General features: G+C 40.6%; 1 protein-coding gene across 2 annotated transcripts; it reads right to left on the bottom strand.

Annotated features, from left to right (window-relative positions):
* Positions 1–55,777: 55,777 nt before the first annotated feature.
* On the bottom strand, positions 55,778–68,069 carry cx28.6 (connexin 28.6). 2 transcript variants are annotated; one of them, XM_034135296.1, is made up of 5 exons: positions 67,881–68,069; positions 66,741–66,827; positions 58,867–59,058; positions 57,261–57,562; positions 55,778–57,153 (listed from the first exon to the last, which is right to left on the bottom strand). In XM_034135296.1, the coding sequence occupies exons 3-5, from the start codon at positions 59,035–59,037 to the stop codon at positions 56,811–56,813; spliced, it is 816 nt and encodes a 271-aa protein (XP_033991187.1). In that variant the 5' UTR covers positions 59,038–59,058; positions 66,741–66,827; positions 67,881–68,069; the 3' UTR covers positions 55,778–56,810. The 2 variants fall into 2 exon arrangements, with proteins under 2 accessions (XP_033991187.1, XP_033991186.1); XM_034135295.1 differs by lacking the exon at positions 66,741–66,827 and having other exon boundaries at positions 67,881–68,065.
* Positions 68,070–72,089: the final 4,020 nt, after the last annotated feature.

Below are 72,089 nucleotides of genomic sequence, written 5' to 3'. Positions count from 1 at the left end.
TAGTTTGTTAGGACCGTTTGGAGCAGGGGAAGATTCGGGTACACAACCTGTAAGTTTGCATTGTTATTTGTGTATTTATCAAACAAGACTGTTTAAATGTGTAAACTGTGTCGGACTGCTAAGACATTGACACAGTGCTAACTGTGCTAACTAAGTTGCTAGCGTTTCCATATATCAACTCTAATATCAGCAGATGGCCTTGCATACATGCAGTGGCGGCGCCAGGGTATGGCTGGGGTAGGCTACAGCCATACCAAGAAATGGCTTAGCCCCACCTTAGCCCCACCATGAAAAGTGATGTTAAAGTAAGCAAATTCAATTAAATAATAAGCAAAATGCAAAATGTTGAGAACACGGATTGCGAAAATATACAGGTCGTGTCCACAACACACAAACTGATCCTGCTGTAACAACAAGTGCACAACGTTACTGATGCAATATGGTTGAGACCATTCGGGCTTATAGAAGAGGGGTGCAAGGAATAGTCTAAGTAGTGGGGGAGTTTTAAACACTGGTGTGGAAATTCTCTGGCGTTAAGTGCGGCCGCGGTCAGATCAAAATGCCTCCGAATGCAATTTGAATAGACCTACAGCCAATCAGAGCAATTCAACGTTGTCTGCGTCATGCCTTACTGATTGAGATCAATCGAAACCGCCATTCAGTATCCCTATTGGATCTTCAACGTGTACTATCATACGTCACGTTCACAGTGATCCCTTTTTATTTACAGATGTGCCGTTTTATTTCATACAGTTCCATTTTGATTGAGAAAGGGAAATAATCTAAACCTCACGTGTGGCATTTCACTGTCAAGGGGGGCGATATAGCGTGTATGTAATTCAATTGCAAATACTGACTTGAGCACCACCACTGTATGGGTTAGCCCTACCATAGATTACCCAACAAAAATACCCTGGCGCCGCCACTGCATACATGTATCTCATAGCAGGAGAATGTCTGCATTCACACACGAAATACTCATAGACAGTACACTCCGGGTGATTTGCCGTACGGTCAGTCGCGAAACGTAATTAGGCCTACATTATAGCTGGCGTAGCGTGTATGCTACCGAGCTAACCAACGGAGCTAGACATGGGTTTGCTCGGGAAAACATTTTTGTTATGCCAGCTACAATGAATGTAGCAGACTGTATGTTTTATTACACTACATTATAGTTGCCGTTCCTCCGAGCTAGCGTTCATATCGTGTTAGCTACCAAAGTAAACAAGAAAGCTAGGTTAGCATATTAGCTGGCAAGCTTACTGTGTTCATTAGATAGATGGATTAGATAGATCCACACTCCTACCACAACTACTACTAACGAATCTAAAACAACTAAGTTTCTCTAATATTTTGTGATTTGCATTTGATTCCGTCCAGCCAGATCCTGCCGGACAATACATGACGTGACTACCACACTGATGCATCGTCCTAAAAAGCCCCGGCTGCTATAGGCAAGATGCCGACAACGGGGAGGAATTGATGATATACCGTGTATATATGTATATTTATGTTCATTTTGTACATTTCTAAAAATAAAGTTTAATGGAAATACTTAGTAGGCCTATCCTTTCTTCCCTGAATTATTTGCTCCTATAACATATCATTCATATATAGCAAACCATGATTTGATTTCTCATCAAACAGTAGTAGTTTATTACAGGTAAAAATAACTTACTCTTTGTTATGACCGGCTCGTAGGCCACAACGGAAAGACAAGGAGACATACACGAGTTTACAAAACCACGGCACATTTATTGTGGTAAATGCAGAGATAGGGAGGGGAGAGGATCGCCGAGTTCGTCCTTCTGCAGCCACTTTGGAGAGAGACAGGGGCCGCCGTGTGACTCCGGGCAGCTGGGCTTAATAGCACCTCGGCTCCGGCCAGGTGTCCGTGATCGCGCTGATTAGCCTCTTCAGCTCCACCCCATCGTAAGACCTGCAACACACCTGCACAAAGGCCCTGGGGCCGTCACACTCTTCAATAACAACAGTTGTAGGTACAGTTCGGTTAGTTAGCGTATAAAATATATACGGCTGTACCGACGCCATTATAAGACTGATGTTCCGAGAGCGAGCCGAAAAAAGCACTGTTAGACATGGGCGGAGCCTCTCTGGTGGTTGACTAATCAGAACAGAGTGGCCGAGCTGACCAATCGGAGCACACTAGGCTCACAGGGAGGGGGGGGCAAGAGCTCCAACGAGTCGTTTAGTGGAGAGAGTGAATACTGCTGAATACACATACTTTACAGAGATGCTGTATGCGAAACCAATGTGAGTTTGGAAAATTGCACAGTATAAATCTATTTTAGTATACCTCAACAATGTAATTATGATCAGTGGAAATGGCCATGACATGGGCCCTTTAAGATTTATTTTCAATTCGGTTAACCGGATATCTGTTTTTTTTTGGGGTTGAATATTCGAATAGAAATTTGCCTTCAAATTCCCATCCCTAATTGAAATACATAATAGGAGGCTTATACCTTACTATTCTTTGAGTTTAATTGAGTTTAATTTGAGTTTCAAATGAAGCATCCCCTCCTGGATACAACTACATTGACATCAACTACATGAGCCTGCGCTCATGGCAACGGTTGCGGCATTGCTGTTCTGCACAAAAAATCTATTATTCTCCAACCACTGATTATTCCCCATACTCAGTCCTTTGAGTGCCTTGCTTTTAAATGTTTTCCACCCAAATCACTAATAGTTGTACTAGTCTACCGTCCTCCAAAATCCAACTCATCATCATTCATCACCTCAGTATGTCCCAATCTCTCCAACATTGTGATACTAGGCGATTTTAATATACACGTGGACTCCCCCAAATGCTCCATGGCTGCCAACTTCCTGTCCTACCTCGACTCACTAAATCTGACACAACATGTACATGGGTCCACCCACAATCATGGTCACACACTTGACCTCATCATCACCAGAAACATACCTGCTTCAGACCTAAACATCTCTGATCTTGGAGTGTCTGACCATAAGGCTATCTCCCTAACGCTGACAATCCCATCCTCCAACCAGCCACCCCCCACTGAGAGAGTCATGAAGTACCGAAACATCCATCATCTGGACACTTTTTCTCAATTCCATAATTCCAAAACCTTTCAACTGATCTCCGTTCGTTTTCCCCCGACGACATGATTGAGCTCTACAATGACACCATGACCACCACGCTCAACATCCTGGCCCCGGAAAAAAAGAGGAAAGCCACATTCCAACGGTCCTCCCCCTGGTTCACGGACGACCTCCGCCGCATGAAAACCTGCGGTCGACAGCTGGAGAGACTATGGAGGAAGCAGGCTCTCTCCGTCCACCTACTGGCCTTTAGAGAACATCAAAGTGCCTATGCTGCTGCTCTAAAAACCGCCCGCTCTTCCTACTACTCTTCAATAATAGACAATGGCAATCCCAGAACCTTATTCTCCACCATCACCCCCACCAACACAGGCCCCCCAGCTGCCTCTCCAGAACTTTGCAATAACTTCTCTGCTTTCTTTAAGACCAAGATCGCAGATATCAGAGCAACCATTACAGCCTCAACAGTAGCTCGGACCCCACCCACCTGCTCTCCCTTCGTCAACGGCATCACCCTTTGCAGCTTCAACGAGGTGACGTCATCTGCACTGCTAGCCATCATAGGCAAATCAAAGCCTACCACCTGCTCCCTCAACCCCATACCCACCCTGCTGCTAAAAGCCTGTTCGCCAACCCTGGCTAATTTCCTCACAACACTTATCAACAAGTCACTACAGACTGGTGAGGTGCCTGTCCATTTCAAAACAGCAGTTGTCACCCCACTTTAAAAAAAAACAAATATCGACCGAGAACTCCTCTCCAACTACAGACCTATCTCCAATCTCCCGTTCCTTGCCAAAGTCCTTGAGAAGGTTGTGGCCGCACAGCTCCAGTCTCATCTGTCTGAATATACACTTTATGAGACATTTCAATCAGGTTTCCGCCCTGCACACAGCACAGAAACAGCCCTGATAAAAGTAGCCAACGACCTGCTGATGGCAGCCGACTCTGGGTCACCCAGCATCCTGGTCCTACTTGACCTGAGTGCAGCTTTCGACACAGTGGACCATACCATCCTCCTCCACCGCCTCGAGACCTACACCAGGGTGACGGACACAGCTCTGAAGTGGTTCTCCTCCTACCTCACCAACCGGAAGTACCACGTTTCTCTGGGGGGTTCCAGGTCAGACGACACCGCAGTGACATGCGGGGTCCCACAGGGATCAGTGCTGGGGCCCATCCTGTTTTTAATCTATCTATTACCTCTGGGTCATAACATCAGACAACACAACATCAACTTCCACTGCTATGCTGACGACACCCAGGTCTATATCAAAACACAACCCAACCCCACCAATACTATCTCCACCTTAAACACCTGCCTGGAAGACATCCGCTCCTGGATGACCACAGCAAGACGGAGGCAATCCTGATTGGCACCACCGACCAGCTTGCCAAGGCCGCCAACATCAGCCCCTCCCTCGATGGTCAGCTCATTCCTCTATCCTCTGTTGTCACCAACCTTGGTGTAAAGTTTGACTCCACTCTGTCTTTCCAAGCCCACATCAAATCACCAAGACCTCCTTCTTTCACCTGAAAAATATTTCCAGACTGAAGCCCTCACTCTCAACTGATGACACCAAAAAACTGGTCCATGCACTCGTCTTCTCAAAATTAGACTATTGCAATGCACTCCTCTCCGGTCTCCCAGCCAAATCAATCAACCGCCTGCAACTTGTCCAGAACAGTACAGCCAGAGTTCTCACAGGTTCAAAAAGGTCCGCCCACATAACCCCCATACTTACCCAACTACACTGACTCCTTCACTACAGGATCCAGTTTAAGGTTCTGCTCCTCACTTACAAAGCCCTGAATGGCCAAAGCCCAAAATACCTCTGTGACCTCATCCGTACCTAGACATCTACCCGCTCTCTCCGCTCCAGCCACGCTCCTCTACTTTACATCCCCCGCACACGTCTCCGGACAATGGGAGACCAAGCCTTCAGCTCATTCACCCCTCGCCTCTAGAACTCCCTCCCAGATCAGCTGAGATCTGCCCCTTCCACGAGGTCTTCAAAACCGGCCTTAAGACCCTCTTCTTTCGGCAGGCCTTCCAATCAACTTGTATCATGGTACACCTGGGTACTGCCATTTTTATCGCTATCTCTGACTTTACATTTTTAACTTAAATTTAAATTTAAATGTATTATTCATTTTTTAAACTTTTTATCTCTTAAGGCGAGACACCCCAGGTGAATAGGGTAATTTTTTTAATTTAAAGATATCAGCTAGAAATTTCTCCTGTTAATTACTTACAATAAGGCAATTGTTTTTTGTATTACATGTTTTCTGAAATAGCATGTTTAAATATGCAAATGAGCCATTATCTCATTAAATATGCGCATATCTTAACACATTTCAGGAACCCAATTCTGAACATTGGATAAAGCCAGGTTCAAAATTCTTGTTTCATTTTGTAGTCATATTAGAAACTAAGGCTTTTACAGAAGGGATTTTGGATATATCTTTTTATCACTCCATAAATCAGAAAATACTGTCAACAGCCCTAAAATATCAATTTTCGCCCTGTTTCTAGGTATAAAATGTTATATAATTCAGGCTATTGAAGTAAAAAGATATGATTCTAAACTGTATTGAAGTAAACATGTATTATTTTGAATTGTATTTTAGTGAACATGTATTGTTTGAACTGTTTTAAGTAATCACATATATAGAAATGATATTCTCACTTACAACTCACTGACCCAGAGATCCTGTTTCACACACACACAGCTCCTTTTCACCAGAGCGCACACACATGTTCTTTTCAAGGTTCCTTATGGGCATCATTATATCTGTGTACAAGGTTTAATTGTATGAGAAAGAATAGTTTATGTGAAAGATCCCATGGGAAAGTAAGGGAGTGGACATCGGGGCAGAGATAAGATTGACTTTGACCTTGTGAAACTTTAGAATCTCACGTTCTGGTCAGAACTCTGATTCGCTGTATTGAACCCGACCAGAAGTGAATCCAACCAGTAAAAACACCTGGGGGATGTGAGCAGCTCACACAGCTCCTCCCCACGGACTCTCTAATTCGCTTCGGAGTAAAATGGGAAGGAAAAAGTCAACACATCTCCGCCCCAAAATATGAATATGAATACTGTTGTTTTTTAATGTAAAATGCTTCTGGTTTGTTGAAGGCTGGTCTAGAGACGGTAAACCGCATCACAAACCTGGAGTCCATACTTCTCGTTTTCTGAAAGCTGGTCTGTCTACCTGTAAACCGCATCACAAGCCTGAAGTCCGGAGTACTCTGTAAAACTAAGTATACGTGTTTTATTTCCTACAAGGAAACTCAGATAATTGTTATAACTTTTGATTCCGGTGTTTTCAATTCCTTTCTTTATTAAATAGAGATCAGCCTCATTCAACGAACGGCACGCAGCAGAGGGGGGGCTCTCAGCCACCCTAATAGGTGTTCTGCTCCAACACTATGAATGATATATGAACAAACCCTTCTGTAAAAGCCTTCATAATATTGATAGGAATATAACTGAAAGGTTTGGTGTATGTACGTGCTACTGACGTGGACATTTCGAACTCAGAGTAGGAGAAAAAACTCATTTTGAGAAAACGACCTTTAAAGATCTGTATTGTAAAATTCAATTTTTTTTTTATTGGAAGACACTATTTACAGACACAATATCTAATCTAATACTTACCAACAACAATATAGAACATATAAAACTGAAAACTGAGTAACACAGTATATGACCTGATGAACAAAACCACAGTAACACAAACACACTGCGACCACAGTAACACACACACTGCCACCAGAATAACTGCCACCCTAGTTGTATGTCCATCCGTCCTACATAACACAGCCTAGTCCATGCCTGCTCCATACTGTAAGTAGGCCCCTCCTGCATCTCCTGCTGATGTCTTTTCACTTTTTTTGCTGTGCTTAGACTCTTGCGCCTATATTTTAAACTGGCAGATGTAACAGCCTCAGCTTTTGAAATTCTAAGTAAATCATTTGCTCTCATTGCGCTGACAGTAACAGCTGTGCTCTGGAGCCACAACTTCTCCATAACAGCCAGCATGGCAGAGGCACCTTCATTAAAGGTAGAGATGGCCATACTTGCAGCTGCCTCAACCCTGCTTTTCCCCACAAATACCGTTTTTGGACACCGCGCCCATATCACTGAGTTGAGGCACTCGTTGGCATTTTGAGTACCTCCATGCTGCATTCTCTGTAGCAGGCTGTCACTTGACATGCGGTGGTACACAGGGATAAGCTTCTGCCCCACCTCTCGCTTTAAAAAGTTTGCAGCATGTAGTTTGTGGCTACCAGGTGTTTCCCCATTATCCTCTGCTTTCCTATACCAACACCAGGAGGGATTGCACCTGGTGTGTAAGGGGCTGTCATCTGTAGACATGCCATGGAGGAGACCTGCCCATATTTCGGCCTTCATCTGATCAATTGAACCCTGGTTGTTCAGAATTGCCCCCCTGTAATAATTTTGCAAAGTTTTGCATTTCTTTGCAGTCAGCTTCCCTACACCCTTCCCTCCTAACTTTCCCTGTGAACTCAGTTTTCTGAGTGCTGTACCCATTCGCTTGTGGGCATGATTGATGCACTCTAATTTCACCACTTCATGCCCAGGGTATGGATTCAGTGCAACCACCTCCCTAAATGCTGCGCTATCCCCATCTGACAACATCTCAGTGTACCGCACCTGGTGGCGATTCACAGACCTGGCCCACATCCTCTTGGCTGACTCCTGCTCCATTGCCGTACTTGAACCTGCAAAGTTTCTTGCACAATCAATGTGTGTCTGCCGCCAACTGTCATACTCCTCCTCTGTAATCTTTTGCTCTTGCTTGGCATTTCCCTTTAGAGCACAAGCATGGCAATAGGATGATAGGATTTCATAGTCTATCACCAATCCAGTAAGGATGTCAATGCACACACCGATCCCATAATGGGATGTGAAGCCTCGCTTTTGCCATGTGCCATCAAATGACACGCTGATGTTTATCACTGCATCTGCATCCTCCCTCAGCAACTCTGCAACATCTGGGTCCACATCTGCATAAGCCTGCCTGACCTGCTCCCTTGTCCTGTGAAGTGACTCCAGGCCTCTCTCTATTTCTGCCACTAATTAGAGAAACAAATAATTCAACTTGAATGTCCTGATAAGTTATACTCTGTATTCAATAGTTCATGTTTTCTTGGTCTCAATCCTGTTTCTATACCTGTCACTCTCTTGTCATGTCTCTGATAGGTTTTGAGATGAAGTGCAGGAATCCCCAACACTTTGCTGATTTTCTTCAGAGCTGCATAGCCCAAGCCTAACTCGTGCGCTAAGAGCACCATTCGCACATTCACATCAAAAGCAACATCCTTCCTGGTTTCGTCTTGAAGACGCGTCGATGTGTACACATTTTTGCGGTACCCGCCATCACACAGTCTGCACTCTAAAATTAAGCTGCTACATAAACCATGGTTTTGCGGATCAATATTAACTTTGAGCCCTGTCCCTGCGCAATTTGGACAAATCAACCCACTGAGCAGTTCATTCAGCCGCGCTACATGAATTATCAGCCACTGCTGTGTGGCGCTATCTAAACCCTCCTGCTCTTTGGGTGACAGCTTGCGCATCGACGCACTCGTTGAAGGTATTTCAGGTTCGGGGACATTTGTTTTTTGTTGTACCTTGCCTCGTGCAAGTGACAATTGTTGTTGTCTTCTCTTTGTACGTTTATTCCGCGGTTGTTTTGCCATTTTCAGATTTAAATTTTCTGTGAAAAGCTAAACAAGGAAGTGTCATAGCACACCACGTGACGTATCTGAACGAATCACGTTGTCAGAAATTGACACCAGCCAATAAGATTTCGTTTTTTGGTCAGAAGACCCCTTTGTACTTTCACGATTGGTTGCTGATACAAAGGAAATGACCATATTTGGATCCAATGAGATTGTGCAGGAGAGAAGGAGCTTTCCAACGATACCTCTGATTACATGGTGCAAACAGCGGTCGCTGTACTTTATGTTACGTTAGAATGCTAACTTTTGGTGAATTTAGGAGAAATCTACAGACGCAAATAGACAAACTATAGTAAAATAAACACCTAAATGTGTATTTTCAACATTTTCCTTTCAAAAGCCTGAAAGAAAACATGATATTGAATCAAAATAGCACAAAATCTCAAAATTGACCAGTGCAGGAAAAACGATGTTTTTTTTTTGCTGTTAACCTGGTTCTGGTCTCTTGTATTAGACTGGTTCCAGAGAGGAGGACCAAGGACCTCCAGAAATTAAGGACTATCCAAATATGTTATTTTTTTCATCAGCATACAAAAGAGGACACTGAAACACAATAACTCAGCTCAACTGAGTTTCAGTGTCTGCGTGTTTGTGGTTAAAAACTGTTTTCCCTTCAGAGGCCTGTACTACGAAGCCGGATTTTCGCTTAGCCGACTGACTTCAGGGAAAACTCGGGCTTTCCGGTCCTACGACGCTGGTTCTCTTTTTAGCGGGCTAGATCTCCATGGTAACTTATGCTGAGCGGCTAACCTCCTCGGGAGGAGGTTAGGTTGCAGGCTAAGAGATCAACTCAGTGAAAGCACCGCTTGCTGACCAATCAGAGCTCAGTGTGCGGAGTTTAAAGCTATCAAGTCATATTACAGGATAGAGGAAATACAGAAAAACTGCCGTTGCAGGAAAGACGGCCGGCAAAAATCAACTGACTGTGTGAACGTGAAAATTAATAGAATATCCCCTCCCATCTTCAGAGCAATCGGACTATTATAACATTAGCGTTAAGAAAGCTTACTTAAATATCTGCCACAACATAAGTAACCGGATCAGAGTAATATTAAGTACAGTCCGCGGCACTGTGAGTGCAGACGTCGATGTGTCCCATTATCATTCATATCATATCACATCATAATGTATCATACATTTCCTTATTTGAGTCAGCTTCTTGAGCCGTATCTGGCCGTGCAACACTCACAGTGTCACATACTGTATGCAGAAGTATTATTTTAAGCAACACATTAAGTTGACGAAACACTCGAGTCAAATTCTCCTAATTAAAGTCAGATCCACTCGTGTCTTGGACGGGGCAGTGATATCATAAACCTGTTAATGTACGCATTTAAACGCTTTTTCTTTTACCAGCTGTATTCACCTTGCAGGTGCAGCTATGTGGCTTTTATCCTGGATAAAGTGTTTAAGTCATGGATGTTTAAAGTTTAACTTCTTCATATTTGACTAATATTAAAGTTCACTTTTCATTCAGGAAGTATGACGCTGCGCTGTCAGTACGCTTGTCCATGTTTGAGATTGGTCGAATGCTCCAAATACCACCCCTTTCATGTGAACGCGCACCTAACTAGATAGGACACGGCTGGCTTGAGCGATCCACTTGATAACCAGCGTCGTAGTACAGTTTAGCGAGAGCGCGTATGTTTTGGATTGGGCCAACCGGCTAACTCAAACATATCCAGGTTAGGAAAATCCAGCTTCGTAGTACAGGCCTCAGGTGGAATCTGAAGACAACAAACATTGGTTCCTACCTAAATATCATGAGTGCTAATCGGCTCCTACATATTTGCTTTTGCACCATCCTCCGCTCATTTGGTTATATGTGCTGCCTGAGCAAGCATTTGTGTTGGCACAAGCTCCCCATTGATTTTTAGAAAAGCATTAAGTCTACACATCTCAGAGTGAAAATCCACCTGTTTCCACTGCATCTTGGTCATTAACATAAAAAAAATGTATATATAATTTCTGTATGTAGCACTTAAAATGGTTTGGCTTTTTCGAAGCTAATGTACCCGCAGGATTCTTGCTGTTCTGAATGTGTACCCTCATGCTTGATAGCACTTACCTTAAAGTGTACCTATTATGCTATATTGGAAACATTTATTGTAGGGCCATACCTATACAAAACATGTCTGTGAAGTTTTTTGCTTAAAATACCAAACAGATCACCCATTATGGCCATGCCTCATACTGTACTGCTCATACCCCTCTATTGCAGCCCTGTTGCAAACAGGCTGATTCTGCTTTAGCCACGCCCCTTGTAGCGTCACGCAGCTTTCCCCTGCTAAAGATTTCTACCGGGGGGAAGCTCAGCTAAACGCTGCAGTGATTAAATGCCATGTTATGGTTCTTCTTAACCAATTCAAGCTTTATTTCTGAAACAGTATGGAGCTCAAACCTTTCTCTCTCGCAGGGTTTACCACAAGGACATTACGTTACACATATTCTCTCCAGTAGCCTACTAAAGCGTTAGCTCTGAGTGTTAGCATGCTTGCTAATGTAAACACACAGCATATACTCCCAAAACACGCCGTGCATTGTTTCTGATACAGCACATAGCTTGACATGTTCTTTCTTTCTGTTACAGTGCTATTATATGTATTATATATATAACAACTTTACTCTAAGCCTCCAGCAGACATCCTGCTGAATACACAGACACACAGCTGCGACTGTATACGGAGACGATAGGTTGGGACGTGTCACGTGTGCCGGAGAATATAGGTTGGGATGTGTCACGTGTGCCGGAGACGATAGGTTGGGACGTGTCACGTCGACCGGATGAAGCCAATGACGTTATAGGAGCGAAAATTCTGGATCTGCTTGTTAGCACCCCCCTTCTTTTCTTTTTTTTTAGAGATGTGGGTACGGAGGAAAAGAGAGAGGGTTTTGTTTTCTGATATTTTGTGAGTTCCCTGACACACCGGGGACACATATTTATGTATAAAAGACATAAAAAAGTGCATTTTGCATAATAGTTCCCCTTTAAGTCGCTTTGGATAAAAGCAGCATGTAAATGAAATGTAAGTCTGGATTTAATGTCCTATAATAATAATAATAGCTTGCATTTATATAGCGCCTTTCAAGGGACCCAAGGTCGCTGTACAGTAATAGGGCAAAAACAAACATAACAAAACAAAAGTCAGACAGACAAAACAACAGATCGATTAGGGGCCGAAAGCCTTGGCAAACAGATGGGTCTTGAGGGCCCTTTTGAAGGCGTCGAGTGTGGGGATGTTGCGAATCTCCGCAGGGAGAGCGTTCCAGAGGGTGGGGGCTGCCACACTGTAGGCTCTGTCCCCGAAGGTTCGCAGTTTGGTGCGGGGGGTGGTGAGCAGGCCAGAGTCTGAGGACCGCAGGTTCTGGGGTGGGGCATGTGGGTGAAGGATGTCCGATAGGTACTGGGGGGCAAGGACATGGAGGGACTTGTAGGTGAGGAGGAGTACTTTGTAAGATATACGGGACTTGACCGGCAACCAGTGTAGGTGGATGAGGGTGGGAGTGATGTGCTGCCACGGCTTTGTGTGTGTGAGTACCCTAGCAGCACAGTTTTGGACATACTGGAGCCTGTCCAGGGTTTTTTTGGGAACCCCGAACAGGACACCATTGCAGTAGTCCAAGCGGGTGGTGACAAATGCATGTACTAGGGTTTCGGCAACCGACTCCGAAAGTGACGGTCGGAGTCTGGCAATGTTCCTCAGGTGGAAAAAGGCCGATTTGGTCACAGATTTGACGTGGGAATGGAAGGAAAGGGTGGAGTCAAGGATGACACCCAGGTTGCGGGCTTCAGGAGATGGGGAGATGGAGCAGCCGTCGACCTCGAGGATGAAGTCACCAACCTTCTGGAGCAGGGCCTTGGGTGCCACAACCATGAGCTCTGTTTTCTTGCTGTTTAGTTTGAGATAGTTGGAAGACATCCATGCTTTGATGTCATGCAGGCAGTTGATGAGAGACTGAGGGGGGAGCTGGGAGGATGGAGTGGTGCTGAGATACAGTTGGGTATCATCAGCGTAACAGTGGAAATTGAGCCCATGATGTCGGATGATCTGGCCGAGGGGGAGCATGTAAATGGTGAACAGGAGGGGGCCAAGCACAGAGCCCTGGGGTACACCGTGGTGGACTGGGGCCGGGGGTGAGTTTGAGCCACTGATGGAGACAAACTGTTTCCTGTTATGGAGGTAGGATGTGAACCAGGACAGTGCTGTGCCAGTGATGGTATGGTAATTTATCACAGTATCTGATGGGAACAGATAAGAATAAAAGCTGTGCAAAATGAAATGCCACGGCACCACCATGTAGTGTCATAAAAACAACCTTCTTTATCCTCCCACTGACAAGATGTTGATTCCTTTCTGTATCTTCACTGACCATTTACACAATGTCCATTTATAAGCTCACATACATGCAGTATGTAGGCAAACAATCGAGTTTAGCTGTGGCCTTATGTCTTCATTCTTTCAGTGATTATGATAGTATTAATGTAACAGAAGTGCAGAAAATCCAAGTACTCTGCCCATCATTGTGTCTCTCTGCCTTTCTCTCTGTTAGGCATCTATTCTTTGTATTGTTGTGTGTTTGACTTTGTGGGGGTGTGTGTGGGTGGCTGCTGTTTTTTGGTTGTTGTCTATGTGTGCGTCTGTGTGGGTGCTAGCTGTTTTTATGTACTGCATGTGTGAAGAAAGAAGGACGAAAGGAGCTGCTGAATCTCACCAGAATATATCACACACGCACGCACGCACGCACGCACACACACACACACACAAAGACAAGCATTCAAGAATATAAAGTGGAAGGCATCAGGATTCAAGGTTGTATCTCAGGCTGCACGGTAATAAGAAAACAGAAACTGTAAGCTTATGATCTGGATTCCCTTATCAATGCCAACTACAGCACTGTATCATCATTAATATTTTCCCGCACCTACTTGTGTCACCTAAAATGTCAAATTATTTTGTTAAACATTGTAATCAGCAGTAATAGATTGGCTTGCAGTTTCCAGGATGAAAGAGAGGAGGGAAAGAGAAAACCTGACATATTTTGAAGTCTTTCCTCATGAAAGACATGGATGTATAAAGAAAACTGGACACATTCCTATTAAAGTTGCTCATTGGCACATAAACCACAAATAGCCTCACTGTATTTACAAAAAGTAGTCGGACCATCCCTGGACTTGAGCCCAATGAGCATGCCCACTTTCCTCAAGTTCCGCCTCCAATCCGCTCCGTCACGTCTGGTCTCGGCTTATTCAAATGAATGGGGAGGGAAAATAACTCTATTCAGCTTTTAGCGCATTTGACAATTGTTATGACCTAATGGTTTATGAGGAATATTAAAGTGTTTGTTCTGTGAAGCTGATTTACCTTCTTTTTTATGCTACATGCTAGCTGGTTTGATGCTAGCTAGTTCAGGGGGGGCGAGATGATTTCAGAATCTTCTTGATGTGACCCCTGAGGTGTTATTTTTCATTTTGTATTATTATTATTATTATTTGTATTATTATTATTAATAATAATAACGTGTGCATAGACACTTTTTATTATGTAAGTCTGTTTAATAGGTAAGGGGGACAAATAAAGGAATTTTGATTCTGCGCACCTGTTGGAGCAATGCTGGGGAAAAAGAGAGGACTAAAAGCAAGAGTCTTACAAGTAGCGCCCCACGTTAATTTTACGCACTGTATTATCCACAGAGAAGCTCTAGCGAGTAAAACGCTCGACCCAGAGCTTAACCTGTTAAGCCCTGAGCCTGTTTTTCAGGTCTCAGGCTCGAAAATGACATTCCCAGAACAAATGACCATATCTTCCCTTCTAAAAGGGTTAAATTAATAATCTTTTTCTCAAAGTAATGATAAACCTGTGAGTTGAATGTAGAAAAGTCAGAATCAATATAGATGTTTTTTATTTTAAAGAAAATTCAGATTTTACATAGTAAAAAACTGTAAATTATAGTGTCCGTCCAAATATTATTTTTTACTTATAGTGAAAACTACCTTTGGATGATGGTAAGGTCGACTAAAAGCTTTAGGAATCCAAAGTACAACACATAAGTACCCTGTATCATGATTGATGCAAAACAAGTGACATTTGACCTTTTTAGAGAGATTTAGCAAAAATAAACCACTTCTGGGGTCATTTGGGTTGATTTTCCATATATCTGGCCCCCCTTGCTCGATTTTGATGGTTGACACCTCTTTCTGACCGTTAGAGCCAATAGAATCGAAGGGGGAGTCCCCCACACACACTCATTGTGAAACGAAAAGGTGGGGGCTTCGCGCATGCAGTTTTGCATTAGAGTGAAGCTACATTCTAGCTCTGACACCTAGAAACGGAATAACATGGATTATCCGTTTTATTGATCATGGATTATCAGAAATCATTTCAAAGGGACACAGACACATTGGATTAACCTATGGATTAACTTCAGCAGCGTTTTTATCGTTTTAATGCCATTGAAGACCACTTTGGAGAGACTACAGAGCCAAGGTAAAAATGTTAGCATTTTTAGCTACCTAGCGTCACCTGATTTGATGTCCGTTTTTGCTTATAACGTCGCGAATTCGTATAATTCCCATCGATTCTGTGTCACCTCACGATGTGAAACGATGTCATGGATGTAGAGAAGAGATAAATAATAAGGTTTTGTGAGTGATTTTCGGTGCAGTAAGGTGTTAGCATTTTTCGCTCGTTGCTAATTCAGAGGCTCAGTGTTAGCATTGTGGGTTTTCTTTTGAAAAATAAATAAAAATGATCAGTTAGATGAGTTTCTTCCCGTTACATGGATATAAAACATTCATAGTTTATTAAATGAACATGCCCTCAGACACTGTTTCCTGCAAGATGTTGCGGCAGTGCCCCTGTACCGGGGTCTCTCGGGCTTAACAGGTTAAAAATGTTCTTGACAACGAACTGGGATCGGAGCATCAGGGCCTGCTGTTCCACACAGAAGTCAGGTGGCTTTCGCGGGGCCGCCTGTATGAACTGCGGGACGAGGTGCGCTTATTTCTGATGGAGCATGGGTCCCAGCTCACTGACCACCTGACTGACCCTGACTGGTTAACAAGGTTGGCATATTTGTCTTGCATATTTGACAGACTGAACGGACTTAACATGTCATTGCAAGGTGAAAACACAAGCATCTTGTCCCTGAATGATAAAATCTGCGCATTCAAGAGGAAAGTGGATCGCTGGACTGTGCGAGTTGAAATGGGCAGGATTGATAGGCCTATGTTTCTTGAGCTGGAGGAATTCATAGAGGGAAATTATCTTAGTGTTAACTCTGTGAAGAAGTCTATCACTACCCACCTGCAAGCCCTCCTGGAAGTATTTCCCCGAGGAAACAGCTCCGGAAAAATACAACTGGATAAAATCACCATTCACTGTAACGACCGCAAGTCATCTGTCATCCGACATGGAGGACGCACTGGCTGAACTGTCAAGTGACCGCACATTAAAGACAGCTTTTAATGCGGTGACGCTTGCTGAGTTCTGGATTTCAGTCGAGAGGGAATACCCACAGCTTTCCAAGGCCGCGATGGACGTTCTGACGCCGTTTGGCTCCACATACAGTGCGAAAAGACTTTCTCGGCACTGACATATATAAAAAATAAATACAGATCGCGTCTAAACATGGAGGATGATCTCCGAGTGGCCGTCTCCAAAATTAAGCCCAGGATGGACTTGCTGTGCTCCATGCATATTGCCCACCCGTCTCATTAGATGAGATTAACGCTGAAACATAGCAGGCGTATTCCCTATGTAAATTTGCACCACAACAATGTTCATATGTTTACTACAGTTTATGTCTTTAAAGTTTGCGCCGCAACAATGTTCATATGTTTACTACAGTTTATGTCTTTAAAGTTCACAATGTTCACTCCTAAATTACATGACTTTGACTCACGAGTTCTGCTGTTATCTTTTATTAAATTGCTATATGTAAAATCATATCATGGTTGTCAGGCTGTTCTATTCTTGTGTGTTGTCGTTATGTGCGTGTTCGGATACGCCTATTAGTGCGTGCGTCCTGTGCACACGTTTTTTTTTTTTTTTTCAGTCACCAGGTGATAGTGGGGGGTCGCCAGTCTCTGGCACTGTTATTTTGGGGGTCGCGGGCTGAAAAGTTTGGGAACCCCTGAGGTAGTTGATCATGTTTTTCTGACTTAAAGGTGGGGTAGGTAATTTTGGAGAAACCAGCTCGGGTGCGCAAGAATTTGAAAATACACAACCGGAGAAAATCTGCCACTTCCTTACAGAGCCCCTCCTCCAACACACACGAACGTGCACATGACCAATGAGGGCACGAGATAAGTTTGTGCACAGATGGAAAGCTGACAGGCAGGTAGGCCATCCAGTTATTTTAGCCGGGCCGGCTAAAATGATTGGTCGTGCTTTTTACAGCGCCACGGCTTCCACAGATGAAATTTTTGTATGGATTTTTTGTCAAAGCACTTAAGATATTCATTGCTATCGGGATGTTAAGAGCATTGGAATATAACAACAAGTGTATCTCGAGCCGGTTTCTCAAACTTACCTACCCCACCTTTAACATTTGTATAAATAAATACAACTTTAAAGGTGGGGTAGGTAAGTTTGAGAAACCGGCTCGAGATCGCTAGAATTTGAAAATACACAACCGGAGAAAATCTGCCACTTCCTTATAGAGCCCCTCCTCCAACACACACGAACGCGCACATGACCAATGAGGGCACTAGTGATGGGAGTTCCGGCTCTTCTTGGTGAGCCGGATCATTTGGCTCGGCTCACCAGGAAGAGCCGGCTCTTTCGGCTCCCAAACGGCTCTTCAGTTTACCACATATTATACCTTTTATAATTCAATCAAATGTAGCCCTGTTTTGACTAATGATTTATGTGTGTGTAACCGGTGTGGTTAAGCGGTCTCTGCGTTGTGTTGATATGGACGAGACCCGAGCCAGCGTAAAGTTGAGACGATCTGTTTAATGACTGACAGATAAAAACGATCAGTTTTACAACAGTTTCCCTCAGTGACTCCTCTCACGTGCAACGTTTACAAAAAGGGCTGCACATACCTGACAGATAAAAACGATCAGTTTTACAACAGTTTCCCTCAGTGACTCCTCTCACGTGCAACGTTTACAAAAAGGGCAGAGGAAATGGGAGGGACACAATATATAGGGGGGAAAGTCCTCACAACAATGAACTCCTGAGCACAGCGACCACACTTCAGAGGTTCCGCCCACTGATCTCCGTCCTTGCCAGGTATTTAACATTCAATAAAATGAAGAACACAGAATAAAATAATATAAAACACAGAATTTGTGTGATTATACAAAACAAAATTAAATAAACCCCACTGCATATTTACATATGTTACATGTGTACACATATCACTTAAATTATTCAATACATCCTTTGTACTGAAGTATTCAAAAGTAAAAATTACATGTTTAATATCAATTATTTGCTGTGGCCAATTGTTTTCATTGCATTTACAGACCCTTTTATCTCTCTGATACCACCCAATGAATGCACAGACTTGCTTGTAGAACCACGCTACACAAAGCAGATAGCAACACCTATGAAAACTTAAGCATAGACATTTAAAAAAAGGGGCTACTGTATCGACATTTTTAAATTATATTTAAAGAAAAGGCCCTGACAAAACAGCAGGGCTCTATTTCAGTATTAACTATAGAAAAAAAGACAGCAACAGCTGACATCAAATCTTTGCTGAGCCCAAGGATAATCATAAATAAATAACATAATGAAAATAAATATATTGCAATGCTCAGTACAGCAGCATCCAACCGTCTCTAATCATAAAAAAACATAATAAAAATAAATGTATTGCAATGCTCAAAACAGCAGCATCCAACAGTCTCTAATCCTTGGATATTACATGTCACTGCATGCATGCACGGAGCAGCTGTAGCACGGTGATCATCATATCATTCTGTCTTGTATTACTTAACAAAAACAAAAAACAAAAAAAAAACGGCTCGTGTGGCTCCCGTCGTTCACTTAAAAGAGCCGGCTCTTTGAGCCGGCTCGTTCGCGACCGACACATCACTAGAGAGCACGAGATAAGTTTGTGCACAGATGGAAGGCTGACAGGCAGGTAGGCCATCCAGTTATTTTAGCCGGGCCGGCTAAAATGATTGGTCTTACTTTTTACAGTATTACGGCTTCCACAGATGACATTTTTTTAGGGATTTTTTGTCAAAGCACTTAAAGGTGGGGTAGGTAATTTTGGAGAAACCAGCTCGAGTGCGCTACAATTTGAAAATACACAGCCGGAAAAAATATGCCACTTCCTTACAGAGCCCCTGGATTCTTTTATGGATTTTTTTTCAAAGCACTTAAGATATTCATTGCTATCGGGATGTTAAGAGCATTCCATGGAATATAACAAAAAGTGTATCTCGAGCCGGTTTCTCAAACTTACCTACCTCACCTTTAAGATATTCATTGCTATCGGGATGTTAAGAGCATTCCATGGAATATAACAAAAAGTGTATCTCGAGCCGGTTTCTCAAACTTACCTACCCCACCTTTAAGTCGAAGACCAACTCAAGCATTCACTTCAAGGTTTTCTTGTAGCCATCTAATGAATATGAATTCAAAATGAATTCCAATAGGACTGATAACATCCATGAGTAGCAATCGTTTTTATGTCTAACATTACAAGCTTGCTGATGTTATGCTGCATCTGGTATTATATATCAGTGGTGCAGTTGACACTGTCATCCACCAAATATGACTTAACCAACTGGAAAACCGAGTGGGACTTTCTGGAACATTTCTAAATTGGTTTTAATCCTTAAAGGACAGGGACAATTTTGTTTCTACAGGTAATTACAATGACCTGCGGAGTTCCTCATGGCTCCAAATGTACACTGTAAGAAACGTACCGTGAAATTCACAGTATTTAACTGGCAGCATTTGACAAGTTACTTTACACTCACAAGGAGGAAAAAACTAAGCAAAAAGATAAGTTAAAGCTCCCATGTCATGCTTTTCCGGTTATTACCCGTCCCCTTGTGTGTTATGAAGGTTTTTATGCATGTAAACGGTGTGCAGAGTCAAAACCCTCAAAGTACACCCTGTAGCGAGTAAAACTCTAACACAGAAAATACCTCCCCAAAATGCCTCGTTGGAGATACGTCACTGCCCATTTGAGTCTTCCATTTAGTTCCAGGTACGGCATGATGTCATGCGGTACCCGGAACGAAATGGACCAATCCCGAAGAGCTATGGCCACACCCAGCGGCGCTGGCCGCACCCTCTGCCAGCCTAACATTTACTGTTGGAAGCTCTGGTTCAGTTCACAATCGATCCAGTCATGCCACTGCCAAGGACCTGTTTCCTGAAATGTGAGGAGAAATCTGAGCTGTTTGTCCTACCAACGGAAGAACCACGACGAAGTCAGTGGTTGAAATTTATTTTTAACACTGTTCCTTCAGAGGTTCGAAGAACCGGCATTTCACAGACGAAAGCTTCCAAAACATTGCCCAGTTTGAGGCCGGATATGCACAGCATTTGAAACTGAAGGACGATGCTATTCCTAGTTTGTTTGGACCGTTTGGAGCAGGGGAAGATTCGGGTACACAACCTGTAAGTTTGCATTGTTATTTGTGTATTTATCAAACAAGACTGTTTAAATGTATAAACTGTGTCGGACTGCTAAGCCATTGACACAGTGCTAACTGTGCTAACTAAGTTGCTAGCGTTTCCATATATCAACTCTAATATCAGCAGATGGCCTTGCATACAGTACATGTATCTCATAGCAGCAGAATGTCTGCATTCACACACGAAATACTCATAGACAGTATACTCCGGGTGATTTGCCGTACGGTCAGTCGCGAAACGTAATTACATTACAGCTGGCGTAGCGTGTATGCTACCGAGCTAACCAACGGAGCTAGACATGGGTTTGCTCTGGAATTTTTTTTGTTATGCCAGCTACAATGAATGTAGCAGACTACCCGTATAAGATTGCAATTGTAAACACGTTCTTGCTAGCCTAATATGAATCACTAGCTTTTGTTCATAGTGGTTTTATTACACTAAACAAGCCCAGCTTACTGGGCTAACGACGTTGCTAGCGTTTAAATATATCAACTACAATGTCAGCAGATGGCCTTACATGTTTGTCATGGCAGGAGAATGTCTGCAGTCACACACGGAATAGTCATACAGTATACTCCGGGTGATTTACCGTACATTGTGGCAGTACATGTACATACTGCATGTATAGCTAACGAGGCTAGCTATACATGCTAGCGCAAAAACAATGTATTCATGACCATTACAATGAATGACCGAACGCAGCAGACTACCCGTATAAGATTGCAATTATAAACACGTTATTGCTAGCCTAATATGAACCACTAGCTTTTGTTCATAGTAGTTTTATTACTCTACATCAGGGGTTTTCAAAGTGTGGGAAGGTGAGCCTCCCCTCAGAGAACATATGAACAGCCGCGCCCCCCCTCCCAATTATTATTGCTATTATTATTATTATTATTATTGTTGTTATTACATTGCATTTCAAAGAGGTCCAGTAAGAGAACATGTCATTAAATGCTCTGTTTTCGCTGTCTACCTTCCGCCATTTGAAATTATTCCGACTGTTTCTCTCCTCTTGTCTCGTCTCTGTGAGTGTTTGAATCTATTGTGCTGACTCACTGACTGCACCGATTTGATTGGCTGAGTAGCGTCACCTCCTTAAAACATTAAACAATCACTTTTTAAAACCTTTTTATCTTTATGTTTTAAACATATTGTATAAAACTCCTCCACTACTTGGACTATTCCTTGCACCCCTCTAGAATAAGCCCGAATGGTCTCAACCATATTGCATCAGTAATAACGTGCACTTGTTGACTTGTTATAACAAGATCGCAAGGACACTGGTAGCGATCGTACAATTGAGTGTTGTTCAGTTTGTGTGTTGTGGAACATGCGTGTCCGTGCATGAAAATATACCACACACCCAATTACAATAGCATGTTCAATTCACTACCCTGGAAGTTAATAAAGTTGTTAAAGTTGGAACAGCCTGTGGACAGCCGTTCTTCCTTGCATGTCAGTCGCCGACACCTTCTTACAGAGGACAGGCACATCTAGCTGCAGCACGACCCGTATATTTTCGCACGCCGTGTTCTCAACACATATCTTTTAAACATTTTTAACATTTTCAACATCGTGGATACATCCTTATATGCTCCCGGCAACACACTGAACGTCAACTTTATCTCCTTATTACACTCACCCCTACTTTAGTGGGAACAATGAGTCTGCGTCTTTGATGCACACAGGAATAAACGCAGATCATCCTCTGGCTGCAGCCTTGACCGGCACTTCCTTTGATCAGAGTCAATGCGGAAAACCCGCACTCACACAGGTAGGTGGAGGTGAAGGGAGTGAGCACTTTAACAGCCTTTTTGGCGAGGTGGGGGAACTCGGTCTCCACAGACAGGCAAAAGTGTGCAAATGTCACTTTACTCGTCTTTTTCTCGTTATTATTTTTTCTCACGCTGCGCCTCCCCTGAAGCTCTCTGGCGCCCCCCAGGGGAGGCGCGCCTCACACTTTGAAAACCGCTGCTCTACATTATAGTTGCCGTTCCTCCGAGCTAGCGTTCATATCGTGTTAGCTACCAAGGTAAACAAAGCTAGGTTAGCATATTAGCTGGCAAGCTACTGTGTTCATTTGATAGACTCCTACCACAACTACTACTAACGAATCTAAAACAACTAAGTTTCTCTAATATTTTGTGATTTGCATTTGATTTCGTCCAGCCAGATCCTGCCGGACAATACATGACGGGACTACCACACTGATGCATCGTCCTAAAAAGCCCCGGCTGCTATAGGCAAGATGCCGACAACGGGGAGTAATTGATGATATACCGTGTATATATGTATATTTACGTTCATTTTGTACATTTCTAAAAATAAAGTTTAATGGAAATACTTAGTAGGCCTATCCTTTCTTCCCTGAATTATTTGCTCCTATAACATATCATTCATATATAGCAAACCATGATTTGATTTCTCATCAAACAGTAGTAGTTTATAATAGGTAAAAATAACTTACTCTTTGTTATGACCGGCTCGTAGGCCACAACGGAAAGACAAGGAGACATACACGAGTTTACAAAACCACGGCACATTTATTGTGGTAAATGCAGAGATAGGTGGTCGAGGGGAGAGGATCGCCGAGCCGCTTTGGAGAGAGAGAGGGGCCGCCGTGTGACTCCGGGCAGCTGGGCTTAATAGCACCTCGGCTCCGGCCAGGTGTCCGTGATCGCGCTGATTAGCCTCTTCAGCTCCACCCCATCGTAAGACAAAGGCCCTGGGGCCGTCACACTCTTCTATAACAACAGTTGTAGGTACAGTTCGGTTAGTTAGCGTATAAAATATACGGCTGTACCGACGCCATTATAAGACTGATGTTCCGCTGAGAGCGAGCCGAAAAAAGCACTGTTAGACATGGGCGGAGCCTCTCTGGTGGTTGACTAATCAGAACAGAGTGGCCGAGCTGACCAATCGGAGCACACTAGGCTCACAGGGAGGGGGGGGCAAGAGCTCCAACGAGTCGTTTAGTGGAGAGAGTGAATACTGCTGAATACACATACTTGACAGAGATGCTGTATGCGAAACCAATGTGAGTTTGGAAAATTGCACAGTATAAATCTATTTTAGTATATCTCAACAATGTAATTATGATCAGTGGAAATGGCCATGACATGGGCCCTTTAAGATAAACTCAAGTCTACAAAAATAACAGCCTCTCTTTGCTGAGGCCTGGCACGACCATACGTGGAAACAAACAAGACGAACTGACACAGGACAGGGGGAAGACAGGACTATTTAAACATGAGGCGAGTGGGAACAGGTGGAAACAATCAGGGGCGGGGCAGACGCTGACGATGGCGGGAAAACACACAAAGGGAGGAAGTAACAGGGCCTGAAATGAGAGACAAGAGGTAAGTACAAAATAAAACAGGAAATGGAAAACGAGACACGGCATGAAACACGGGGACTTAACTAGAGATGAATGACATAAATAGACAGACCTGACATGACGTGAATAAACATGAAAACCTGACTAAACATGAAATGACAGACATAATACATAAACATAACTAACACATTTGACGAGCAGAGTTGGGTGTAACGCGTTACAAAGTAACGCGTTAATGTAATAATATTACTTTTGTCGGTAACGGAGTAGTGTAACGCGTTACTTTTATAATTCAGTAATCACACTACAGTTACTAACATTGCCCCGACACGCGTTACTTCGTTACTTTTATAAAATCAGTCATAATCACACTGACAGACAAGAGGGGTTTCCGCCGCAGGTTTATATGTACGTAATCTGCGCGACTCGCGCGTCCACATCTCCACGTGCAGTGCTGCATAAACATGGCAGAGTCAGCGATAACTTTCGAGGGGTGGATGTATGCCCATTATTTTGAGTTCGTCCGAAGAATAGACAGGAATGTGACGGTGAGGTGCAAACTGTGTCCAGGCCAGAAGCTGTTATCCACTGCTGCAAACACCACGTCAAACCTCAACAAACACCTGCAAAGAACACATGCTAAGGTGAAGCTAATAGCTAAGGACCCCCAAACCCAGAGTGAGGATGTTGTGAGTGCGCCGCCGCCGACTCCGAAGCAGCACAAATTAGAATTTGGAGGACCGGTAACCAAAGCAGAGATGGACAGGCTTGTAGCATCCTTCATAGTAGAGGTAATGTTGCCCATTTGCACAGTGGAATCACCATCGCATCGTTCAGAGATATACTGCGCAAAATACAGATAGCAGGAGACAGAGGACAGCCATAGTCAGAGCTATCTGGATCAGTCTTATGCGATAATGGAAACTGAACTAAAGAGAACATTTGAAACTTTAGCAGTCTGCGTGATCTGCCTGTAGGGAGGGGCGTGCCGGCCCTGCGAGTAAAGTAACGAGTAAAGTAACGAGTAAAGTAACGAGTTACTTTATGTAGAGAGTAACGAAGTAGTGTAATATATTACTTTTTTTTAAAGTAATATGTAATATGTAATATATTACTTTTTTTTTAGTAACGACCCCATCTCTGTTGACGAGACACAACCAAAGGCACTGTTTGGCAAATACATTATCACTATTCTTAGATAATACACAATATTTGAAAACACTTTGAATACAAACAACCAAATGCATGCAGGAATGGACCCTGTACTAAACTTACAAACCTTACACGTGTAAGACATTTTGATAAGCTAGCCGAGTACAGTTAGCTTAACTTGCTTTTTCACTAAGCGGCCTGACGTCGGACTGTCAAACTTTGGCTACGGTTACATAAATTAACTGACACATTTTTTGTATTAATGACTTTCTTTGTCTCTTGAGTTACCAGGTCCATTGGGGGAGGTTACTTCCTGGTTCAGCAAAGGGCGTGGCCGAGCGCTGAGGACTCATAAATACTGCAAGGAGCCAATTGGGACAGATTGGGACAGACCACCTGCTTCCATGTTAAAGGGGGGATTTGGGTTTTGTCAGTGTCCTTTGTATTTTCTGTTACTATTAATTATCCCTTGGTTTCAACTTGGTTTGGCCAAGCCACTATATACAGTAGGTTCCTTGGTTTTTCATTGTAGCAGGTCAGTTTGTTGAGTTAACACCTGTTAAGTTGATGCCATGTTTCTTTGAGGTATTTTCTGTTGACCTCTTTTATAGGCCTATAGTTATTAGAAATTATTGATTTAAAGGGCCCATGTCATGCTTTTCCGGTTATTACCCGTCCCCCTTGTGTGTTATGAAGGTTTTTATGCATGTAAACGGTGTGCAGAGTCAAAACCCTCAAAGTACACCCTGTAGCGAGTAAAACTCTAATACAGAAAATACCTCCCCAAAACGCCTCATTGGAGATACGTCATTGTCCATTTGATTCTTCCATTTCGTTCCGGGTACGGCATGATGTCAAGCCGTACCCGGAACGAAATGGACCAATCCGTGGAGCCGTTACGTTACGTCCGCGGAGCCGTTACGTTAAGCCCCCGCTGATTGGTTCAAATTGACCAATCCACGGACTTCCTCACACACACACACTCTATGTGCAGGTAGCAGCTCTGCTGATTTCTCTTCCCTGGCTGCAGGCTGATAACAGACAGTTGGGATCGCGGCGAAATTCTCTCTGCAGACCCATTCTCACAGCGTTTATCAACCTTTTTCTTACTCAATATCAAGCCACACTTATTGTTTTTAATCCGGCTGTGACTTTGTGTGTGCTCAGGATGAGTTTGGCTGTGTTTCGCTGTGTATCCTAAACAAGGAAACAACACCTCCACGGAGCTCAGCGCGATTCACAACGTCCCGACCAATCAGAGCACACTGTGCTCACAGGGAGGGTGGGGGCTGGAGCTATTGGAGCTACAACGAGCCGTTAAAGGCAGAGAGTGAAATTCAGTGAATACACATAGTTTACAGAGATGCTGTATGAGAAACCAATGTGAGTTTGGAAAATTGCACAATATAAATCTATTCTAGTATACCTCAACAATGGAATTATGATCAGTGGAAATGGCCATGACATGGGCCCTTTAAGATGTTTTCTGTGGACTTTTGGGTAAATAAAAAACCCTCACTGTTTATTCATTATTCAATTCATTCTATATTTTATTCTGTAGATTGTGTACATTACTTTTCACTTTACTGCTTTTTGCACTCCTGGTTAGAAGCTAAACTGCATTTCGTTATCTCAGTACCTGTAATCTGTGCCATAACAATAAAGTTGAATCTAATCTTGAGCAGGAACAAAATGATTTACTTAGTACATATCTGACATTAACGATTAAACACATTTGTGCATTCTTTATAAATTCAAACTGGTCAAGACCACTGACGGAAGTAGTTTTGAAAAGTAGTGGTTCTGTCTTTTACATGTAGGATTCAACCCCCCTTGTGTTGATTTGTTTTAAAATGAACAGACACTTGAGTCATTCATTTGTAGTGATATAATAATTGTGGGATTTCTATTGCATCCACTTCATCTGCAACGAAGAACGCCAACGCAATTTCCGCCATTGCAAACCGAGTCAAGCCGACTCCGAGCTGTCCGACTTCAGGCGAGTTTTTTGAGACCTCCCCCGGCTGCAATCGGCTATTCTCGTCTACTTTCGAGGCGAGCCGCAGCTCATCTCAAACAAGCCTATTTTGTCTGTTGACCGTTTTTGTCCCTATAGTTTGTCGTTCGTTTTTGTTTATTAAATATTGTCAGACTATATTACTTCGGTGTGGACTTTCTCTTTGAAAACGCATCACAGCCTATAGCCAAGCTTAGCCTCTCGGCGACTCAAACTGGACTGGGAATTGAGCCGCCACAATAATAATAAAAATGATGATTATTACCTTACTTTTGTCTATTTTTATTCCTCAGTGTTGCGTTTTTAAGGTGCAATGCCAAGACACATTCTTTGTATAAATCAGCACCACATTTGTAGTTCTTCCGGTTTGCAAAGACATAGGGTCTTAAAAATATATATCTACTAAGTATATAAAATATCTAGTATAGCCAAACTAGTAATTACACTGCATCATTAATTATGTATAATAAAAAAAAAGATGTTGGTTTATTTAAGATATTTTAGATATTTTAGCTATTCTAGAAATTGGGTTTTTCGGTTGGTTCTTTCTTTTTTGGTTACTGTGATCTTCTACAGTACATTGTTGGTTACTGTGATTATCTCCAGTACATTGTTGGTTACTGTGATCTTCTAAAGTACATTGTTGGTTACTGTGATTATCTACACATTGTTGGTTACTGTGAATATCTACATTACATTGTTGGTTACTGTGATTATCTACACATTGTTGGTTACTGTGATTATCTACACATTGTTGGTTACTGTGAATATCTACATTACATTGTTGGTTACTGTGATTATCTACACATTGTTGGTTACTGTGATTATCTACAGTACATTGTTGGTTACTGTGATTATCTACATTACATTGTTGGTTACTGTGATTTTCTACACATTGTTGGTTACTGTGATCTTCTACAGTACATTGTTGGTTACTGTGATTATCTCCAGTACATTGTTGGTTACTGTGATTATCTCCAGTACATTGTTGGTTAATGTGAATATCTCCAGTACATTGTTGGTTACTGTGATCTTCTAAAGTACATTGTTGGTTACTGTGATTATTTACAGTACATTGTTGGTTACTGTGAATATCTACATTACATTGTTGGTTACTGTGATTATCTACACATTGTTGGTTACTGTGATTATCTACACATTGTTGGTTACTGTGAATATCTACATTACATTGTTGGTTACTGTGATTATATACACATTGTTGGTTACTGTGATTATCTACAGTACATTGTTGGTTACTGTGATTATCTACATTACATTGTTGGTTACTGTGATTTTCTACACATTGTTGGTTACTGTGATTATCTACAGTACATTGTTGGTTACTGTGATCTTCTACAGTACATTGTTGGTTACTGTGATTATCTACAGTACATTGTTGGTTACTGTGATTATCTACAGTACATTGTTGGTTACTGTGATTATCTACAGTACATTGTTGGTTACTGTGAATATCTAAAGTACATTGTTGGTTACTGTGAATATCTAAAGTACATTGTTGGTTACTGTGATTATCTACAGTACATTGTTGGTTACTGTGATCTTCTACAGTACATTGTTGGTTACTGTGATTATCTACAGTACATTGTTGGTTACTGTGATTATCTACAGTACATTGTTGGTTACTGTGAATATCTAAAGTACATTGTTGGTTACTGTGATTATCTACAGTACATTGTTGGTTACTGTGAATATCTAAAGTACATTGTTGGTTACTGTGATTATCTACAGTACATTGTTGGTTACTGTGATTATCTACATTACATTGTTGGTTACTGTGATTTTCTACACATTGTTGGTTACTGTGATCTTCTACAGTACATTGTTGGTTACTGTGATTATCTCCAGTACATTGTTGGTTAATGTGAATATCTCCAGTACATTGTTGGTTACTGTGATCTTCTAAAGTACATTGTTGGTTACTGTGATTATTTACAGTACATTGTTGGTTACTGTGAATATCTACATTACATTGTTGGTTACTGTGATTATCTACACATTGTTGGTTACTGTGATTATCTCCAGTACATTGTTGGTTAATGTGAATATCTACAGTACATTGTTGGTTACTGTGATCTTCTACAGTACATTGTTGGTTAATGTGAATATCTACAGTACATTGTTGGTTACTGTGACCTTCTACAGTACATTGTTGGTTACTGTGATTATCTACAGTACATTGTTGGTTACTGTGATCTTCTACAGTACATTGTTGGTTACTGTGATTATCTACAGTACATTGTTGGTTACTGTGAATATCTAAAGTACATTGTTGGTTACTGTGATTATCTACAGTACATTGTTGGTTACTGTGAATATCTAAAGTACATTGTTGGTTACTGTGATTATCTACAGTACATTGTTGGTTAATGTGAATATCTACAGTACATTGTTGGTTACTGTGAATATCTACATTACATTGTTGGTTACTGTGAATATCTACATTACATTGTTGGTTACTGTGATTATCTACACATTGTTGGTTACTGTGATTATCTACAGTACATTGTTGGTTAATGTGAATATCTACAGTACATTGTTGGTTAATGTGAATATCTACAGTACATTGTTGGTTACTGTGATCTTCTACAGTACATTGTTGGTTAATGTGAATATCTCCAGTACATTGTTGGTTACTGTGATCTTCTACAGTACATTGTTGGTTACTGTGAATATCTACATTACATTGTTGGTTACTGTGATTTTCTACACATTGTTGGTTTCTGTGATCTTCTACAGTACATTGTTGGTTAATGTGAATATCTACAGTACATTGTTGGTTAATGTGATTATCTCCAGTACATTGTTGGTTAATGTGAATATCTCCAGTACATTGTTGGTTACTGTGATTATCTACAGTACATTGTTGGTTACTGTGATCTTCTACAGTACATTGTTGGTTAATGTGAATATCTACAGTACATTGTTGGTTACTGTGATCTTCTACAGTACATTGTTGGTTAATGTGAATATCTCCAGTACATTGTTGGTTACTGTGATCTTCTACAGTACATTGTTGGTTACTGTGAATATCTACATTACATTGTTGGTTACTGTGATTTTCTACACATTGTTGGTTTCTGTGATCTTCTACAGTACATTGTTGGTTAATGTGATTATCTCCAGTACATTGTTGGTTAATGTGAATATCTACAGTACATTGTTGGTTACTGTGATCTTCTAAAGTACATTGTTGGTTACTGTGATTATCTACAGTACATTGTTGGTTACTGTGAATATCTACATTACATTGTTGGTTACTGTGATTATCTACACATTGTTGGTTACTGTGATTATCTACAGTACATTGTTGGTTACTGTGATTATCTACATTACATTGTTGGTTACTGTGATTTTCTACACATTGTTGGTTACTGTGATCTTCTACAGTACATTGTTGGTTACTGTGATTATCTCCAGTACATTGTTGGTTACTGTGATTATCTCCAGTACATTGTTGGTTAATGTGAATATCTCCAGTACATTGTTGGTTACTGTGATCTTCTACAGTACATTGTTGGTTACTGTGATTATCTACACATTGTTGGTTACTGTGATTATCTACACATTGTTGGTTACTGTGAATATCTACATTACATTGTTGGTTACTGTGATTATATACACATTGTTGGTTACTGTGATTATCTACAGTACATTGTTGGTTACTGTGATTATATACACATTGTTGGTTACTGTGATTATCTACAGTACATTGTTGGTTACTGTGATTATCTACAGTACATTGTTGGTTACTGTGATCTTCTACAGTACATTGTTGGTTACTGTGATTATCTACAGTACATTGTTGGTTACTGTGATTATCTACAGTACATTGTTGGTTACTGTGAATATCTAAAGTACATTGTTGGTTAATGTGATTATCTACATTACATTGTTGGTTACTGTGATTTTCTACACATTGTTGGTTACTGTGATCTTCTACAGTACATTGTTGGTTACTGTGATTATCTCCAGTACATTGTTGGTTAATGTGAATATCTCCAGTACATTGTTGGTTACTGTGATCTTCTAAAGTACATTGTTGGTTACTGTGATTATTTACAGTACATTGTTGGTTACTGTGAATATCTACATTACATTGTTGGTTACTGTGATTATCTACACATTGTTGGTTACTGTGATTATCTACACATTGTTGGTTACTGTGAATATCAACATTACATTGTTGGTTACTGTGATTATCTACACATTGTTGGTTACTGTGATTATCTACAGTACATTGTTGGTTACTGTGATTATCTACATTACATTGTTGGTTACTGTGATTTTCTACACATTGTTGGTTACTGTGATCTTCTACAGTACATTGTTGGTTACTGTGATTATCTCCAGTACATTGTTGGTTACTGTGATTATCTCCAGTACATTGTTGGTTAATGTGAATATCTCCAGTACATTGTTGGTTACTGTGATCTTCTAAAGTACATTGTTGGTTACTGTGATTATTTACAGTACATTGTTGGTTACTGTGAATATCTACATTACATTGTTGGTTACTGTGATTATCTACACATTGTTGGTTACTGTGATTATCTACACATTGTTGGTTACTGTGAATATCTACATTACATTGTTGGTTACTGTGATTATCTACACATTGTTGGTTACTGTGATTATCTACAGTACATTGTTGGTTACTGTGATTATCTACATTACATTGTTGGTTACTGTGATTTTCTACACATTGTTGGTTACTGTGATCTTCTACAGTACATTGTTGGTTACTGTGATTATCTCCAGTACATTGTTGGTTACTGTGATTATCTACAGTACATTGTTGGTTAATGTGAATATCTACAGTACATTGTTGGTTACTGTGATTTTCTACAGTACATTGTTGGTTACTGTGATTATCTACAGTACATTGTTGGTTACTGTGAATATCTAAAGTACATTGTTGGTTACTGTGATTATCTACAGTACATTGTTGGTTACTGTGATCTTCTACAGTACATTGTTGGTTACTGTGATTATCTACAGTACATTGTTGGTTACTGTGAATATCTAAAGTACATTGTTGGTTACTGTGATTATCTACAGTACATTGTTGGTTAATGTGAATATCTAAAGTACATTGTTGGTTACTGTGATCTTCTAAAGTACATTGTTGGTTACTGTGATTATCTACAGTACATTGTTGGTTACTGTGATCTTCTACAGTACATTGTTGGTTACTGTGATTAGCTACAGTACATTGATGGTTACTGTGATTATCTACACATTGTTGGTTACTGTGATTATCTACAGTACATTGTTGGTTACTGTGATCTTCTACAGTACATTGTTGGTTACTGTGTTTATTTACACATTGTTGGTTACTGTGATTATCTACACATTGTTGGTTACTGTGAATATCTCCAGGACATTGTTGGTTAATGTGAATATCTACAGTACATTGTTGGTTACTGTGAATATCTACAGTACATTGTTGGTTAATGTGAATATCTACAGTACATTGTTGGTTACTGTGATCTTCTACAGTACATTGTTGGTTACTGTGATTTTATACAGTTGGGACGTTACTACTGCTATTTCTACAGTAACTCCAGAGTTGCTGTAATTTTAGGTTGGAAACACGGTATTATACTCTAAAATGGTATACAGTAATTTACTGTGCACAAACACTGTAAATAACTGTGGATTTCACAGCCATTTTTTACAGTGTAGGGAAAACAACAACATAGGTTACCATAACTATGCAGATGACACACATACCAATTCCTCTGGGAACTTTGGTCCAATTCAAGCACTGAGAAGGTGCATTGAACAAATCAATGATAAGATGTGTTAGAATGTTCAATTAAACAAAGATAAAACTAAGATAATAGTTTTTGGAGGAATTAAAAATCAGTGCTCAGCTTCAATGTTACTATCTTGTCAGTTAAGGTTTTCAAACAAAAGCCTGTTAGATAGGTCTATTTCCTCAGTGAAATGTTTAAAGCAGCATATATAAACCAAACACTCACTTTATATTTTCAGACTGTAATAAGAGAGCCCTGCAGCATGCACAATATTGGTAAGCTGTGGGAGATTGCAAGAGATGAAGTTGTCACAAAATAAACAATGAAAGATAAATTAAATCCAGGGACATTTCCAAATTGACATCTTTTATATTTCTTTCCTCAAATACCACACTACAAAAGCAGCAACAAAAGACAAAAAAGGAGGATTTTAATGTTTGCCAGTCTGGCTTGCCATGAAAACAACCCTGACAATCTCTTTTTTCCCTGTTTTCTCTGTCAAAGCTACAGAAGGGAGAGTAAAAAGAAACATATATAAGCAGGCAGAATGGGATTCAAGCGCTAAGATGAAGAGGAAGAAAAGATCAGGAGGTGCCGATTATATAAGACCATCACAAATATCATGGTAAAGACCTGAGAGGGAGCAGGATCTATTTTAAACCGTGAGCTCAGAAAAAGAGGCAGTGTGGGCTGATATTTTGGCCATCACAGGAAACTGCTTGTGTATGAGTGTGTGTCAGGCGTGTGTTCCCCTCCCTACAGAAACCTGGCAGATAGCGGACTGGGACTTTGAAGACATATTACATAATGCCGACTGGGGATTCTTTTTTACAGTGAAGCACCTCCAAATATGTTTCCTGGTCAAACCATACCAACAAAATATTCACAGTTGTTTCAGGATTTTGCAGAACAATGGACAGTGCTGAACAAATCCGGACTGAATAACCCAGGTTTACAGTGACATGTTGGTAAAGCAGTTATACATGCCTTGTTGGATGAAACTAATGATAACATTGATTGGATATTGGACAGTGGACCACCTCATTTGCTGCTATGTATTCTAGATTGACAAGCATATGTTTAGATGCCCCTTATAGAGGCACTACAAAAGGCATTTAACTCAGTAACAGTATCACAATATAAACGTTATGTTCATTACAAGTCACTGGAGAACGTTTTGTGTTTTGATTTGAGACCCCATTTATATTTGTATGTGTAAATAGCAACCATGAAGCATTAGAAACAGTGTTGGTTGCTATGCTTGTCAGCTAGCTGGCCAAACTGCTTTTCTTTTTTAAACCAAACAGTTTTAGAGATTATTTTCCTGCTTTTTTTGGCAGTTACCTGCTCCAGGTGCACTACCATCCACCCTCTGAAATGGAGGAAGGCTCATCCCAATTTGCATATACAGAGAACCCAAGACATGTTGCAATAAGCTTAACAAACAGAGACATGAGTCTACATCTTACAGGTGCTATGCCTAGTTCCTAGCCATAGATGTACGAAAATAACTGAATACAGCGTTGGAGGAGGAACCCGTTCATTCTTATGAAAGTTGGCTGCGCCCCTGCATTTTGCCTAAATGCCTCCAATCTTCTCCATCACTACAGCGCCATGTCCGATCTCGGCTCAGTCAAATGAAAGGGAAAAAAAGCTTGATTCAGCTATTAATACATGTACACGTAAATTGGGGCAGTGTTGGCAAGTTGATTTACTGAGGTTTATATATATCTAAGATTAATGGGTATACAGTATTTACAGTTTTTTGTCTTTGCAATCTTTCTTCCCATCAATATATCAGTCAAAAATAACACTACTATCTTCTAATCTTCGTGTGTAGCAAGCTATATATTTCTACGTAGGTCATCTGTGTGTTGCGCTGAGGGCTGCACGGTCTGTGTAAGGTTACAGTGGGGCGGACTGGCCATCTGTAGAATCTGGAGAACCACAGAACGGCCGGTCGTCAAGGGCCGTTGACGGCCGGCCGGCCCTTTAAAGGTCCCATGTCATGGCCATTTCCACTGATCATAATTCCATTGTTGAGATATACTAAAATAGATTTATACTGTGCATTTTTCCAAACTCACATTGGTTTCGCATACAGCATCTCTGTAAAGTATGTGTATTCAGCAGTATTCACTCTCTCCACTAAACGGCTCGTTGCAGCTCTTGCCCCCCCCTCCCTGTGAGCCCAGTGTGCTCCGATTGGTCAGCTCGGCCACTCTGTTCTGATTAGTCAACCACCAGAGAGGCTCCGCCCATGTCTAACAGTGCTTTTTTCTGCTCGCTCTGAGCAGAACATCAGTGTATAATGGCCTCGGTACAGCCGTATATTTTATACGCTAACTAACCGAACTGTACCTACAACTGTTGTTATAGAAGAGTCAGTTATTTTTACCTGTAATAAACTACTACTGTTTGATGAGAAATCAAATCATGGTTTGCTATATATGAATGATATGTTATAGGAGCAAATAATTCAGGGAAGAAAGGATACTAAGTATTTCCATTAAACTTTATTTTGTGTAAATATACATATATACACTGTATATCATCCATTCCTCCCCTTATAGGCGTTTTCGGCATCTTGCCTATCGCAAGCGGCTGCCGGGGCTTTTTAGGACGAGGCATCAGAGTGGTCATCTTGTGTGTGTGTGTTGTCCGCCAGATACGCCAGGAGTTTCCTGATCTGGCTGGACGAAATCAAATGCAAATCACAAAATATTAGAGAAACTTAGTTGTTTTAGATTCGTTAGTAGTAGTTGTGGTAGGAGTGTGTATCTATCTAATCAATCTAATCAACACAGTTAGCTTGCCAGCTAATATGCTAATCTACGTTTGCTAGTTGTTCAGTGTAATATGCCAATCTACTATGAACAACAGCTAGTCTAGGCTAGCAAGAACATGTTTACAATTGCAATCTTATACGGGTAGTCTGCTACGTTCGGTCATTCATTGTAGCTGGCATGAAAACAATGTTTTCCCTAGCATGTCTAGCTCTAGGTAGCCTTGTTGTTTAGCTATGTAGCATACACGCTATGAACGGTAGCTCGGTAGCATACACGCCAGGAACGCCAACTATAATGTACTGACCGTACGGTAAATCACCCGGAGTATACTGTCTATGAGTATTTCGTGTGTGATTGCAGACATTCTCCAGCTATGAGATACATGTAAGGCCATCTGCTAACATTGGAGTTGATATATGGAAACGCTAGCAACTTAGTTAGCCCAGTTAGCATTGCTCGCACACACACAGACACACACACTGCTGGAGGAGCAGACAGGCTTGGCGATACAGCTAGAACAAGCTAAACTCATCCTGAGCACACACAAACACTCACAGCCGAAGTAAAAACAATAAGTGTGGCTTGAGTAAGAAAAAGGTTTATAACGCTGTGAGCATGGGTCTGCGGAGAGCATTTCAACGTAATAGTCCGAAAAACGTTTACCCATTTAAACAGTCGTGGTAGATACCTTGTTTGTTTTAAACATCATAAATACACAAACAACAATGAATACTTACAGGTTGTGTACCCGAACTCCCGCTGGTCCAAACAAAGTAGGAACAGCATCGTTCTTCAGTGCCCTACGCTGTACATATCCGGCATGAATCCTGAAAGGTTTTGGGAAGCTTTGTTACGTGAAAGGCTGGCAGAGGGTGCGGCCATAGCTCTGGGCGTGGCTACTGGCCATCCCTACGTCACGATACCCAGGAAGTAAACAATGGAAAATGAGAAATCTCCAACGAGGCGTTTTGGGGAGGTATTTTCTGTGTTAGAGTTTTACTCGCTACAGGGTGTATTTTGAGGGTTTTTGACTCTGCAGACCGTTTACATGCATAAAAACCTTCATAACACACAAGGGGACGGGTAATAACCAGAAAAGCATGACATGGGACCTTTAAAAGAAAATTGTTTAACCTGTTTCACACCTTCCCCCCCGGTACCGGGCGGATAAACGCGTCATTTGCAGGAAACAACGTCTAAGGAATCTTAATATTGAATAAAACTATGAATGTGTTATATCCATGTAACGGGAAGAAACTCAGCTAACTGATCTTTTTAATTTTTTTTTTCAAAAAAAACCCACATTGCTAGCACTCAGCCTCTGAATTAGCCTCAAGCGAAAAAAACGTAACATACTAAGGCAACTAAACTCACTCTAACTCCCTTATTACTTATCCTAGATGCACAACCAACCACTCTTTTTTGGTGTCCTGGAGACACTGAATCTACCGGTGCCCTCCTCAACACTCAGTGATAAACATTCGCGACGCTCTAAACGAAAGCGTACATCATCACATGTGGAGCTAAGAAGCTAAACACGTAAATATGGCTTACCTTGGTCAAAAGTGGTCTTCAATGGCATTAAAACGATAAAAAAACGATGCTGCAGTTAATCCATAGGTTCATCCTATGTGTCTGTGCCTTCTTTGAAATTATTTCTGATAATCCATAAGCAATACAACTGCGTTTTAGTTTCCAAACTCCAGAAGGAGACATTCCTCCAGTTTGGTTTCGTTTTCCACACGCGAAGCAACCACATTTTTTCTTTACAACGTGTCTGGGTGGGAGCCTCCCCCTTCGATTCTATTGGCTCTAACGGTCACAAGGGTATGTCAACCAACCAAATCGAGCAAGGGGGGCCAGAGATAGGTCAAATCCACCCAAATGACCCCAGATGGCCCAGTTTTTGGCTAAATCTCTCTAAAAAGGTCAAATTTCACTTGTTTTGCATCAATCTTGATACAGGGTACTTATTATATGTTGTACTTTGGATTCCTAAAGCTTTTAGTCTACTAACCCATCATCCAAGGGTAGTTTTCACTATCTGTAAAAAATAATTTTTGGACGGACACTATAATTTACAGTTTTTTACTATGTAAAATCTGAATTTTCTTTAAAATAAAAAACATTTATATTGATTCTGACACTTCTACATCCAACTCACAGGTTTATCATTACTTTGAGAACAAAGATTATTAATTTAACCCTTTTAGAAGGGAAGATATGGTCATTTGTTCTGGGAATGTCATTTTCGAGCCTGAGACATGAAAAACAGGCTCAGAGTGGAACAGGTTAACGTCATAATTTAAGTTGCGCTGACGGCCGACAAAGGGTGACAGCGGCCGCTAATGCAGTTGTGTGGTTCTTATCTGTCAAATAATCACACACGAAGAAGAAAAAAGACCGGCCACACGAAGAGAAGGGATTAGACGCCGCGGCAGACAGGGAGAATGAAAAAACATGGATACAAATCAAAGAAAACGAAAAGAAAAAGGTGGGGCCGAGAAGGCAAGAGAAAAAAAGGTGAAGTCGCTCGCAGGTGAAGCATATAAGTGTCGCAAATTGACAGAGCTTTTTGGCAGCAGCGCTGCTACAAGCACTATCATCAGCAAGTGCAAGATGATGAAGAGAATGATGAGGGAGCGAGTTCAGATATACAGCCAGCCTCCTGCGTTCATGATGAGGGACAGAGTTGAGCTGGTGGAAGAACCAGCTCAACTGGCACATACAACTGCAGGGCAAGAGCAAGAGGTGGGTGAGAATGATCCCTTGAACTCAGTGACGTTTTCTCCTGGAGGCCAAGGGAAGCCAGGCTTCCCCTGTTTTTTTGGATTGTAGTTATAATTTTAATAAATAAATAAAAACACTTCGTTTAGTTTCGGTAATTATTCTGTGCTGTGTGTTGCTGCCGGCCCATCTCTCCCCCATTCTCATTGAGTATTTTAAAAAGAGTGAAACAGCGCCCCTCTAGATGTTATGGTGAAACAGTAGATTGCACTCTCTGTTGCGAGAGGAGGCTAGCCGAAATTGGCTTCCCTTGAAAAAATTGAGGGATTGACCAATCAGATGAGGCCCACGTCATGCCCCTGCCAACCTGTGATTGGTCAGGGCCATGCTAAGGCCAATCCAGAGGCGGCTGGCTTCCCTTGCCTCAACTTCAGTTCGTACTGTAACTGTCATCACCACCCTTATAAAGTAGCAAGCAACTGAAGCAAGTGCAACTAGAAAATGCATTTCCTGCAGAAAATGCGTGCGAATGCTGTAAACTGTGAACATTTGTGGCTGAATTTAGCTGAAAATGCAGAAAAAGCTGAATGTTATTAGCTGAATGGTAGCTGCTTTTAGCTACAAAAATGGAGAAAAAGCTTAATATTTAAAAGAAAAGGTTTAAACAAACATGTATAGCCTTGATGTCCTGAAATAGCTGAATAATGTAATAGTAGAATGGTTTCTGCAGCTGAAAATAGGCTGAAGGAGTTAAATATCAGATGTAAGTAGTCGTGAATGAATTTGTATTAAGATGAGAAAAGAAAGTAAAAAGGCTTGGGAAAGCAGCAGAATACTTGAACTACAAACTTTTGAACTAACTTGATGAATTATCTGTCGCCATGGCAACGGCATTTGATGACACCCCATAATACGCTTAGATGTGTTGATGGCTGCATCGTTACCAAACCTGTGAAGTTTTGGGCCATTTCGAGCATTTTCACTGAAGTTATGAGAAAACCGTGTTTCATGGTGAGCATTGTGTTGCCATGGCAACGGCATTTGAAGAAATCTCAAAACTGTCCCGTAGATGTCTTCACGGCTGGACTGTTAGCACACATGTGAAGTTTGAGCACTTTTTGAACATTTTCATAGGAGTAATACATAGAAGAGTGTGAGTGTGAGTGTGAGTGTGTGTCTGTCTGAGAGAGAGAGAGAGAGAGAGAGAGAGAGAGAGAGAGAGAGAGAGAGAGAGAGAGAGAGAGAGAGAGAGAGAGGTGAATGTTTACAAACACCTGTGTGTGTAAACCCAGAGATGAAAGGTTACCATGGTGACGACTTATGACAATTTACCCACTGCAGCACTGAGTCCCATTAAGACTGCATTGAGGTTTGTATCTCACACTTTTGCCACCTGTTCAAAAACCATGGCTCCTATCAAAAAATGACCAGACCGTGAGCATCAGGGAACCCCAATGAACTGATATATGTTGTTTTTTTTGGTTTTGTGTGTAAAATGTGGAGATGGGAGCAGTTTGTCTAAAGTGTACTTCTCTCTGTTCTGAAGAAAGTTCCGGAAAGATTTAACATGGGAATCAATTGGGAGCTAGCTGGACTTTTTGTCTCTTCATGCCCTCAAGAGGCATTTTGTTTAATATTTTTTCTTCATATTTTTTTATTTTCCAACCTAGGAGAGGTTTTCCTACGTTTTTCATGAAAAAAATATGTCTGAGGAGTGTAGGGTTTGGGAATTATGGCAAGTTTAAAACATTTTTTGAGGAGAATTTGAAGCACCCCTCCACTCTGTTTTGAGATCAAAGCACTCTAGACTTAACGAGCTGCTCCATCCACACTAATGTTAAAATCTGAAGAAAGCCTCTTTACCAAGCTCCAAACAAAGTTAATTATCTCAAGAAGTGTAAAAGATATAAAAAATAAAAGTCAAGTTTGAATAGCTGAAGGTGTTGTGATCATTTGAAAGTTGGAATGAAGTGTCTAGCTGAAAGTATGTGGAAGGAGTAGCATTTGGCGCAAGGTGTAGGAAAAGAGGATTTGAAGGCATCTCCCATTGACTTCCATGTTAAAAAAAGAGTTTAAAAAGCTGAATATTTCAAAAAGTATAAAATATTTTTAAAAAGTTGAAGGTTTCCCATCGATTCCTGAACAGGCTGAATAGTTTAATATTTGAATGGTTTCTGTAGCTGAAAATAAGCTGAAGTTATGGAGTGCCAAAGTATTGGCTGAAATAATAAGGGGAAGAATAAAGATTTGAAGTACTATAGTGGAATGCTGTGGCACAGCATTCGCACTAATTATGGAGGGTTTCATCAAAAATAATTTTACTAAACTTCCGCTACAGCAGCAACTCAAAATTAAATCTGATGACAGGCCAATGCCCAAACTGGAGCTGTGTACAGAGAGGAAAAAAGGAGCGAATCGGACGTAAAACTTTAAATAATAAACAGCGGATTTCTAACATTTGACATTTCATGTGGCCGGACTGGGTCAGTTTCCAGGGCTGAATTTTAGTCCCAGTCCGCCCCTGGGTTACACTTCCATAGATTGGAAAGGCAGCAACAATAACGGCCCGTCCACACAGCAGCGTTAAAAAAATCTTCCAACGCTTCTGCCCACTCACTTTGAATGGGGTGACGTCACTTTGCCTCACTTTTCGCCAAACTGCATTGTGGGAAGCAGAGCGGAGATTTCCAGGCATCTCAGGATTCAAAAGTTGAGCAATGTTCAACTTTTGAAGCTGAGGTGGAAGCGTCAGCCAATCAAATCCCGTTTATGCAAATCTGACAGTACAAGCGCTAGCCAATCAAACCGCGTGTAATGCTGGGAGAGATATACCGCAGGTCATTTCCTCATATTCCAAAAAATTGAGGAGAAATTAATTATAGCGGTAGGGAATCACCCGGTGCTTTATGACCAGTCCCTATTTACCTACCGGGATACAAACCGGAGGAGCCAGGCATGGAGGGAGGTGACAGAGACAGTGGTAGGTTTTCGCCTGTTTGGGGAGTTTATATCCAGTTTACTTCGGGCTTTTTTGCTTTGTATGTCGGGGGCGGGAGATTCATGTGATTGGTTGTTGGTCGCGTTGCTCGCAAAAAATCCCCAAGCTTCAGATACGCCCACCTTCAAGATTTTTTGAATGCTGCTGTGTGGACGTACCGTAAGCCCCCCTGGACTTGAGCTACAGAAATTGGTTAAATTGCACAGTTTTTCTAAGTTCGAATTTAACTTTGTGGAAAATAGTTGGACCAACTCAAGTTTAGGAAGTAAAGCTACTTTACGTCAATCCTTTGACACACAGCAAAAGTAAGCCATGTTCGGTTTTCTGTTTCTGTCACTAAAAATCCCCTTCACCACCTAGACTGTCAATCAAGTATACAGTAGACCACTTCTCTACCCAACATTATAATACTCCGCCCTTCAAGGCCCGCAACGCCCTTCTTTCCCTCCAAAGACTGCAAGCCAAACAAGGAAAACCATGTGAGTTTACAAATTGACTTTCTGACGATTGCTTTTTACGTTCATTTTGAAAGTTAACCAATTGCTTTTCTTATTTGTTATGCTAGATCCCAATTGATTGTTCCTGTTGTGAGAAAAAGGGTATCTATTAAATATCGTGATTGCATGATGTATGATGTCAGAAAATTGAACAGCTGATTTATGAGAAATATTTTAATCACATTTAAGAGACTTGTGTTAAACTCCTTTATAATTTTGTGTAGATAAAATCCGCAATTCACCATCTACCATCCGACTGTAAAAAACTGTTCATTTATGATGTTCATTGAACCACGCATCCACTAACAATTGCTCTCTCTGTCACAAAGGAAGTGATGCGCCTAACGCTAAGAGGCTGTGCTTGTTTGCCATTGGCAATATCAAAAGCAAAAATGTTTAATTAGTGAATCTAATACTGTGTTGTAGACATATTTTGGGTCATTTCTTTAATCACATGAAGTTTGAAGTGCTAAGCCCACAGGGTAGCTGTCAGTACATCATAACCTATAAACCAACTATCTGGACCAAAAGTGTGTTTCTATTTAATCGTTGCAAATGTTATCAGTAAATATATTTTTCTTATTTATTTATTTCATTTCATTATTGGTTTGTTTTCATACAGAGCTTACTGATTATATCACTTGAATTAAATCTGAAATGACTCATACTGTACATCACAATAAAAGAAACCTTGAAAAAAGGTTTGATTCACTGCCTAAGTGAAAATGAATCTCTCCTGGTGTGTTCAGTTCTCACACACTGTTCAGCTGATATGACACACCTCATGACGTCTTCCCCTCTGTCAGCAGAGGTGTCGGGGTCACCTTGACAGAAAGCAGTGTCACCCTCCTTTTTTCACAATGGGGAAACAGGCAAAATGTTCAGGCTACAACACATTCCTGTTTTTGAAATTCACGTCCTGTTTGATTGATTTGAAATAAATAAATCACTATTATGTCACAGCATTATTGCCAGCTCTCTAGTCCTGCTTTATGAAGCACCCTGTAGGTGAAGCCAGGTGGAGTGCATGTTGTCTCTTTGTGATGTATAGCGCACTCTGGTGGTTCACATTACACACTATGTTTATTAACATTAAAACGGGAAAGGAAATGTAACCAAATACAAAACTATCATCACGTTTTAAGTGAAATCTTGAAAATATAATTTGATGTTGACCTGCTCATGAATCATGATGACTTGGTTGCCTTAATTTGCATTATTTTTCTCATTTAGGTTGTGGGCAAGGAGTGGTAGCTTTACTGCATTTCTTGTGAAAACGTAAAATGAACCTCCACTACTAAAAATGTAAGTTGTGGTTTCAATAGTCTAGAATCATGGACTGTAGACTGTATATACATTTTAGAACAAGTGGCTGTTAACTTTAGGAGGCTTCAGGAGAGAAAGAAAAACTGTTCCATACATTTTTATGACAATTTCACGAGGGAGATAAAAGAGTCAAATGTAAGTAACTGAGACCAAATATCCAAAGTGTTAAATGTAAGTCTGTACAGTAGAACTCGAAAAGGTCTTCTTATTTTTTTTTTCTTTAAACAGCACGTGACTTTTTTCAGTGTAATATAAATAGTACATGCGCAGACGAGGTGGCCGCCACCTCCGCCGGTTGGACTGTCCTACCAATTCCTAACAACTCCTAACTAGAGATGGCAAATCCGGATCCTTTTACGGACTCAGGGTCTTCTGAGTCAGTCATTGAAGAGATCCGGATCATACGAGTCATTTGAGTCATATGAGTCAGCATCACCAAGACCGTAGAAATCCTATCGGTGAAACCGAAAAGTTGATGTATTTCACGAGCATATTATTATTCCATATATTTTGAATATATATATATATATTTGTATATATATATATATATAATATCTGCATGTATATTTTCTATTTCGACATGTATATTTTATATTTTATTTTATTTTTCTTTCTATTCTTGTATATTTTGTAGTTTTGTTTTATTGTAAAATGCCTTTTATGCTGCTGTAACAACAACAATTTCCCAATTTGGGATCAATAAAGTACTATCTATCTATCTATCTATCTATCTATTAAACTGACATTATATTAACCTCCGCTACACAGTGTATTTTGCTTTAATAAAAAATGTTGATCACAAAAAAAAGGGTTATTTTGCGATTTGGCAAATCTGAGTCTGCTGTTGACTCGTGCATGAGGACGAGTCTGCTGGATCTCTGGATCTGCTGCTATATACGGCTCCGAGTCCGCACGAGTCTGCTCTGCTGTGTGTTGCACAGTGAGTCAGGATTTGCGAATCTGAGTCTGCTGTTGACTCGTGCATGACGACGAGTCTGCTGGATCTCTGGATCTGCTGCTATATGGTTACGGCTCCGAGTCCGCACGAGTCTGCTCTGCTGTGTGTTGCAGCGAGTCAGGATTTGCGAATCTGCGAATCTGCGAGTCTGCTGTTGACTCGTGCATAATATAGCGCGGGAGCCGGGTGCTGGAGGAGGGGCTATGCTCGTGCACATGACGAGTATGGATCGCTGGATCTGCTATGCTATTACGGTTAGGAGCCGTCGGCTCCTCTGAGTCCCCACGAGTCTGCAGGAAGTTTCACTGATCCGCGTCCCCTCCCCTGAGCCAAACGATCACTTCTGGCAGGCAGCTATCCTGTATACTTGCTAAAGGGTAGATGGACTGGGGTACGTTGTAATGTGATTTTACATGTTATAAAGAGAGTAGCGAGTGACGCAATTTATAGTTTTAATTTGTACGTCACACCAAGTGTGGGACTCAAGGACTCGGGTTAATGGAGAGGGGAGACTCGTCACGACCAGCTCATTTCTAGGATCCGGGTTAATGATCCGGATGAATCAGGACTCGCCCATCTCTACTCCTAACAGTTCCTAACAAAGTCCTAACAGTTCCTAACGAAGTCCTAACAGTTCCTAACGAAGTCCTAACACTTTTCTGACCCAAGTCCTAACCAGGTCCTAACCGACCAATGACAGGGCAGCTACACCTACACGTGACATGGGTGCACCTCCCTCTCCATCTCCGAGCGTTCGCAAGAAGAAGAAGAAAAAAAACAAACAGGTAATAACAATGAACTTGTATTAATTACACGATAATACTCTATCTGAAAGCTGGGCATGATATTTTCATCCGGGCATGTTATGGAAAGTAATTTATATATATATAATAGTTGTCACCGTGTTTAGTCCGAGATTCCGCCGCATCTGTCCCGTTGTTAAAGTTAGCTCATGCTAACGCTGTAACGTTTTATATCTGTCTGACATTTATAGTAAACCGGTCATAATTATTGTAGCATAGAAGGGACGTACAACCGACATAGCGGAAGATATTATTGATTACACATAGTTCAAAGTTGAACTCTTTGTGTGACCTCCTGCCACTGAGCTGGAAGTTCCAGAGCTAGCTGAAGCTACCAAGCTAAGCTAACATGCTCCCCATCTGCACACTACACTGCCGTCGCATTTTACGTTTCTAAGGTAAGCGGACATGAAACTATTCAGCAATTATTGAGTTATTGAGTTTTTAGCATAATACTTCAGAATCTTAAAATCCCTTAACGTTTGTATGCAATGTGCTAAATTCAACACTGGAATTAAGCAAATATTAATGTTTGCATGAAATTAGTTATTTATATTTTGATATCACTTAGTTATACGTTTAATACATTTAAGTCAAGCTAAGGTACATGTGATGGTAGCTAGTTAGTGCTCTTACCTGTGAGGCCTCCTCCAAACAGCATAATAACCAGACTGTATCATTACAACTATAAGGACCACAGATGGAAATGAGCTATTAGCTATAATCTGGCATATTGCATCTCTTCTCTTAGCTGAGATCAATGTTTTTGTATGCATGGTCCTTCTATAAATAAATACAAATACAAAATAAGTACCAGTTCTAGATCCTTGACTTTAGACAAACTATTCAAAAGACAAAATGTATTTAAAGACCAATCTTTACTTGAATGTGCCTCTTAACCTGAGATATTAGTTATACAGTAATAGCATTGACAATCTAAAAAAACTGAGCAACTCAACAGTCAACTTTATATTTCTTATTGTCTAAAGCATTTATTATTTTCATTTTTCCCCTCTCTGTGGACAGATTGAGACAGCGTGGTATCCAGAGAGCTGTAGAGACTTCAGGGAGAAACCTCCGTGTGATGGACGTCCTGTCTGTTGGTTTGGAGAGGGTCTTTCCTCTGCGAGGAGGACCAGGCCTGATGGAGGAGCCCATGCTGGGCAAAGCTGATACCAACTGCACGACTAAATGTGTTTACTTATATATTTAATAGGTTTACACCTTCTGTCCATATGTGCTTTTTATTTAAAACATGTTTGATTAACTTTTGGTTCACATTTCAATAAATTGAATTTGTATTTGCACTCCTTTTGTCCATTATTCTTACTGAAATGTTAGATTACACATTCACATCTGACTGAAGATTGGCCCCATTTATTTGTGATGTTGCAAACTCTGCGGTACAAGGCACAAGTGATGTGAAGCTCATAAAGTGAGGCAAATAGAAATAATCAGCTGATGGAGTGTAGATGTGGAAATAGGTGCATTCGATCAGCTGACTGTGTTTTCACAATAAAAGTAGTTTCTTAGTGAATGTCCTGTACTGGTCTTAAAATCTCATAACATCAGCTTTTAATTTTCCTCTTGGATGTTCTTCTTGACCCTCAGAGAAGGAGAAAATGTTGAGTCGTGTCTTTCAGGCAGGTCCTTTCCTAACAAAAATTACAGGAAACATAAAACATATTATTGCAGAACAAGTATGTTATTTATGAAAGAGGTGTGCTTGTGTGTTTAGGGGCTGGAGATATAATTATTTTATATGTTTTGTATGTTTTTTTTTATTTCAACAGTGAGCTACAAAGACAATCAGATTATGAATGAACAGTATGAAATTCATCAACATTGAAATATTTTTTATTATCAAAATAATATTTAACTGTTATCAAAACTTAGCACAACTGTAGAAGCTTGCTATGTTGTCTCACTGAAAGAATCACTTTTACCACGTTTTTTCAGACAATATTGAGAGATAAATAGTAGCAGTTCTCACTATGTGTCAAATATCTTTGCCTTTAATACATTAAATTAGAAAGCTGACAGTCATATTGCTTGTTAACATCTAAATGTAACTTTTTGCATGGAAAAAACCCTCAACTTAACTGATGTGTAGGTGATCTAGTATTTAGAAGAGTTACGACATCTCCGTTCACTCCAATGGACCAGTTTTTTTACAGCAATGGCGGATCGTGGAGCCGTCAATAGAGTGGCGAAGTCCCTCCCCTTCCGGTGGACCTCCATGGGACCTTATTTCGGAAAAATTATGTATTGAAGTCAATGGAGAGAGAAAGATTATCTTTCGATCCCGTTTGAATTGTGCCACGAATTACACATATGATGTTTGTCAATTTAAAAGATAATTTTGCAAGTCAAAAAAAAAATAAAATGTGTCGTAAAACTGTGAAGTAACACATTTGTTTGTGTGAAACGCTCAATGAACTACATCTCTGGTCAACAACACACGTCACCAAGATGGCCGTCACTACTGTCTTGTCAACAAAACGATTGACTACCCTCACTATCACCACAATGAAACACGTCCAGAAGAATGTCATGCAAAGCTGCCTGCCTGCCTTCCTTTGATTCTCTGTGAACTGCCTGGTCTTTTTAATTTCAACCATTTGTGCAGATAGCATGAAGTAGAAAAGATCGCCGATGCTAGCGTTAGCGTTAGCATTTCTCCCCCGGGCTTAAATTGTGTATTATAGAATGATCACACCGGTGACAGTACTCTTCAAAGGGTTCACGAAATATGACTACTACTGTTACTGTTTAACATTTTGGGTTACTTAATGTTACTTCATGTTAAGGCTAATAAAAATGACAAGGCTGTAATGCTAACTAACGTGCTAGCTACTAGCTAGGTAGCTAACTTGATCAAGCCACTCCTGGTCCTTTCATCAGACGGGAAGCAAAAGAACGAGCAAGACCCATTGCTGGTATGATAACAACCTGGTACTAAGCACACAGGCATCTTGTTAAAGTTATCTTATCTTAGTCAGCGCCATATAGATAGATTATATCTATATGGCGCTGATCTTAGCTATCTCTTAGTGGAGGAAAACAATTGTGACATCACTTACGCGACTCTGGGATTTGTAGTCTTTCTAGTTGCGTATTTTTCATAGTCTTATGCTGCTTTCACACCGGACGCGATGCGATGTTTGGGGGCGGCGCGATTACATGTAAAGTCAATGCAGAGACGCGGACAGACGCGAATTCGCTCCGACTGCGCGCATGAAGCGGTGGACGTGGCGCGAATCACGCGATTGAGGCGATTGAACGGTGCCGCGTTAAACGCGAGAGTTCAATTTTTTCAACTCGAGCGTCAAATTCACGTGACGCGTTCTCGCGGAAGCCAATCAGCGGTGAGGATCTCAGCCTGCCGTCACTGACGTTCAACCACACAACATCAGCCGTTAGCTGTTAGCAGTTAGCACACATAGCTCACAGCTCCTCATATCTGTTCAGAAACTGGACAAAAGTTAAACAAGTACAAACCACAGACTGTCTGTGTCATGGTGAATACAGTCGCTGCTTTATTTATGTCTGTAGGCCGTTGTTATGAGTGTGGAATGAGCATAGACAACGTTAGCTTAGCCTGGTCGACCCGATCTTCATTCAGAAAACAAGCATTTTAAAAGGTGTTTTGCCTGCCGTCTTGTCTGCAGACTTGTCAAAGCATTAATTCATGGTTGTTACTAACCGGTATCAGTATGTTGTTACTTCGGCATCATTTAGAAACGTGTATTACAATTTAATCACGGTAAAATATGTTCATTTGTTGTAGTTGTAGCTCCCGAGCCAGCACGTCTTGTTTGAATGATGCGAGTAAACACAGCTGGCAGCCGCGGTGAAACTCCAGCGTTTAGAGCGATGCGATAGGAACGATTAGAGCGAAGCGAATATTCGCATCGCGTCCGGTGTGAACGCAGCATTATATTTCAACAGTTTTACAACAAACTGTGACTTTTTTGACATGGAAATTATTTTTTAAGATTGACAAACATCATATGTGTAATTCATGGCACAATTCAAACGGGATCGAAAGATACGTTTTCTCTCTCCATTGACTTCAATACATTATTTTTCCGAAATAAGGTCCCATGGACCGGAAGTAGATGGGCGTGACTTCGCCACTCTATAGTTCCCCGGAAGTTAGCTTGCCGCTGACTTCCGGGGGACTATTGACTCGAGAGGCTCCACGATCTGTGGCTGGCAGCGCAGTAGAGTTGCAGCGTTCGTGATGGACTTTTAAAGGTAAGAAGACGTTTAAAGATTTATATTGCGGATATTATCAGCACATCTGAGTCAAATTAACATGTGTATTAAAGGATGTTAGTGGATTATCCCATAATCTACTGATTTAGGGAACGTTTACAGATAACAGATTAGGCTAGGATACCGGATAAAGTTAGCAACACACGTTGATTGATTGATTGATTGAAAAGTTTATTAACAGCTTGTATATTGGGTACAGTACAGTACAGCTCAAAACATACAATTGTTAAGGGGATGCAGACCAGAGAAAGACTTTCGTCTTGTTTACATCAGGGTCCCCCATTTCCAATTCATCATATCATTTAAGACATATAAGACATATTTGACATACAGATGGCTTATTTACAATTTACATACAGGTGGTTTTTTACATACAGATGGCTTATTTACAATTTTCATTTTAGATTTCGTTCTAATACATCCTAACCGGACATTTAAGACATACCAAGTCTACAGATATACAGTTAGTAACAGAGTCTAAAATGCGAGTATATACATAGATGGGGGGGGGAAGCTGTCCATTGTACGACAGGTTGAGATTTGTACCATTACCGGGGCCAGTTTTGCAATGCTTTCCCCCGAAGGTGCTCTTTAAGAGAGGTTTTGAAGGTAAGTATAGTTTTACTTTCCTTTACAGTTGTGGGAAGAGCGTTCCACCTTGATGTGGCATAATTGCGAAACGTGTATTCCCCTTTTTTTGTGCCAAATCTGGGTTTTACATGATTTGTGGAGCTCCCTCTGGTGTTATGATCATGGTATTCCTTGACCTTTGGGAAGAATTTTGACATGTACATGGGTACCATAGAGGTGTAGTGGATCTTGTAGACCAGGCCCATTGCAAGTAGCTGTACTCTGTCGTCTACTCTAAGCCATCCTAGGTTGTCAAAGTGGGCAGAGGTGAGGTGGGTTCTAGATGAAAGGTCAAGCAGTAGTCTGACCAGTTTATTTTGCGATGTTTGAAGTTTTATTTTTAGCGCCTTGGAGGTGCTATGGTACCATGACGTGCAAGCATAGTCATAGTACCCTTGAATGAGTGCTCCTGCCAGAGTTTTCAGGGTGTTTTTGTTTACCAGAGAGGAGATCCGGTATAGGAATCTAGTTCTTTGATTGACTTTTTTTATTACATTGGATGCCATTTTGTCACAGGAGAGGTTTGCCTCAAGAATAGATCCTAGGTATGTAATTTCCTTCTTACTTGTGACAATAATGTCACCCACTGCAACTGAGAAGTCGTCGGATTTGCTGAGATTATGTTTCGAACCGAAGAGAATGGACTCTGTTTTACCCAGGTGTAATGATAATTTATTATCGGCGAGCCAGGTGCAGATTCTGCCGAGCTCGGAGCTGAGGGTTTTTTCAACCTGCAATCTGCTCCTGTCAGAGACCAGCAGGGCTGAGTCGTCCGCGAACAGGAACAAGTTGCAGTCACATGCTGATGACATGTCATTTGCATAAATTAGGAACAGTAACGGACCTAATATGCTTCCTTGTGGAACACCACAGCTCACTGGGAGGGGGGGGGACAGAGTACCGTTTACCTCCACCATCTGTTCTCTCCCCTCCAGGTAGGATTGCATCCAGCTCACCGATAGTTTATCAAAACCAATTGCTTTTAGCTTGTCAATCAGAATGGGGTGATTGACAGTGTCGAAAGCCTTTTGTAGGTCCAGCATCACCATGCCGCAGTATTTACCCTCGTAAACCATGAACAGCCTATTAATCCGTTCTCCTAATGTTATTTCATCCAACGTTGTGGAATTAGAGAAAAAGGGCTTCTAAACGTGATTTTTTTGTGGGGTGGAGGAATATAATATTAGTTAAATATAACATTGGGGCACGTGTGATTGTAATGAGTGGAGGTGGAGAAATTACGATCTCCATTTTGGAGTAGGCCTACAAGATAGTATAATAAAGTTAACGTTACACAATAATAAGGAAGAGAGCTATTTGTGTGATACATCGCTATTGATATTAATTTAGAGTGTATATTTGAGACTTCCAAACAGTAAACAAAAACGTAACTTATGGGTGAGTGTTTTTAGTGTATTCTGTTGATTATTACCTGTCTGTATTATGTTGCAGCTCAGCTGATTTTGAAATGATGGCAAAGGGAGAGTGAAAACACAAGGTGCATTTAATACTACTGTTGTATATAAGTACGCATACTAAACATGTATTCTATCACTGTATTATATAAGTAATCTTGTTAGTGTATATTAGTAACCTACTGTATGGCAGGTGGAGGGGCAGTGATGTTACAGGTGGAGGAGCAGGGATGTTGGCTGGGTGCTGGCAGGTGGAGGGGCAGTGATGTTACAGGTGGAGGGGCAGATTCAAATTCATATCACATCCATTACTGATGCCATTTGTCATACTTTGTTAAACTCACAAATAATAAAGTTCCATAACTTCAGTTGGAAACAAAGACCACACCTTATCTCCCCAAGGCAATTTCCCATCCAATAGGTGTGCTATATAGGTGTATATAACCCTTTCTCCTGTCTGTTTCTCCCTCTTTCAGCACAAGAACCAGAGGGGGATTCAATAGAGCCTGAATACCTGCACTGAGACCCTCACCCTGCACCCTGAGTCTCAACTCTCAAGAGTTTTTCAAGCCTTTCCCTGTTATTTGTATTAAACCAAACATTAAGCTTCCCAATGGTGTGGTCTTCGTTTTGTGAAAAAGTGCAAATGCAGTGTTTGAATATGATTACCTCACATATTTTGTTGCAGCTGTCTGTTTTGATTGTTAAATTGCTCCTGCTGACTTGAGCCAGCCATTTTTCCCTCCTCTCTGTGTCAGTGGGGAAGCCGTACATTCTGATTCTTACTCATTTTTCGGAGCGATTGGATCATCCCCAGGCAGCACAGCAAACCAAGGTGGAGAGTATATGCCAGGACAACACGGAGGAAAAGGCACAGACAAACTGCATGACATGCTATTCAATGTTTATTGAATTCCATGTATTTACAATGGATGTTCCTAAAACAACACATTTAACATCATAATCATGTTGCTGCTAGTCCATTGATAGTCACCTGTTGGTCTCCTGTCCTTTCTGAAAGTCATAAAGATGACATTAGTTTAACAAAATTTTTTCGAGAAATGACCCCTTAAATGATGACTTCTGGTGATGTTAGAGGGGGGGGGAAAGGAGAAATCGAGGCTTAAAAATATGAGAAGACTGATCAATACCTCCATAATCTTCAGTGTGGAAAATATTATTTATCAACCTGAACATCTACTACTTTACCAGGAATTTGTGTTCTCAGAACTGGTCTGTTTTTTTCTTTCTTAAAACTGTTCATGTTTTATGAACCAACACCTTCACCAAGTAGCTTTACAGTGAACTGCATGTGAGATATAAAATTAATAGCATCTTTTCAGTAGCATTAATTATAAATATTTAAGTGGTTCAATACAAGTCACTACAGCATTTCAAACTGAACTGTGAATAAATGCAATTTAAAAAAAATAACCACAGCACAAAATGTCATAAATTGTGTTTTTTCTTTGTTTCTCTGAGGATTATTTACAAACAGGCTTATTTACATATAGCAATAACTCAGAAATGAAAAAGCTACATCGTCTAACACGAACAACCAGTTAGCATAATGATAATATATGTGTTATGTACAATGTAACTGGCTAGAGCAAGAAAGAACATAAAGTTTGCAAAAGGTTTAAATAACTTCAAGTATCTGTCTTCAGATTACGTGGAGGTTTTAGTCCGATGGGAAGCAGATTTTAAGCGACACCGAAGATAAACCAAAAATGTGGTGGAGCTGCAAACCGTGTAGTGTTGCTGGGACAGAACAGGAGCTATAACCGTTGGAAAATACATCACAGACAATGCAACAAACGTGGAGACAGAACAATCACTTCTGTGATAAATGCCCACTTATTAATAAACTTCTAACAACCATGGGAAACCTCCTCTCTACATATAAAGTGATATCCAAGCATGGGAAACAAAAGACAGCATTTACCTGTTTGCATCCAGCTAGCCAAGCCTTTCTTGTGTACCAGCTACTTGTGAAGCCTCGTGTATAAATTTTGTCTTTTTCACGAGATTGCTGCGATATATTCAAATCGGGTTGGTCCGGTGCAAGGTCTTTAAGCAACAATTTATCTGCCAAACTTCTCCTTTCGAAAGGATTGGAGATTAGCTCTTGAACAGAATTAGGCGGGGACCGAGGTCCGGAGACTCCACCTGCACACGAAGCCATCCTCATCAACTACTGCGTCAACCGGATACGAGTCACTGTCCAAACTACTCACAGACTGCACTGGGCGCTGACATTGGCGCCCGGTGACCGTCATCTTTGACGACGCTGATTGGCTGAAATTATATTTTCGCGGCATAGTTTACACGTTACAGATAGCAACAGTCAGCTGCTGGTGGCTGCTGCTGCACTGGTTGAAGGCTCCTCTCTTAGCGCCCAGACGAGAGAAGGTGCATGGGCAAGGCCAGGCAGGAAACATGTGACTTATCAGTAACTTTAGACATCGTAACACAATTTTAAACGAGATTTTATTGTAGATTATACATTTTACTGATACCAATTATATAATATTTACCTTGTTCATTAAAAATAAAAATAAAAACATATATATCTTTTTAAACATATTTTTTTTTTTTTATTTTAATTTTAATTATTATTTATTTATTTATTTTTCAATATGGGAAGAGGTGGGGCGGCGCCCCTAGCGCCCCTATGGACCGGCCGCCACTGTGCAGTCATATGTCCCGCCACGAACTTCCGGGGAACTATTGACTCCCTGAACCACGTGACGATCAAGCATTTTGGACTTCCGCTGTCGTAACTCTTCTATCTATATGGCGCTGGTATTTAGTATTGTTTGATGGAATTTATAAAACGGACAAGTCAAATCAAGCAATCTGATTGGTTCTTAGCCGTGATATACTGAGCGTATACCACGGGTAGAATTGTAGTTACTTTTCACAACAAGTCAGTATCCCTCTGCGTCTGAGAAAAACTGTATACAGTTTCACGTCGGGCCGAACCACGCCCCTTAGTTGTGATATAATGAGCATATACCACGGCCTGTCGTGAGCTATTGCTTAAGTATATCAGTGTATTAAAGTCAATACTTCATTTATTTAAACCAATATCTTTTTTCATTCTTTGTACAGTATGAAAAAAGAGTCTTTGTACCTGTGCTGAAGTTCACTGCTGTGAGGAGTCCAGTTCTGTCTCTCACTCTCTGGTCCAGCCTGTCTGCATCACCTGGACACTTTAAACAAACAGATGTAAAGTACCATGTGTACAAACAATATAACTTATTCTCTTCTGTTGAACATGTTGGATTGTGTATTGTCAGGGTCCTTTTTATTTTACTGTAACTTTGGAAGTTGTGTTACCAATGCTTACTGTTTATTTGATACCAATTTGGTAATGCAATTAATAAAAACAACAAGGTTTGGGTTCGTTCTTCAGATGACTGTGACGTTAACGTGTAAACTCAATAATGAACTCCAGCTCAACCAACCATATTGTAATATCTAAGTAATCATCTTGAAATATGACATTAATAATTGTAATATACACACATCTTATTGTGAGGTTGATTTCACATACACTACTTCGACATTAGCTTGTCTACATACTTGAGCATAGCCAATTTAAATTAACCTTAGCGATGCATACAGTTCCTACCTACATAATAAATTATCTCTCTAAATTACAAGGATTACCTTATTGGTAAAGTGGTTAAGGCGATGGACTGCTAATCCATTGTGCTCTGTACGCGTGGGTTCGAATACCATCCTCGTCGGATATTTTCATTTCACGATACAGATCAGGGATTACTAATATGGATTTAAAAAACTAAGATTACGGAGTAAATTTGACTAAAGAGCTTTTAAATGTAATGCCAGAGAGTATGTCTTTAAAGCCATACATGTTATGTGGTAAGCAACACAATCCATTTTAAGGTAACTAGTACTGGCAAATAGGAAAAATGCAGAGCGTGCATAAAATGACATGGGAATTCAAAGTGGGTTTTGCGGTCTTGTTACATGCGCCGTCCACGTGAACAGCTGTACAAATGCCAAACCACCAGCACGTGATTTTATACAGGACAGGGCTGCACGACTAGTTGTGCATGTTCTTACCTTGATAACTCATCAAAAGGTGTTGACAGTGGCTGCTTCTTTGCGTTTGTCCCTTGAAAATGAATAAAAGGTACACCTTATTAAAAACCCGGAAAAGTCTATAGACAGGGTTTGTTTAACTTGGAGAGTGCTTTCAAATGCTGCCATCTAGTGGTAACAGAACACAACGACACTATTTCCATCCACATTTTGATTGAAGACCTTTCCAACTAAATAATTGCATTCATGTGCACAATATTCTACGCGTCGTGCATGCTGGCTCACTATAATTGTAAATTGTATTACTATGTATTGCTATGACCGAGCAAAATGTCTGTATTTTTAGGGTATTAAAATAGAGAGCCAAAAGATACACACAACTTGAATCTGCTGCTAAATTAGATGTCTATCAATTATTACACTTCTAGTGTGTGTCTTACTGTTATAAGGAGCAGAATAAAACGTTATATATCTGTGAGGAAAACATAGAAATAAGATTGTATGACACTGAGCTCAATCAGCATTTTTATTTTTCAAGCAATTAAATATAGCATTCTATGGGTAAAAAAACCATGTCCTTAACAAAATTGGTTGGCAATTAGCATGTTGACATTCCAGTTGACTCTTTTCAGAACAGAAGTAGTCTGCTTTGTTCCTGAGGATTTAACCAAAGATAAAAGTACACATCACCTTGTACAACTCTGCAAGTGTCCAGTCTGTACAGCAAGGTGGTTAAATATATCCTCTTAGCATTATCTAAATCTAGATTTAGACCATCTCCCATGGTGCAAAGAGACACACCTTGATGGGTAAACACACTCTTCATGTGGGGCATCAGTTCCTTTTGGTCCTTTTTTGTAGAAAAAATATGATCGCACTGAGTACGGGAGGCAATCTTCTTCGCATTCACACATTTAAAAAAGCTACGATACCAAGTACTGTAATGTACAATACACCATACAATTAAAATTACATTGATATAAAGTTGTTGGTTCAAGATAAAAAATAGATCAACAATGCCCTCACACACAACACCAGACTCAATTTGTGCTATAAAGCCAGCTCCTGGATGTTTGTCCTCGTATATTCGGCCGTAGGTTGATGACATGGGGTGGCAGGAGGTAGATGGTCGTCCTCCAACTGGAAGGTTAGTGGTTAAATCCCCAACCCCTGCAGTCAACACGTTGATGTGTCCTTGGGCAAGATACTTATCCCCATGGCATGGACCAAAGTGTGTGAATGGGTGAAAGCTGACTTGTATACGTAAAAGCCCTTGTGGCTGGCAAAGTCAGGAAAGCGCCATATAGATGCAGTCCATTTACCATGTCCAGGTACAAAGAGGAAATCAAATATCTAAACATAAAATTACCAGTAGTCCTTGTCTTACAAAATACAACGGTCAGTGTTGTAGAACCTAATATCGGACAATCATGAATATTTCATGTACAGCGGGATCAGAGGATCTGCCCTTGAGTCAGTCTTTCAACTTTTTCAGGTGACTTTTGGTCCTGAAAACAAACCCATAGTTTATTGACCCCCCGAGTCCTAGAGGGTGGTACTGATCCCACCTTCTCTGATCTTCTCCCTTCTGTTTAAACTCATCTGGCTGTCGGACAGAGTTGGGTCAGTCTTACGATACTGGGACCGGGGGGGCGCCATGTTGGTGAGCTTGTGCTGCTCAGCGAATAGGAGCCTTTGGTTCTCTTGGCGGATCCTTACTAATTTGGAGATGCGCTTGCCGATGAGATAAACCATCTCGCAGAGACACATGAAGATGCACACTGCACTGGAGACAACCATGAACAACATGAAGATCTTTTTCTCTGTTGGCCGACTGATGAAGCAGTCCACAGTGTTGGGGCATGGTGGCAGTGAACACTTGGACAACCTAAAAGAAAACAGTAGATACGATTAAAGGCGAAACAAAAAATCAGCGGATCAGTTTGTTCTGTACATGTTTTTCTGCAATAATGAAAGTAAAGATATGAGCATTACTTGGGCAGGTCGTATCCATCGTATATCCGATACAGGATGTAAAGGAATGCAACGTCAAATCCGGCTTTGAAGACCAGACTCAGCAGGTAGGTCCACCACAGCCCCCCTCTCTTTTTTCCAGGGTTGGCGTACAGGTGAGAGCCGTGGTGCAGCTCAACGTATTTGGCGTCCTTTCCTTCACGGTATTTCACATGAGCCATCACCATCAGAGACGGGCAGGTGATGAAAATCAGCTGCAGCGCCCACAGACGGATGTGGGAGATGGGGAAGATGTGGTCATAGCAGATGGTGGTGCAGCCAGGCTGGAAAGAAAATATATTTTTTTTAAAGCTTTTTGCATTTACTGGTTTTGACTATAATGAGGTCTAGGGCTTTTATTTCATACCACTGCTAATGGAGCTGTCATGAAAGAATGAATGTGAAACAATACCACTATTGCTGGCAGAAAGTTATAATAACTTTATAATAGTAAAAAGCTACAATACATTTATACCGGCAGCACTTTTTAGGAAAAAAAAGGAACATTCCAACAAATAAATACAAAGTATTTGGAAGGGGATTTCAATAAGAATTACAGACGAAAATAAGTTTACATTTATAAGGTTTGCCTTTAATAAATATTGCTAATTGTCTGCCAGTTACATGGTGTTGTATATGCTAAGACCATATCCTGTGATCCTAATATATTGACGAGACATGATATCCTTAGATTAAGTCTGTAGTATTCCAAACATCAGTGGATCTTACAGTTCCTATGATACGACTCAAACATTTATTTTGTTTAAAGAGTGGTGCCGTGATGACGCATTTTTGTATGCTGATCCGGAAGTTAATATCAAAATGGCTGCCTCGACCAAAAGTAAATGGGATTTTTCCATTGGATATTAGAAAATTGGTCTGTGGCAAACAAACATCTATAATAGTTCTTTCAGCAGGAAAATCTCCACATAAAAACACGACTTTTACAATAGTCGAAGCCTATATGCAATTGCCAGTTGTTGGGTAACATAAATAGCTAACGTCATGCTATAAATGAACTACATCACGGCCACACGACTATGTCACCATGAATAAGTTAAAGGCGGACTCATGTGACTGATGACATTTACTTTTCTTCTTGAGCCACTTGTTTGCAGTCAATATTTTTAAGAAATGTTAAAGCTTGACCAGTGGGTCATATTTTATGTCGCAAAACGAAATGTGAAAATCTCTTCAGTTTGTATTAACCACAGAGCTTATTTCAGACATCTAAGGCAAAAACACATTAAAAAAAAACGTTGACTTCGAAACAAAGTAACCGGAAGTGCTAAATTGCTGACTAATTTCCATGATAAGGTCTCACTACTTGGCATAAGCCTACATCTTTCCATCTCCAAGGCCACAATGGTATAAAGTTAATTTAGGTTTTAGCTAAAAAACTAAACGAGAGCTTATGTTGATTTCACATTACACCTCAAAGCTCATTAACACATCAAATTAGCAAGAGCAGCTTCCCAAGACATATCTTAATACATAATTTAAGAGGTGCCTCCTAGAAGGACACCACATCTCCAATAAATGATTATCATTTAAAGATAAAGAAGTGTTGTTCGTGTGTTGATCTCACCTGCCGAGTATTACACACAAAGTCTTTGTTCTCATCGCCCCAAACTCTCTGCGCTGCCACCACGAACACCATCACACGGAACACAAACACCATGGACAGCCAGATCCTCCCAAACGCAGTGGAGTATTTGTTGACTCCACTGATCAGACTCTCCAGCCCCGACCAGTTCATCCCTGCTGCTGTACACTGCACCTGGAACACAGAGGGACAATGAAAAGAGGGTTATTTTTCCAACAGAGACAAAACATGGCTGAATTATTTGTGTAATCAACTTACATATCAGTGCTTTTAATTGGTATGCTGACTAAGTCTTTTATTGTCTTGCTATGTTTAGACACATCTTCCCCCAAGCTCACAGATGCAGGTTACATGAAGAGCAGCTGCACCCAAAACTGGCATGTCTGACTCACAACATGAACAGACTTGTTTATCTACCATACAAGCTAACCACATAGATCTGCAAGGAGGGAGGTGACATTAGAAACAGTTTTATCTGTCTGCAGGCTTTTTTCACCGTACATTACAAACTATTTTTAGAATTGTTAACACTATTAGCCGTAGAAAAAGAGTCATTCATGCTCAGGCGGGAAAGATATGTCTTAGTTTGCGGGCTTCAGTGGTTCGTGGGTATATCAATGGACCATCTGTTGGTTTCTTTTGTTTCACCTGTTTTTATTGACATATAGATGTCAGCAAGACAGTGTTGCTACCTTTTGAATGTAGCTTGACAACCCAGCACTTTTTGGTTTACGCCACAGGCACATTTTGTAAGTCGAACACTTTTTCAATAGACAAGACAGTTCACAATTGTTCAACAGGTTGTGGGAATACTCTTATTGTTAGCTTAGCACAAACACTGGAAGCACAGTGAAACAGGTAGGCTCAGTCCAAGCTTTAATATGCTCTTTTTATTCTGGCCTGGAACACTTACTGTATTATCCACTGGTTACGTGTCAATTGCTCTTGACTATAGTATTATAGTAGTATAAGTATTTTCATACATAAACGCCAGTGAAACCTCAACATTTGAATGCTTTTACTTTGGTTTAACCTAGCTGTTTCCAGACTTATTAAAGTATTTGTGCTAAAATAAGATAACCGTTAGCTAGCTTAAACTACGTTTTACCCTGATCGAGTCGTGACAATCTGCTAAATCTTAATCTCGGCCAGTCATAGACTCAATCAGCCTGTCCACCTCCAAAAAATGACCAAATAGGTCGATTGTTCAGCAGCTTATTACGACCTATAGTCACGTTTTAAAGTTTAGCACCTCTAGTGGTCGTGTAAGAAACAACAATTTGCGGCAATTGCAAACGCTCCGGAGGGTCGTATATTCACAAATAACCCTCTCTGGAAAATCCCAAATTGTAGAATAGTTTGGCCATTAAAATGCTTTTTGATTAGATTTCTAGCGAGAAGTGTATTGTACTTTTAGAATCCAGGTCCAGTCGATGTGTAGGATCTATAGTTTGATAGATATTACGAAGATGATTTGAGGTCTCGCCAGGAGAATGTGTATATACTATGTCTTTCCCCTATTCATTTCTATTGACGGCAGCCTCCATGTAAAGTTGGAGTCAACCCTCACGGAGTGAAAACAGTATTTCCGGTCTCGAAGTTTTCATAATAAAACCGGAACTATTCCCCTCACTGTCAAATTATTTTACAGTGATATCTGCCGTACTAATCCACTAAAAAACATTAGTTTATCCTTGTTAATTACACAACATTAATTGGTTTAAATTGTGTACAATGCTTTTGTGTTTTTAACCTTCGATTCTGAGAAACAAATAGTTTTTTGGGAGTTTAGGATGGCAGAAGACACGACACTACCCATAATCCTCGGCTATCGTTTGGGACTACAACATCCGCTTTGCTTGACAAACCCCGTGATTAGTCCTCAAGCTCTGTGATTGGATGTTGGAGTGGCAGTGCGCCAAGGTTACGCCGAGCTTCTAACAGCTCTTTGAAATGGAATGAAACCACGGCAGACTATCCAAAACTGGACTCGAACAGGTCCCCCCCCCAGAACTACACATGCTAGCTATTGTGTGTTTCGCAACAACATTCGCACGTCTCTACTGGGAATTGTAGTTTTAAAAGACGTTTTCGTATTTCCCATAATTAGAAGTTGCCAGTATTAAACTGTGTACATCCCTGGAGGTTTAGGGGATAGGAAAAACTCAAATGTAAAACATATGATTAATAAATGGGTGAAAATTGCTTGTGTCCATCATGGGCAGCATTAATATATACCCACATGACAGCTATGGTCAGAAGAGCTTTATTTAACAGCTGGTCTTATGTCTGTGACCCCTCCTGTTGTTAATTGATAAGCCTGAAACATGCACTTGTCAAGGTTCAGAGGCACATTTTGCAAATATGGCAGTAGCCATCGATCATCTTAAGATAAAATAAGATAAGATAAGATATACTTTATTGATCCCAAGTTGGGAAATGTTTTTGTTACAGCAGCATGTACTACTTTGTTCTACTCCACTACAATTCAGAGGTTAACCTGGTATTTGTACTCCACTATTTATTTTAGTTACTTTGATTCTGATTAATGATGTGAAATATATACAACCCTTAAATCAGACTTTAGTTACACCTGAGTCAAATTCAGGGAAGGTGATTGTCAAGTGCCAAAATAAACTATGCAATATATTAGACGTTAAGTACTTTGTCAGACTTAATATGTATCTGTTGATACCCCCAAAGTTTTTTTCTTATTCAAAAGAAGACCTTAACTTAAAGTATTCTTTAATGTTTAAATAAAGCCTTATTAGTTTGTCTGTTTTGCACATCCATCCATCCATCTTCTCCCGCTTATCCGTGGTCGGGTCGCGGGGGTAGCAGTTCCAGCAGAGAGCCCCAAACGTTCTTTTCCCTGGCCACATCAACCAGTGATGGTTGATCCCCCAGCGCCTTGGGACTGGGGGATCCCAAGGTGCTCCCAGGCCAGCGAAAATATATAATCCCTCCACCTGGTCCTAGGTCTACCCCTCGGTCTCTTCCTAGCTGGACGTGCCTGGAACACCTCCCTAGGGAGGCGCCCAGGTGGCATCCTTACTAGGTGCCCGAACCACCTCAAATGGCTCCTTTCGACGCGAAGGAGGAGCGGTTCAACTCTGAGTCCCTCCCGGATGACCGAACTTCTCACCTTATCCCTAAGGGAGGCACCAGCCACCCTGCGGAGAAAACCCATCTCGGCCGCTTGTAGTAAGGACTCATTCCCTACTTGGAGTGGACAGTCCATCGGTTTCCTGCTGAGAACCATGGCCTCAGATTTGGAGGTGCTGATCCTCATCCCAGCCGCTTCACACTCGGTTGCGAACCGATCCAGTGAGTGCTGAAGGTCGCAGACCAATGAAGCCATTAGAACCACATCATCTGCAAAAAGCAGTGGTGCAATCCTTAGTCCACCGAACTGCAGACCCCCTCCCCCACGGCTACGCCTCAAAATCCTATCCATGTATATTACAAACAGGATCGGTGACAAAGCGCAGCCCTGGCGGAGGCCAACCCTCACCGGAAATGGGTCCGACTTACTGCCGAGGACCCGGACACAGCTCTCGCTTTGGGAGTACAGAGATTGGATGGCCCTGAGTAGAGACCCCTCACCCCATACTCCTGCAGCACCTCCCACAGTAACTCCCTTGGAACCCGGTCATACGCCTTCTCCAAGTCTACAAAACACATGTAGACCAGATAAGCATACTCCCAGGCCCCCTCCAGGATCCTTGCGAGAGTAAAAAGCTGATCCGTCGTTCCACGACCAGGACGGAATCCGCATTGTTCCTCCTTAATCTGAGGTTCGACAATCGGCCTGACCCTCCTTTCGAGTACCTTAGAGTAAACTTTCCCGGGGAGGCTGAGTAGTGTTTTGCACATCCTCCTATTAATATCTTTGGACGTCCTGCACTAAACTGTTTTATTGTAGAGATCACTACAGTATCTTCTTGATATTTTCTATTCTATATTTCTATCATTGACCTTCTACTTTCCCCTTATTTTGTATGTAGGCTACACTTAATATTTAAATGTTTTCATCAAATATAACATATTCAATAAAAAAAATCAATAACGTGCTTTAACCACTAGGCGGTGCGGGTTAAAAAACTGTCAAATTTACAGTGTTAACACAATAAATTATACTTTATGAAGATGTTACAAATAACACACAGCATACAATGCCATAATAATTGTGTATTATTAGTGTAGGACACTTATGTATGTATAACATCTGAAGATGTGTAGTTTTATTCATGTTTTCACATAATTTTACAGGATATTGCTATATTATTTCACATATTGTAGTTCTACACATTAAAGGTAGGGTAGGTAAGTTTGAGAAACCGGCTCGAGATACACTTTTTGTTATATTCCATGGAATACTCTTAACATCCCGATAGCAATGAATATCTTAAGTGCTTTGACAAAAGATCCATAAAAAAATGTCATCTGTGGAAGCCGTAGTACTGTAAAAAGCACGACCAATCATTTTAGCCGGCCCGGCTAAAATAACTGGATGGCCTACCTGCCTGTCAGCCTTCCATCTGTGCACAAACTTATCTCGTGCCCTCATTGGTCATGTGCGCGTTCATGTGTGTTGGAGGAGGGGCTCTGTAAGGAAGTGGCAGATTTTTTCCGGCTGTGTATTTTCAAATTCTAGCGCACTGGAGCTGGTTTCTCCAAAATTACCTACCCCACCTTTAATATCTGAGGTATATCCGTCATTTAATGGTAAGCTATTGAAATTCTGATTCCCTAGATGTGTCTCCCATCACCCAAAACCCCTGACTATTCTCTCAACTCAGTATTTACATTATTTAATTCAAAGAAAATCAGTAATATCTTTTAAAAAAAAAAAGTCCCTTTCTATCAGCTGTGCACCGTTATGGTGTAAATATAACCTATCTACCAATTGGATCAAATATAAAAGTCAGCCGAATTACTATTGATACTGCAAGGAGACGTATTGTGTGAAGAGAAGGCATTTCTTCCAGTTTGTCAAAAGGTCTTCTAATCAGGGCTCTATAAATAGAGAACTACGGCAGATGTGTAATATTTAATGCAGCCGAACAGTGTATTACAATGCCGTTATGTGATGACTTCCAAAGATAAAAGCAAGCATACTCGGAATAAAGTATTTTTAATTTTTTTTTTAAATGTTTTCGGATTTCATATCACATAAACACCATATCCGTGCATTGCGGCTAAAACATCCAATCACCAAGCTTGAACAGTAGCTGAGGATTATTGGTAGGTAGATGTTTTAGCCTATCAAAACCTTTGAAAAAAGAAATGTGTCTCTCAGAATCGAAAGAGAAAAACCTATGGGAAAAACACAAAAGCATTGTACACAATTTAAACCAATTAATGTCGTGTAATTAACAAGGATAAACTGATGTGTTTAGTGGATGAGTACTGCAGATATAGCTTTAAAATAATTTGACAGTGGGGGGAATACGGTTTTATTATGAAAACTTCGAGACCGGAAATACTGTTTTCACCCCGTGAGGGTTGACGCTAACTTTACATGGACGCTGCCGTTACACGTTCTCCTGGCGAGACCTCAAATCATCTTCGTAATATCTATCAAACTATAGATCCTACACATCCACTGGACGTGGATTTTAAAAGTACAATATACATTTCTCGCTATAAATTTAATCAAAAAGCATTTTAATGGCCAAACTATTCCACAATTTAGGATTTTCCAGAGAGGGTTATTTGTGAATATACGACCCTCCGGATTGTTTGCAATCAACGGGAGCATCAGCCCATATGCCGCAAATGGTTGTTTCTTACACGACCACTAGAGGTGCTAAACTTTAAAAAGTGACTATAGGTCGTAATAAGCTGCTGAACAATCAACCTATTTGGTCGTATGAGTTGGAGGACTTGTTGGACTCAGATTTACCACCACATTTCTAACAAACACACTTTCTTTAAAAAAATTAAAATGCCACTGCTCCCCATCTGCTGTAATACTTGATGCTTTACTTTTAATGCTAAATCAGATGTTGCTATTGCACAAATTGCTACGTTTTTATCCTGACATTTTTTTTTCTTATGTTATTGTAGTGTACTTTTATTACATGTACAGCACTTTGGCTCGAGCAAAACTCGTTTTTAAATGTGCTTTATAAATAAAACTTGACTTGATTTTGAGTCGTTACAATTTGCTCATCTAATTCTTGGCAAACCTTAGACTGTATATACAAATTAGGACCCAATTTCTACACAAACACCCTTCCTATAAGAAAGAGTCCGCTGCTCACCTTCTACCTTAAACATTGTAGCTTTACATTTCATGCTTAATCGTACATTGCTAATCAGGGGCGGACTGACCGGTACTGAAGTGGGCCGGTCGGACGATGTGGGCCGGTCGGATAAGTCACTAGCACCCCCCACCCCCCCCCCCCCCCCCCCCCCCTCCCCCTGCTGAGGAAAAGGCTATTATTGTAACAAATCAAATTGCTAAAGCTCTGTGAAATGACATGATGTCTAAAGTTTTTTGGTGTCATTTGTGTAAGGTAACGATACTTCCAGTAGTAATTGCTTTTGAAAACGACCTTATAATTGTATCACGGGGCAACCTCAATAGCCTTTGTTGTAGCTGGCCCAACAGCATTTTTAAGTTAGTGTATAATTTTTTACATTTGACAAAAAACATCTTCGCAATTTTAATTCCACCATAATTTGAAGCCGTGTGGCTGCACATTTGTGTGCTTGGTTTATTTAAAACCAAAGAGTAATTTGGTATTCTATCCTGGATACTGTTAATTCAGCTGTGTGTGTTTAGTGTCTGCTCACTGCTGCTGCTGAATGAACACATAGGGAACAATGGCGTGTGTGCTAAAGTAATGAGGTTCATGAATGAAACAGTGTCATTAGTCTGTATAAATATAACTTAAATCATGAACCCCCTGGTGCGTGTGTCTTAGAGTTAATGTTACTAGATACTGAGCTCTAAGTGTGTGTTTTAGTGTGTATGTTTGTGTGTGAGTGTGTTTATCAAATGTGTACTTTTCTCTGCAAACAAAATCTATGTACTCAATCAGAGCTCTGTTTGACATTTAAATCTCATTGTTTCCAACTGCACGTGTGGCTAGCATTGTAGAGATTGTTAATCTTGTACAATATAATAAAGAGGCCCTATTGTGCTATATTGGTTCATTAATTAAAGGCTAAAATCCCTGTTGTTTTTGTGCGCCTCCATTGGACTCCTTTGTTTACTTACAGATCATAGTGATATCACTATGTAACACTCATGCTTCTATTGGCTAGTGCTACAACACAGTGTACGTGCTAAGGGGTGGGAAATCTCTAAATGGTTGACCAATCACAACAGAGCCGGCCAGCTAACCAATCAGAGCAGACTCGGCTCTCGTTTCAGACAGAGGGTGAAAAGAGGTGCTGCAGCACATGCAGGCAGTATGAGAAAAATAGAGCTTTTTGAACATTAAAGCATGGAGACAAGTCACAGTAGAGACACTAAATACTAATATGAACCTGAAAATGAGCAATGTAAATAAAAACTAGTGTGTCATTCACACAATCATCTTACTTAAAGTCCAATCACATTACTGGTCATAAAGAGAAATGATATCCCTATGTGATCGGTAACATCATCATTAGGTCTGTATAGTTTACGAAGCAGTGAAGGATCGCGCACTGTTTACAACGAGTAAAATATTTAGATTTCACAAAACAGGAGAGGCTCATCACTCAGGACTGCTCCATGTTAACACTTTAAAATCTGGATTAACTTACTCCACTTAATTATATTGTTGATATTTAATTATAGACAGGTATTTAAATGTGTTTTTGTTATTATATCTATGAACCCTTGTGTGAACTCTTACCTGTGCTATCCTGTTTCAACCTTATTCCTGTTGCTGCTTAACCTGTTATGCCCCATTCCTCCGCGGGCGGGGGAAAAATCGCAACATCTGCAAGAAACAGCGTCTGAGCCGGGCTTCTTATCATTTAAAAACCTATTAATGTGTCATACCCACTCATACCCACTCAGCTATCAGACAATATTAACCATTTTTAGCAAAACGAAACATAAGGGTAATAACAAAGGCTCTGAATTAGCCCTGAGTGAAAAAATGCTAACACACTTAGCACAGAACTCACGTTAAAATACCCTTATTACTTATCGTATCTGCACAAACAAGATATCAATTAGCAAGCTGAGATTGCACAGATTCGACAGGTATTGGTATCATTACTGACCGATCCGAACTCGCGACATGAGAAGCTAACAAAGACATCACACCACGTAGCATTAGGTAGCCAACACGGCAATATGTCTTACCTTTGTCTTATCCTATCTTAGTTAAGTCATTAATGTTATATACAATAGTATTTATTGCAGCTATGAGGCTTATGGTGATATGAGCCTTTAATTAAATGTAACATATTTCCCAGTAAGTTCTACCCGTCTTCCTACCCTTTGCCGATTACGTTCGGCTGTTCTAAAATATCAAATATTGATGAAAAATATGTTGAAAAGATGTTTCTTATATCGTAAACAGAGGAATTGTTTTAATTTAGGAAGGTATTAAATGTAACATTAAAAGAGAAATTGAAAGTGTTTTACTAAAACGGAGACAACTAGACTAACATGGTCATCAGTGTGTGTATAAATGTTTAAATATAAAGAGGGCTTCATTCCATAACGCCTTTGCCTGTGTGCTGAATCTACGCTTTAGAGGAAAACACTCATTTTCTTTTCACTGATTGCTCAACATCTGGCTACACTTTGTGTCTTAGTCATAGCAAAAGGAAACATTCCTGCCTTTGCCTTTTTTAACTGGAATTAACCTAAGGGTTTTTCTACATATAGGCATAAATACCAACTTGTGTCATGGTATTTTAGGGTAAACAAGGAACTGTAACTGTAACAGTCTGTGGTCAACTTAAACACTGCTGGCTATCCTTTGTTTACGGTAACATGTGATACAAACTGTATGGAAATCCAACAAAAATAACCTTACCTAGTGCTGAAACGTTGATACAATCCAAAACCCAATAGGTGGACACCAGCTGGAGAAGAATAATATACCACAGTTGAGTTAAAAAGCTTAACGTTTAGGGAAACTCAAGTTAAACCATTCCACTGCTTTTCCTCTCTGTCTGTCTCCTCTCTCGCCCTTCCCTCAGAAATCCTGCCAAACCAGATTCAGCAGCTTCTACGTCATCACACACACACACTTAACATGTTCTGTCTTGTCAGGATACAGGAAGACTCCACACCCTTTGAGCTATGTAACCTAACACCTCCTTATACATAAGAAAAATAGTTAACGTTTGCTTTACTGAGCAGGGGAACAAAACATCCATCCTTGCCAAACACAATGTGTGTGTGTGTGTGTGTGTGTGTGTGTGTGTGTGTGTGTGTGTGTGGTGTGTGTGTGTGTGTGTGTGCGTGTGTGTGTGTGTGTGTGTGTGCGTGCGTGCGTGTGTGCGTGCGTGCGTGTGTGTGTGTAGGAAAAAGAGAGTAAGAAAGGGAGAGAGAGATGCCACACCCAAGAGGAGGTTAGGGAGGAATGCAAATGTTTCCCACTCAGCGATGGGTTCACATGGTAACACAGCAACAGAATTCAATCCAATTTAAATAATCGAGTTAGACAAAGGGACAGAAAGTCCATACAAAAATGAAAATAGAAGTCTGTTTGGGAGTTTGGTGTTTCCTTTTTGTAATTCAAAATGAACTCTTAAACCACTTTGAGAACTTTTACAAACGTTTGTGTTGACCTTTTACATTTTTGTAGATTGACGTTGTTGTGTGGAAACAGTAGATGGCAGCAATGGCTTCAACATCATTCTGACATTTAGAATTGACCAGCTTTATAATATCATACAGTATATTGAATAAATATTACGTCTCAATGTCTCTTATGTCTCAATTTTGGTGGCAGAGAATATCAACACTAATATATAAAAGATAAAGCTACTTGCTCGATTAAACCGATCCTCACCTACTCAGTTCAGAAGACATTCAATAGCACTTAAAATAACTGCTATATTTTGTTGAATCTCCAGTAAACTCTATGCTATTGGAACTCTTTTGACTCTGTTGATTTTTTGAAAGTTAAACGAGACCTGTCATGCAAAATACACTTTGTGATGTCTTTTATACAAAAATATGTGTCCCCGGTGCGTCGGGGAACTCACGCAGTGTCAGAAAATAAAACCCTCTCTCTTTTCCTCCCATATCTTTTAAAAACGGGTGTACAACGAGCGGATACAGATTCCATCCGATCTGACGTCAAATCCGCGGCGAACCCACAGAAAGTTGCTATCAGAAACAATGCCTGACGTGTTTTGAGCGTCTTTGTTTACATTAGCAAGCCTCGCTAACACTCAGAGCTAACCTGTACTGAAGAGCACGTGTGTTTAAAAAGCAGGAAATAAAAAAAGAACTCACCTTGTGATAAACCTGCAAGAGAAAAAGCATTTGAGATCCATACTGTTTCAGAAATAATCCTTGACGTGGTTTAAACAGGATGGCGAAATATCACAACCGAATGTAACTTTATCTCCGGTAGAATTCTGATCAGGAATTAGCTCCGCCTCCTCTTATTTATTTTTTTCAAGCTAAGGACCCAAAGTCTGCATTTCTCTAACAGGGCTTCAAAAGAGGGGTTTGAGCAATATGAGGCATGGCTAAAATGAGTGATCTGTTTGGTATTTTGAAAAAAAAACTTCACAGACATGTTTTATATAGGTATGGCCCTACAATATATATTTCAAATATAGCATGATAGGTCCACTTTAAATAAGTGTTAACATAGTGTTTTGAAGATCTCGAAGACATTCGGCCCAACTTCAGAGGTTTCTTCAGCAACAAAATAACCATGTGCGAAATAAACAAGTTTCACTTTCTCGTGGCATTCTTACGTTTTTATTCAAAAATAACTTGATTTAACAAATGGTTATAGAGACTCCCAGAAATTAACTATCCAATATACAGCATGTATACATTTGCAGGTCATCTGTTAGGGGTTCACACAGACAGTATAAGTTTAATAAAAAGAAAATTTATATTTATATTTTCTTAAAAATACGAAAACAGTTTGATATGTTTAGGTCAATCAATTGCAAATGAAATAATCCTATATTGTGTTAGAAATCGTTATTTAAAATACTTTTTATCATAAATACTGATATTTATCCTACTTAATGTATATCTTCAAATGTGCAAAAGTCCGAAACAGTTTTTATACAGGGCAGAAAATCATCAAAAACAACAGTAATCTGTAATGGTTATGATAATATAATATATTACAGTGTGATAATATGATATATTAGTGTGCCAACACTGGCAGGACAGAAGGCGACACGCCCGTTCTAAGCCGTGTCCCTCACTCCTCACATCCCAAGCTGCATCCCCAAAAAGTGTATTATGTTGTTACATCGTTTCAGATGTTATGTTTCAGTTGTGCTCTTGATAAGCCATTAAAACAGTAAAAACACGTTCAGTTTCCTTTTGCTTTTTGTGTCTCCTGTACACCAAAACATACCCATCTGTGATGGAAAAAGAAAGTAATCCAAAAGTAATCTAAAAGTAATCTGAATACGTTACTTTTTTAAGACACGTAACTGTAACTGTATTCAGATTACTTTCAGAGCCATGTATTCAGTAATCAGTAACTGATTACATTTACAAAGTAACCCTCCCAACCCTGTGTGTATGTGCGTGTGGGGAGTGTTGCAGTAGAAAATTCCACTGTAGCGCCCGGTACCTTAATGTACCTTAAAGCTCCCATGTCATGCTTTTCCGGTTATTACCCGTCCCCTTGTGTGTTATGAAGGTTTTTATGCATGTAAACGGTGTGCAGAGTCAAAACCCTCAAAGTACACCCTGTAGTGAGTAAAACTCTAACACAGAAAATACCTCCCCAAAACGCCTCGTTGGAGATACGTCACTGCCCATTTGAGTCTTCCATTTAGTTCCGGGTACCGCCTGATGTCATGCGGTACCCGGAACGAAATGGACCAATCCCGAAGAGCTATGGCCACACCAGCAGCGGCGTGTTCCTCCAGAGGTTCGAAGAACCGGCATTTCACAGACGAAAGCTTCCAAAACATTGCCCAGTTTGAGGCCGGATATGCACAGCTTGTTTGGACCGTTTGGAGCAGGGGAAGATTCGGGTACACAACCTGTGAGTTTGCATTGTTATTTGTGTATTTATCAAACAAGGTAGCTACCACGACTGTTTAAATGTGTAAACATGTTTCGGACTGCTAAGCCAGTGCTAACTGTGCTAACTAAGTTGCTAGAGTTTAAATATATCAACTACAATGTCAGCAGATGGCCTTACATGTTTGTCATGGCAGGAGAATGTCTGCAGTCACACACACGGAATACTCATACAGTATACTCCGGGTGATTTACCGTACATTGTGACAGTACATGTATAGCTAACGAGGCTAGCTATGCATGTATAGCTACGAGGCTAGCTATACATGCTAGCGGGAAACATTGTATGACCGAACGTAGCAGACTACCCGTAGAATATGCAATTATAAACACGTTATTGCTAGCCTAATATGAACCACTAACTTTTGTTCATAGTAGTTTTATTACACTCCGTTCCTCCAAGCTAACGTTCATATCGTGTTAGCTACCAAGGTAAACAAAGCTAGGTTAGCATATTAGCAGGCAAGCTGTTCATTAGATATATCCACACTCCTACCACAACTACTACTAACGAATCTAAAACAACTAAGTTTCTCTAATATTTTGTGATTTGCATTTTATTTCGTCCAGACAGATCCTGCCGGACAATACATGACTGGACGACCACACTGAGGCATCGTCTCAAAAAGCCCCGGCTGCTATAGGCAAGATGCCGACAACGGGGAGTAATTGATGATATACCGTGTATATATGTATATTTACGTTCATTTTGTACATTTCTAAAAATAAAGTTTAATGGAAATACTTAGTAGGCCTATCCTTTCTTCCCTGAATTATTTGCTCCTATAACATATCATTCATATATAGCAAACCATGATTTGATTTCTCATCAAACAGTAGTAGTTTATAACGGGTAAAAATAACTTACTCTTTGTTATGAGCGGCTCGTAGGCCACAACGGAAAGACAAGGAGACATACACGAGTTTACAAAACCACGGCACATTTATTGTGGTAAATGCAGAGATAGGTGATTGAGAGGATCGCCGAGTTCGTCTTCCT

This window comes from Trematomus bernacchii, unplaced genomic scaffold (genome assembly GCF_902827165.1).
Source record: "Trematomus bernacchii unplaced genomic scaffold, fTreBer1.1, whole genome shotgun sequence".
Classification (NCBI taxonomy): Eukaryota; Metazoa; Chordata; class Actinopteri; order Perciformes; family Nototheniidae; genus Trematomus; species Trematomus bernacchii.
The sequence above is the reverse complement of the archived record's forward strand: the minus strand, read 5'-3'. Positions and strand labels throughout refer to the sequence as shown.

What these genes read in the sequence shown, in the direction of transcription:
- cx28.6 (XM_034135296.1), bottom strand. Translation starts at nt 59,037, where the DNA reads ATGAACTGGTCGGGGCTGGAGAGTCTGATCAGTGGAGTCAACAAATAC. An exon ending in TTGTGTGTAATACTCGGCAG is followed by an intron (nt 57,563 to 58,866) that starts GTGAGATCAACA and finishes TTTTCTTTCCAG; the next exon opens with CCTGGCTGCACCACCATCTG. An exon ending in GATGGATACGACCTGCCCAA is followed by an intron (nt 57,154 to 57,260) that starts GTAATGCTCATA and finishes GTTTTCTTTTAG; the next exon opens with GTTGTCCAAGTGTTCACTGC.